Consider the following 66,625-nt stretch of genomic DNA (forward strand, 5'->3'; position numbering starts at 1 on the left):
CAGTGTTAACTGTGAAACGTGACTGCCAGTGGAACAGATTCTAACAGCCCTGAAGCCCTTGAATAGCGTGTGGCTCCCCTCCAAGGCCACCCTGGGAACTGCGTTTCACTGGGATGGTGTCTCAGAGATGAGGGGTTTCACCACTTGAGGGAAACTCAAGTTGATTCTGGAGAAGTGTTTACAAGAGGAAACAGCTCCAGGGCTCAGGGCACGGAGGCCCAACTCTGGGACACCAGGGCCTGGGAGGAGCTGTAGGACAGTGTGACCTCTACACCCTGGGGAGGGAGCTCTAGAAGCACAGTCCCTGTGCGCCCAGCAGGCAGTGCTCAGGACCTTAGAATCTTCAGGCCATGGCACCGGGGTCCTGCCGGGTCTCCCTGGACCATGCACGTGCATGATGGGAAGGGTGCTACTGCGGCCTAACCTTAATCTCAGGATGAGGGGTAGACCAGAGCAGGCAGGAGCCCGGCCAGGATGAGCTTGGACTTGGACCCCAGAGGCTGCAGAAGGGTGGGTAAGGTGACCCTGTGGGGAGGGTCTCAACGCTGCGTTCCTAAACCAGACCCTCCCTCCACTCACGCCTTAGCCTGGAAGAGCATCCCTCCAAGTCTGAAAAAAACGCATCAGTATCAGATTCCTACAATGTGGACCTTTCCTTCACAGTGTCGCTGTTCTCTCTTTGGTCCATGCTGTAAACTGGTAGTTATTTCTAAAGGCTTTACTAGACTCAGATGACATGCTTTTGGTGAGAATTCTTTAAAAAATGACAGGCAGCATGTTCTACTGCCCACGCGTTCGCTCACTCTGCAGACAACAAAACAGATCTTGCAGCATCTGATCTGGTCTTTATTGTGAGTTCACTGCATCTTATTCTCTCCCAAATCCTTAAGTGCACGAGGCTGGAAAACCCATTCCCCTCTGCCCGCACTTGCCTAATGTGTTTCCAGTCCTTTTAGCCCCAAGAGCTTTTAAGGTTTTAGACATTTCCCCTTTGGGGCCATCAGGGCCAGGTGCCCGGGGACATGGAGTGGAGCTCGCAGTCCTTCCTAATGGCCTCCCGTCAGGGTCTTCTTGGCCTGGAAGAGAAAGTACTTTGTCTGAATGGGTTGTTTTCAAGTTAGATGTGGCTCCAAAGAAAAGCACCACGCCAAACACCATTTTCTGGCAAATAATTTACAAAGAGCCTGGCCATGGATGTGCATTAGGGGGCTGGGCTGGTTAGGCATGGGGCTCCTGAGGCTGGTCTCTGCTCCAGCCTCCACAGGCCACAGAGCTCAACCTCCTCTGTAGCCTCAAAGCCACACCCACCTGTGCCAGGCAATGTGCAGGGCCACCAATAAGTCCTCTCTCTTCTAGAGGAAACTCTGAGGTCAGAGATGCTGAAACGCTTGCCCAGGGACGCCGCTGGAAGTGGCGCCTAGTGTCCTCTCTGCCTCCTCGTGCAGCCCCACGGAGCCTCAGGGTCCAGGCAGAATGGGCAAAAATGGGTTCACTGGTTTGTGTTCTTAAGTGAGAAACCCCCAGGTTCCCAGCCCTGAGCTTCCAGTGCCTGAGGCCTGCAGTTAGGTCACCCTCAGCAAAAAATGGCACAAGACGCAGCCACATGCTCCTGGGGGCAGGATGTGACAGAGACAAAGGAGCGTAAGGGAGCGTGAGGAATCGCAGGTGACCAGATACCTGTAATGGATGACTTCTGACTAACTGCAGGCAGTAGAGAAAAGCCTGGCATGGCCAGGAGTGTGTGATCTTTATCTCACACGTGAATCCTTCCAACCAGTGACCACAGAATGAAGGTCTGTCCACTCCTTGAGGGAGCACTCTAAGTAAAGCAAGGAAGCTGCCAAGAAACAGGAAACAAGTCCAAGGGACACATGCAGTTCTAATGAAGGGCACAGATTGAATCAGAGGTTGGTGACAATGGCTGAGGCTGCAAGTCCTGGCCACAGTGGTGGCAAGGAAGCTGCAAGGAATTCTCTGAGCCCTCCAGGAAATGAGGGGTAGCCATTCTGCAACATCAGGGAACTGCCTTGGATTCCCTGAATTCTGCTGAGCTGACCCAACTGCCCCTCTCAGGGCCAGTTCTCAAGATCAGCAGCTCTGCTGAACAGAGCTGACCACTGGCATCGTGGCCCACCCCAGACCCCCTGGGTCAGGGGCACCCAGGGCTGAGACACCTTGGACACCAGCTCAAAACCCTGTGTTTAAGTCTCATTATAGGCAGCCTCCGCCCCCTCCCCTTGAGTGTCTGGAACTCCCATCTAGTTCCCCAGAGAGCTCCTCCACCTCTATCAGGTGTGAGTGTCTTCAACCCTACTTCCTTATCATCTATGAAAAGGCATAAATAGGACACCATAATTCTTGTGCACAAAGCTTAGCTATTTTCACTGGCATAGCGTCTGATCAGATGAGGATCAGAAAATGTCACAGCTCAGAAATAGAAGGCACTTGCTACCGAATGGTTAGAGACAGAATTGAATCCAGAGCCAAGAGAAGGAACAGACTGTTGTCACCACAGCCAGCTTCTGCATCAGAGAACCAGCCAGCGCGGCTGGGTGGGGGACTTCTCCCCCTCTGTAACCTTGGACATGACAACAAATCTAAGATACATGCCCTGTTGTTTCTCTTTTCACCCTCTGTGGAATGGGGTAGTCGAGCAGCGGGAGTCGGTGGTGCCCGGTTGTAATTGACCACGCACAGCACACACGTGGGGTCCTAAACACCAGAGACAGCAGGCGCCGGGACGCCACCCCCACCCCCCAGCAACAGTCGCGCAAAAGGTTGCAAGCCCCTGGGGGATACACGATGAGGGTGGTGTTCCCCAACATGACGGACACAGGCACGCGAGCTCTGTGGCGACGGGGGTCGCGCCGGCTGATGGAGAGTGTGCCACGTCTGAAGCACTTGCTGGCGCCCAACACCGAACCCAGAAGGAAAGGAAGCCGGCGATGCCGCGCAGGCACGTGGATCTCCGCCCCCCAGGGTCCCTTCCCCGGGTGGGGCCGGCGCCCACCTACCGCGGCAGCGAAGCAGCTCCGTAAGGCCTCGAACTCCTGCGCGCAGAGATCCTTCCTCAAACGGCCGCCCGGGACCGTGGACGCCTGCACGCACCTGCCGTAGGCCGCGGCCTGGGGGCGGGACGGGGACGGGCGAGGGTCGCGGCGGCTCCCGCGCACGCCGGTCACCCGGTCAGACCCCGCCGCCGCCGCCGCTCCCCGGACACCACCACCCTGCCAGCCCACACCCCGCCCTGCGCGGCCCTTCCTGCCCCGCCTGACAGCTCCGCACCTCGGCCCCACAGGCCGCCAGGCGCTCGGGGAAGGCACGGAGGCGTCTTCGCACGCGACCCCACACCGCTCCGTTCCCGGACATGAGCAGCTCTTCCTGGCACCCGTGGGCGCCGCCATCTTAGGTCCGGCCTTTTCCGGCGCCCAACAGTTTGATAGGTCAGCTCTTCCACCCACAACCTTTCTTGCGCTTTGTCATTGGCCAGGCTTCAGCCCTCTCCTCCCCCTTTCCTCCGGAACCGCTCCTTGTCTCCCAGAGCCCTGCAACTGGCTCGCGGTCTTATCTGTCTTTGTCCTTGGACTTTGGATTGGCTCACTTGCAAATTGTTTCCTCTCAGGGACCGCCTCACGCGAGTGATTGGCCAGCGGCGTCAGACCCGCGCAGTGATTGGAGGGAGCCCTGGCCTGGCGGAAGCGGGGCGGGGCCGGAAGGTGACCGGCACCATGGCGGCCACGCCGCCGCTGCGGGACCGCTTGAGCTTCCTGCACCGGGTGAGTGCGGGCGGTCCCGGCCCCGCCGCGCGCCGCCTCCTGGCCTCGGCCCCTGCCCGAGCCGACCGCCTCACTGGCTCCGCTCGGCCCCTGCGGGGTTCCCGCGCTCCGGGCCTTCCGGCTGCTCCTGAGCTCGGCGTCCCCTCCGTCCTCCTCCGGCCTCTCCCATCTCTCCTCTCTCCTGTTTCCCCCCCCTTACGGCCCCTTCAACACCCCAGACCTCTCCTCCTTTCCCCTCCTATTTTTCGGGCCCTCCCAGGGCCGGGGGAACCTACAGCACGTACGCGGAGGGGGCAGGTCAGGCCACCCCTGTATCAGGTCCACTGGGGACAGTGAGACCCACTTGAACAAAATCCAAGTTGGAGAAGAGCTATGGGACCCAAATTTCTCTTTTCTTACCCTACTTAAAGTATCGATAGCTTTCAGAAAAAGAAACATAGTGACTCCGAGCTCTGTTCAAGATAAACACAATCAGACACTGGTTTGGGAAGTAGGAGAAAACCTTTTAGCTTAAGTGAAAAATTACAGGCAGTTTGGCAGTGTCCATGGGATACGACCGCTGTGCTGATAGCTGGTGGTTACAGAAGCTAGGATCCCATTGTCCCTCAGGGACTGGGGGACAGGCCCTGCCCTTCCTGGTGGTTACATTTTGAGGAGTGGCCTTCAGGTCCTTGAGAAAGACACTCCCGAGTTGCAGGAGGTCCATGTTCACAGTTGTAGGTCCGTTTTAGAAAATGCTCCTGAAATGAGCCTGAATCAGTCCAATGTTCAAGGTCAAGAAAGGGAGGTTGGGGTCTGTCACCAGGTAGAAGCCACAATGAACAGTAAATTCTCCCGGCACCTTGAGCTTCCTCAGGCAGACGTTGGGGGTGGGGGTGGGGGAATGCTGGGTTCACCCTCGCGCTGCTAGAAGCCCGGTCAGTTCTCTTTGAGCAGAGGTTTCGCTATGCGCCGAACATCCTGCTCTGCAGACCTTGTCAGCTCCCTTCTGGGTCTCAGTGGACAGGTAGCATAAGCAGTGTGTACACACAGCCTCATGCGACGTTCAGGCAAACCGTGTCTGTGGCCAGCACCTCACAGAGTGCACCTGAGGTCTTCTGTCTACAATGAGGCCTGTGCCCCGCAGATGCGCGATCATGTGGAATGGGTGTTTCTGGTTTTTATCCCTATAAACTATTGGTTTTTGTGCTGAGTCAGCTCTTAATGTAAATGCGTTTGTGCCAACAGATAACACGAGACTCACTACTAGGTCGGTTGTTCTTGTTTTGGGTTTCCGTGGGGTCCCTTTCTGGAAGTGGAGCTGTGGGTCAATCAGGCTGAATGGTTATGTCACTTTGCTGATTTGGGCTCTGTAAAAATGGAATCTTCCCAGTGCCCTGCGTGGGAAGGGGCTCACTCTGAGGGCTTTTTTTTTTTTTCAGGCCAGTCCATAGGTAGGTAGACTAAAGGGGTTTTTAGGTTGTGCAGCTGTAAGCATAGGAGCCTGGGAGCCATGCCACATCCTGACCCAGAGGGCCCGTCACCATGGAGACCACCACCCATTTTCTCTTCCCAGGCATATCATCCTGACTTCCAGAAGGGACCCTTTGGCCAGTGGGATCATAGCTGTCCCCTCTGGGTCCCCTCACCATGTGGCATGCCAACAGTGAGATGTGTGGAGACTGGTACCCCCAGGAGCCCCGAGAATGAGGGCTCCTGTGGCCCCTCTCAGGAGTGGGTGGCCCCTTTGGTGGCCGGGGGCCCCCTGTGTGCATGGCCACTCACTGTGGGAAGGGCTCTCATTCCCTTTCAGCTCCCGATTCTCCTAAAAGGGACGTCGGACGATGATGTCCCGTGTCCAGGCTACCTGTTTGAGGAGATCGCCAGTATCCTTCCTTGTGGACACATGGGGGCCCTGGAGCAGGTTTCCTGGGCTTCTCCTACCCTGAGGGGGCCGCGGCTCCTTTACCATAGTAGCCAGGTGTGAGTGGGCTCTGAAAGCCGCACTGCTGATGATATGAGGCTCAGGAGACCCTAGAAGCCTGGTGCTCCTGAAACCAGGGCCTGGGGTGGGTACCTGTGGGGGGGACACACTGAGAAGTCAGATGGCAGGAAGGCCCGGCTTCTTTCCCAGGCCAGCAGCCTCGTGCGGCCCAGGGTCAGCTCACCCCTTCCCTAACCGAGCGCCTCCCAGAGATCTCCCACGAGTCCCTGGGCAGCAGCCAGTGCCTCCTGGAGTACCTGCTGAACCGTCTGCACAGTGGCTCTGGCCGCGTGAAGCTCAAGGTGAGTCTGTGAGTGGCTCCGCAGACCCTTGCGGTGGTTAGGTCAGAGCCTGGTCCTGCCCCCGGTGGTGAGGCTGGAGAGGAGGGAGGCGCCGAGGGCACGGGTGGCTGTGTGGAGCGGGGTGCCCTTTGGGCCCGACTCTGCCCCATGTGCCTGCTCCCCCAGGTGCTGAAGATCTTGCTGCACCTGTGTGGCCACGGCTCCTCGTCCTTCCTGCTCATCCTTAAGCGCAACCCCACCTTCATCCAGGAAGCCGCAGGTACGGCGCCAGCACAGCCCAAGGGAGGAACAGGGAGGGGGGTGGCCAGGGCAGGTCTCGGCCAGATCCCTTACCCTGGGCCCCCGCCTCCCTGCCCCTTACCCGTGCTCCCCACTCTGTGCCCCGTCCACGCTGTCCTCTGCTGCCAGCACCTCCCTTCCCTCCCTACCGTGCAGGGCCGCCCCTCCTCCCGGCCAGGCCAGGCCAAGCCAGCTCAGCTGGGGGCTCTTCCAAGCCCTCCCTGTGCTTAGCTCGCTGCTCCTCCCCTGCGCTCACCACACTGTGCAGAATGACGTGTCTGTCTGTGAGCCCTGCTTGGCCTTTGCGGCCTGGACCTTTCCTGTCTGTCCCTGTGCCCCGCACACAGCAGGCACTTGGCAAGCATCTGCACTGCCGTCCCTGCCGCGGGCTCTCTCTTCTCCCCAGGGCTGCTCCTCGGGGCCCTAGTGGAAGGGCTGTGGGAGGACGGGACTGGTGAGGCCGTCGGGCGAGGCGGGGCTCTGGCCTGTCGTGATCCAGGCGACAGGTGGGTCTCAGGTGGAGCCCCGTCCCTCACCCGCCCCCAGGCCAGAGGTGTCTGTGTGCCTCTTGTCTCTTGTTAACAAGGACTTGTGGGGACGTGGCCTGAGGTACTCTCCTCGGGTGAGGCGAACTGAACAGGAAGGCCTTGGCCTTCAGGCAAGAATGCACCCCACCAAGCTGTCCTTGAGAGGGCAGTGCCACTGAGGGGACCAGGTCCTCTGGCCACCGCTTGCTTGTAGGAGACCCTCAGCAGTTAGAGAATGTGTCCCACCATCCAGGTGCTGGAACTCATCCCCTTCCGCACCCCAAATCCACTGTTCTCCCTTCGCTGCAGGCAGAGCTGAGGCCGGGCAGGGCTGGGCTGCCCGTGGGCCCTGGGCGGCCACGCCAGCGCCTTAGAGACAGGGAGCGGCCTTGGAGCGGGCACAGACTGTTATTCAGCAGATGCCCAGAGGTGTCCAGGGCGCTGGGGGTGCCCTCGTCTGCCACAGCCCAGCTCCCCAGAGCTTGTGCACTGAAGCAGCACGGCTGGTTCATTCCCACCAGCCAGCAGATCGGGATAGGCCCGTGCCACAGGGCAGCTCATGTCACCATGGCTGGTGCCGGCATCACCTCTATCCTGGTCTCCAAAGAGGGCAGATGAAGCAGAACAGGGACAGCAGACTGTGGTTTTCTTTTGGCACCAAGATCTCTCGAGCTCTGAGCACAGTCCCCAGAGGACGGGTGCCCAGATAGGCCTGCACGGGCTGTGAGAGGAGATGGCACTGGGGGCAGAAGGGGTATACAGAGAGGACGGCCCTACTTTGAGGGCCCGGCAGGGGTCCCCTGTGACTTGAGGCTTGGGCCCCACAGGGACGGCAGGGAGGCGCCCACCCTGGCTGGTTGCAGGGCCATGGTCTGCACACCTCAGGGCTGGCCTGCCAGGGTGGAGATGGCACCAAACTGGTGAAAAGGGAGATGTGTTTGGACAGAGGATGTGTTTCCTCTCAGCCTTGAAAGGATGAGGTGGAGCCAGGCTGCGGGCCGTGATAGGGTTGTCCTCCAGCGGAGTGCAAGGGCCCTGAGGCAGGGAGAGCCCGGGTGTGGATTGATGAGACTTAAGCTCATCTGATTAGCGACAACTGAAGCTTTATGAGCAAGAGACTTTTCAGGCCATGATAAGGAACTTGAGTTTTATCATCAAACCCCTGGAAGCTCTAAGGGTTTCACATTGGAAAAGAGTCTCCTCAGGTTGCCTCTGGGTGGAGAAGGGGTTGAGGGGAGGCAGTTAGGCCACTAGTGCAGGAGCTCAGGCGAAGGGTGGCAGTGGGGTCAGGGAGCGACGTGGCCCCTCATGTTCTGGAGGTTGAATTGCGGCCTCCCCGCTGGGTGTGCGGGCGAGGGGGAGCCGAGGGGCTGCGGCACAGCCAGCGCAGGCCTGGGGACGGCGGTGCATCTCTGCTTTAGGAAGCCCCCGGGGACTTGGGGCTGGGGGCTTTGTAGGGCGCTGGGCAGGGCCGAGGCTCACCGTCCACGCAGGGGGTGGGCTTTGAGACCGGGCCCCTCGGGGTGGTCAGCATCACCCAGCTCAGCTCTGCTCCCCTCGGCCTCTGTCCTGCAGTTTTCGCGGGACCCCCAGATCCTCTCCACGGGAACAGCTTGTACCAGAAGGTGCGGGCAGCCGCTCAGGTGAGCCCAGGACCCAGGTCTCTCTCTCTTCTCCCTGCCTGGCACCCTGGCTCCACTCCTGCTGTGGGACAGAGGCCCCTGTGGGTGGCCCTCAGAGGAGAAACGTGGGTGGGGGTGCAGAGCAGAGGGTCGGGCGGGAGGACAGCGGGCGTGTGGCAGTGCTCAGTGCCGTCTGCCTCTGTCTAGGATTTGGGGGCTGCCTTGTTCTCGGACGCCTTGTCACCTCCGCCTCCCTCCCAGCCTCCCAGGACCCTGCCTCCAGCAGGTATGCGAGTACGTCCAGCCCCGTCAGTGGGTTCCACTCTGGGCAGGCTCGAGGCCTCTCCTCCCCCAAGTATCCGCGGCTGAGGGTGGGGTCCCCACTGCTGCTGACATGGGCCTCCCCACAGGCATGGGCTCCCAGTCCAGGCCCCAGAGCGCCCTGCAGGGCTTCGGCTACAGCAAGGAACGGGGCTGCACAGGTGAGTGCCGCAGGGACGAGGGGCCGGCCGAGGGGCGAGGTGTAGGCCGGGCACATGCACCCCCCGCTGACTTCCCTCCCACCCCGGGGCTGCAGGGCAGGTGTAGCTGGCTCTGCTTAACTGACAGGTGAGAAGCCAGGCTGAGGGTCAGCCCTGTACTTGGGCCCCCAGCCCTGGCTCCTTCAAGGAGCCAAGGGCAGAGGGTGGTGTTCCCAGCGGTGACAGAGGTGACTTAGAGTAGGTGCAGTGCCAGCCCTGCTTGCTGGGAGAGCCTGAGGCCCCCAGCAGGGCCATGTGAGCCTCTCGTGGGCTCTGGGCCCTGTCAGGCTGCCGTACTGGCCATTCCGGTCATGGCTCCTAGTTCCTTGGCACCTCTGATTCCTACAGTGGGTCTGCCTCGGAGGCCCTGCCTGTTCTTAATTAGGGGGTGACCGCCAGATCACCCTCCATAGGGCATTCACGTGGGAGAGCCCCCTAGCACTGGACAGGAGTGCTCCTTAGGTGGCCACAGAGATTGTGGCTCCCAGGACAAGCACCTTAGGTGGCCCCTTGCTTTGAGGCGGGGGTCCAGGGGGCCCAAGGACACAGCTGTGCTGGAAGCTGGCTAATGTCCAGGCTCCACGGGGCCGGGATGCACTGAAGTGAATTCAGTGCAGAAGCTCCCGCAAGGCCCTGTCCCTCTCCGTGGCTGCAGCTTGCGTCCCAACCTCCCAAGTCCTGGGCGGGGAGCAACCGTGGGTACCTTATCCCGGGAGTACATGGAGGCAGGACTGAGGGGGGCTGTGCCGTCTCCCCACTCTCTCTGGCGCAGGCTCTGCAGGTGAAGCCTTCCTGTCCACCATCCAGAAGGCTGCAGAGGTGGTGGCCAGTGCCGTGCGCCCTGGGCCTCAGAGCCCCAGTACCCAGAGGCCCCTTCCACGGGATGACGCCTACCAGCCAGCCATGACGCCTTCAGCCAGCCTCAGCTCCCCCACCCCCGAGAACCCTCTCCCCACGGCCAGCCCAGGTGCCCGAGGTATCCAGTGAGACTCCTCCCTTGGAGGGGGTCTGGCTTCCCCCTCCCAAGGGCCCCGGACTTCCTGTCACCTTCTGGGGTCAGGCCAGAGCAGATGAGGGATGAGGAAGAAAGCAGCATGCCCATGGCGGGAGGGGGTATGAGCCCCACCCTGCCGGTCCCACGACACCTCTCTGAGCCAGCATGGCCGTGTGGGCCCTGCAGAATCAGCCGCCCACGCGACTCCGGGTCCCTGCGGCCTCTGTGGTGGCTGCGCAGAGACCAGCCCTGCCACGTCCCTACGCTGTCCGACGTCTCTGTCCATCTGCTCTGGGTGGGAGCTTGAGAGGTGGGGTCCACCCAGGGTCCCAGCTGCTCAGACACAGAAGCAGGACTTGAGCTGGGACGGGGGCCCAGCCCCAGTGCTCATGCGTTTACCTGGTGCGTTCGAGCAGCTAGCTGTGCAGCCTGTCAGGGCTCAGGGACCACAGGGAAGCCCTCTGCGGGGGCCAGGCTCCATGGCACGTGTGTTCTGGTGGTGCGTTGTGAGAAAGGAAGGAGGGACAGCTGTCTCTGCCCTCTGCCTCTCCCAGAAGCCGCTGGCACGTTTGCACAGCGCGAAGGAAGCGTGTCAGGACTCACTGGGATTTGAGAGCTGCTGAGCTGCGTGCTGCTCCCACGGCCCCAGGCCGGCTGCCCCGCACATCCTGCCTCCTGCCCGGCCTCTGGTGTCTGGCGTTGCTTCCTGCATTTTCTGGGCCAGGCATGTCCCGTGCGGGACCCCCCACCCTGGCCCTGAGTGAGGGTGTGTCCCATTCTGCCCCGCCTCCTCTCGCCTGGTGTTTCCTGGAGCTGGAGCCCAGGCGGCTGCCCTGCCCGCATCTCGGGGCCTAGCTCCCAGGCCCTTCCCTGGGAAGGTGGACGTGGGGCCAGTCTGAGGCCCCCTGGGGGTCTCGTCCTCAGTCACTGTTTGCTCCAGCAGCGAGACGCCAGCCGGGGCAGGCCGGAGGCGGCTGGGATGAGCTGGACAGCAGCCCCAGTTCTCAGGATTCTTCCCAGGAGAACGACGACCTGGGCAAGGCCTCAGACCTGGGTAGTCAGTCGAGCGGTGACAGCCCTTCAGGGGCCGGTCGGGCACCCAGCGACCTGGCAGAAAGGTGAGCCGGCACCGCAGGGCACCGCTCCCTGCCCTGCTTCAGGGTCCCACCCAGATCGGGGAGACGTGACCTGGAAGGGCCCCGCCCCTCCTGGCATGGGTGGAGCCCGCCCTCCGTCCTGACCCGCGTGCCCCTGACAGGGTCGAGGCTGTGACCCTGAGTGACTGCCAGCAGGAGCTGAGCCTGGTCCGGGCCGTGACGTGGGGGCCACATGCCTTCCTGAGCCGAGAGGAGGTCCAACACTTCGTCAAAGAGTGAGCCCCCCGCCCACTCCAGGCCCCCCCCCACCCCCCCCCGCCCCTTGCCTTGGCTCTGCACACCACACCCCCACCCCTGCCTTGCTCTGCTGCCCCAGCCCCATTGCCCGGTGCCCCCTTCATGCAGGTGCGGACTCCTCAACTGTGAGGCTGTGCTGGAGCTGCTCCTCCACCACTTGGGTGCGACCAGCGAGCGTGTGCAGATGGTGAGGAGGGCAGCGGGCGGCGGGGGGAGGGTCTGCCCTGGGGAGACAGGTGGTGGGGGTGGTGAGCACGGGATTCTGGTGGACCGCCCAGCCCTGCTGAGGGCTGAGAGGAGGGAGGGAGCCGGTCAGGCAGACCTCCCTGGGGGTGGACCCTGCTGACATCAAGCCCGGCCTGCAGAGAGCCCTGGGTGCCATCGCCTCCCTCGGGTGCACCGACCTGCTCTCCCAGGAGCGAGTCCTGCTTCTCGCCCGGCCTCGACTGCAGGAGCTCAGTGCGGGCAGTCCTGGACCTGTGACCAACAAGGCCACCAAGGTGGGCAGCCTCTGGAGTCCAGAGGAGCGGGTGCAGGACGCCTCGGCAGTCCCACACCGTCTCCCCACCCCCAACTGCCTTCCCTAGATGCCCCCTCCCGATCTTGCTGCTGAGACAGGTTGTGTCCTCAGAATAGCCGTTGGCGGCCTGGCCTCTTCCCATTCCTGGGACCCCCCCGCTCCCCCTGTTTTTGCCCAGCAGCTCTGCCCTTCAGGCGACTCCCTCTCCCTCATGGCCCGTCTCCCGTGGGAAGCCCTCTGCGACTGCTTGGATGGGTCTGTCTCTACTCTGCACTCTGTCACAGCTTGTGGGTCCAAGCTCTGCTCCTAGATCCCCAGCTCCAGGAGGGAGGAAATGGTTCTGTTCACCGGAGTCCTCTTCCCACTGATGCGTGTGGGGAGAACACCCAGCATCTTTGCTGGGGGCCCCTTGGCAGCAGCCAGGCCCCGGCACCTCTGCCCGCTGTTGGCATCCATCAGCTTCCGGTTTCCTCTGTGGTGGCTGAAAATTCAGAGCCTTAGTCTCCTGTCCCTAAACTGCCCTTCGTCAAAGCACCAGTGAACCTGCCACACACGAAGCACATCGTGGGCATGTCACGGTGGTGTCTTTAAAACCTGGGAAGGACCCAAGAGCCCAGCAGTTGGGAACGACCGAAGGGTTTAGACATGTCTGTTCCCTCTGCATGTGGGTCAGGTGCTCGTGTGGTACCTGACCAGGGGCGGGGACTCTCCTGCTCTGGTATGTCACATGGCAGCTTGATGCCGGGATAGCGTCCGTTTGTGTGACAGCGGGTGGGGAGCAGCGCTGCAGTTGGGGGGATGACAGGAGGACAGTTGTGAGCGGCCGGCAGCCCTGTCCCCTGCTCTGGGCAGTGGCATTGAGGAGGGACCTGGAAGAGCACAGGAACTCTCACTGATTCCTCTCTCCTTCCCTTGTTCAGATCCTGAGACACTTTGAAGCCTCCTGCCGACAGTGGCCGCCTGCCCGGCGGCCCCCGGCTGAGCCTGGCCCCACAGCCGCCTGTGTGGGCCCATCAGACCTGCTGACCGACGCCCTGCCTTTTGCCGGGAGCCAGGCCTTCCTGCAGCCTCTGAGTTCAGCTTTCTTTTCGCCCAAGGACACTGCTCCCCCATCGGGGCCGCAGCCCGGCCCTGTGCCCCCAACTTCCCTGGACGGCTGCCCCCTTCCAGCCCCCAGGGATGCCAGGGAGGCTGAGACCAGACTGGCAGGTTCCAGAGAGCAGGGGGCTGGATCTGAGCAGGGCCCATTCGGCACAGACACCGCAAAGCGAGGGCCAGAACTTGGGCCGGACCCCAGGGACAGCTGTGACTCCTTGTTTGCTGGCATGGTACTGGTGGCCTCTCCCCATCTGATGGGGGCTGGGACTGCTGCGGGGGAGCCCCTCCTGGCCCGCCAGGCTCCCTGGACATCGTCACAGAGGGTGGCAGCAAAGGAGCCTTCTGGCTCCGAGCCATCAGCTTTCGCATTCTTAAACTCCTGATCTTGTCCACCTGGGCCACATGCAGTGTCTCTGTGTCCCCCAGCCTGTGACTCCTCAGACCCTGTGACTTTGTGCTATCCCCATGTGCCCACAACCTCTGTGTCCCACCAAAGAGTGATTCCCCTCAGGTGTCTGCACTTGACCTCGCCCTCCCCTGGCGTCTCCTCTTCAGCCAGTGAGGCCTTGGGGCGGGCAGTCACCCAGCCAGGCAGGCTCAGCGTGGACGGCCCACCCAGCGATGAGAATGTCCGCCAGTAAAACCCAGGTGGTGTTTCAGAAGTCTGCGAACCAGCCAGAGCTAGGCCGGTGCTGCAGGAAGGGGTCGTCCTTGCCCATGGGGGCTGCCTTCCAAACTTGCCCCTGATGTGGGTTCCCTGTTTTTCTACTGAGGGGCAGGACCCCCCCCCACAGCCCACCCCGTGGGAGTGATAGCCGAGGAGCAGCCCCCTGAGCGGCCTGCAGGGAGGGCGGGATGGGCGCAGGTTGCTCGCTGAGACTGGAAGCTGGCAGGCCCTGGGCTGCTGGGTCTCCTGCCTCACAGCCATCTGGTCTGGCGGGATGAGCGCACCGTCCATTTTCCCATCTGCCAAATGGATTGGAAGGGAGGGCAGTGGGGCAGACGGCATGGCGTGGCCTGCCTGGAGGGCACAGGAGGGGAGGCCTGCTGACCGAGCTCAGAGCCCGGACACCCCTTGGAACTGTCCTGCATCCCCAGGGTCTTCACAGTTACAGAGAAGGGCGCCGGGGGAGACACAGAGGCCAATCTGCAGGCTGAGCCCAGGCCCGGCCGCCAGCCAAGCCGCTAACATTTTCTAACGTTTCCAGGCCAGGATCCTGAAAGAGGGGCCCCAGGGCCACCTCAGTCATCCCACCACCCCCTCAGCCCTGCTGTCTCCTTGGTCAGAAACTGGCCATTTGGACTTGGATTCGTATAGCAGCATGCAGGCAGGCACAGGGTCTTGCAAGCACTGACCTCGGGGTCCCCTGGGGAAACCCCTGCCCACCTTGCCCTCAGAAACAAGGATTTTGGGGTGGGTTTGGAACCACTGCTTGAGTCATACTCTGTGTTTGAGCTCAGCTCCCTCCCTCAGTGGGGGGTGGGGGTGGGGTCCTAAGGAGCTTCACACCTTGTCCATCAGGCTGGGGTCCTTTCCAGCACAGGTCCCTGTGTGACCCGGGCCCGTTGCCCTCTGCCGCAACCACTGCCTGCAGACAGCACAGCCACCTTGGAGCAAGGGCTGTGGTTCCTCTTGAAAGGACTGGGGAGGGCCCAGGGTCACATCTACATAAACACTGCTGTTCACACAAAGCTGCACCGTTTGCTTTTTTCTTTTATTTTCCATCTGTGTGTGTGTAAAGATGGCACTAAGGGGCACTGTCTGAAAGCAGGGACAGGTATCATTTCTTAAATGTTTAGGAGGACTCCCCAGTGGAACTATCTTGTCCTGTAATTTTCTTAATTGCAAGGTTTTCAGCTATGAAGTTCAATTTCTTAAGTAGACTTAGGACTATGGGTTATCTGTGTCTTCATAAGCGAGTTTCAGTAATTTGTGTCTCTTGAGGAATTGATCCGTTTCAAATATAGCTATAGAGTTTTTCTAGCCTACTTTCATCATTCTCTTAATTTCTATAGAGTTCCACCTTTCATTTTTTTTTAAACAAATTTATTTATTTATTTATTTATTTATTGGCTGTGTTGGGTCTTCGTTGCTGCACACGGGCTTTCTCTCGTTGCTGCGAGCTGGGGCTACTCTTCATTGTGGTGCATGGGCTCCTCACTGTAGTGGCTTCTCTTGTGGAGCACCGGTTCGAGGTGTGTGGGCTTCAATAGTTGCGCACACGGGCTCAATAGTTGCGGCACACGGGCTTAGTTCCTTTGTGGCATGTGGAATCTTCCCAGAGCAGGGCTTGAACCCGTGTGCCCTGCATTGGCGGGTGGATTCTTAACAACTGCACCACCTAGGAAGTCCCCACCTTTAATTTCTGATATTGATAATTTTACCCTTCTTTTTGGTTAGTCTGATTAGAAGTTTATTAATATTATTGGCCTTTTCAAATAATTAACTTGGTTTTATTCTTTCTACTGGTTTTACATTTTCTATTTCAATGATTTCTGCTCTTTATTTCATTCCTTTTGCTTTGGGTTTTATCCCCCAGTTTCTATGTATGTTTGTATGTATGTATGTTTGTATGTTTATGTTTGTATGTATGTTTGTATGTATGTATGTATTTGGCTGCATCGGCAGCACATGTGATCTTTCGTTGTGGCACATGGGCTCTTTGTTGCAGCATGTGGGCTTCTCTCTAGTTGTGGTGCTTGGGCTTCAGAGTGTGTGGGTTCAGTAGTTGTGTGCAGGCTAAGTTGCCCTGGGGCATGTGGGATCAAAGTTCCCTGACCAGGGATCAAACCAATGTCCCCTGCATTGGAAGGCAGATTCTTAACCACTGGACCCCCAGGGAAATCCCTTTTTCTTGTTTCTTAAAGGTGGAAGCTTAGATTATTGATTTGAGAGCTTTTCTAATACAGCATTTTTAATACTGTACATTTCTCTCTAGACACTGCTTTAGTTGCATCCCATGAATTTTGATACATTTTTATTTTTATTCAATTCAAAATATTTCCTAATTTCCTGTAAGACTTACTTTTGGTCTGATGGATTATTTTGAAATGTTTTTTGTTTGTTTTACTGCTTTAATTCTGATGTAAGAGAACATATTTTGTAAGACTGTCATTATATTATTAATTAAAGATTTCAAACTTTTGTTAAAGTTTGTCCAGTGGCGCAGAATATAGTCTATCTTGGTGAACGTACCATGTATGCTTGGTCTAGAGAACTACAGACCAATCTCCATCAACATAGATTTTTTAAAAAAATCCCCAACAAAATAGCAAAACAAATCCAGCAATATACAAAAAGTAATGCAATAAATGGAGTGTTTCCTGAGGATGGAAGGCTGGTTCAACATCTGAAAATCAATCAGCGCAATTCATATTAACACACTAAAGAAGAATGACATTATAATTTTAAAAGAAAAAGCAAGAGATAAAATTCAGTACTCATTCATAATTTTTTTAAAAACTCAGCAAACTAGAAATATAACAATTTCTTTCACCTGGTGAAGGGTATCTACAGAAATCCTACAGCTAACACCATACTTAATGGCAAAGGACTCAGTGTTCTTCCTCCAAGTTTGGGAACAAAGCCAGGATGTCCACAATCTCCACTTCTGTTTAGTATTGGCCTGGAAGCTCCAGCTACCTCAATAAACAACAACAATAACAATAACAAAAAGGCAAACACATTGGAAAGGAAATAAAACCATTGCTATTCACAGAGAGCATGATTGTCTATGTAGAAAGTCACACAGAATCTATAAGAAAATCCTAAGACTAATATGTGAGTTTAGCAAGAACACAGGCTACAAAGTATATCATGAACTGTATTTTCATATACTGTGATAAACAATTGGAAATTTACAATAAAAAACTATTATTTATAATAGCATCTGAAAAATGAATTAAGTATCTAAAAAATATATGTAGGATCTGTATGCTGAAAAATACAAAAGACTTATGAAAGAAATCAGTGAGGACCTACATAAATGGAGAGATATACCATGTTCATAGTTTGGAAAATTTTACTGTTAAGATGTTAATTCTCCCCAAATTGATCTGCAGATTTAACATAATCCCCATCAAACTCCCAGTTGGGTTTTTTTTTTTTAATGGAGACAAGCTAATCCTGAAAGCTTCAGCCAAAGTCAAAGCAATTAGAATAGTTAAGGTGATTTTGGGCTTCCCAGGTAACACAGTGATTAAGAATCCGCCTGCCAATGCAGGGGACACGGGTTCGATCCCTGCTCCAGGAAGATCTCACATGCCGCGGAGCAACTAAGCCTGTGCGCCACAACTACTGAGCCTGCACTCTAGCGCCCACGAGCCACAACTAACGAGCCCACGCTCTGCAACTACTGAAGCCCGTGTGCCTACAGCCCATGCTCCACAGCAAGAGAAGTCACCGCAATGAGAAGCCGGTGCACCACAATAATGAGTAGCCCCTGTTCTCTGCAACTACAGAAAGCCTGCGCACAGCAATGAAGACCCAACACAGCCAATAAATTAAAAAGTTAAAAAAAGAATAGCTAAGGTGATTTTGAAAAAGGAGAACACAGAGGGCTCATAGTACATGATTTGAAGACGTACTATCAAGCAGCACTAACCAACACAGTGTGGGATGGGTGAGAGTTCAGGCACAGATCAATGGACCGTACAGACAGTTCAGAAACAGACCCAAACAGAAATGGTCAATTGGTTTTCCACAGGTGTCAAGGTAATTCAATGGAGAAAGGATAGACTTTCAACAGATAGTATTGAAACAACTGGAAGAAAAGAATAAGCCTTGGCCCCATCTCATATCTTACACCAAATTTAAAGTGAGCCATAGACCTAAGTGTAAAACTTCCAGAAGAAAATCTAGCAGAAAATGTTCTGTCCTTGGATTAGGCAATGGCATCTATGAGATACAAAAAGCACAAACTGTAATAGAAAAAAAAGTGGGCATCATCAAAGTTGAAGAACTCCACTTTGAATGAAACAGTGAAGAGAACAAAAAGATAAGCCACAGACTGGAGAAGATGTCTGCAAGTCATAGCTCTCAGGAAGGACTCGTATCAAGAACATATAAGGAACACTCAAAACTCAACGACAAAACAAAACCCCCAGTTTACAAAGTGGGCAAAAGATTCATATACACTTCACCAAAGAAGGCATTTGAATACAGGGCAGAGAACCACATGAATAGATTCTCGACATCATTAGGGAAATGCCATTAAGGTCCCCTAGGATACCACTATACACCTATTAGTATTACTTAAAAATAATAATTAAAAAACCTAGTAATACCAAGTGTGAGGGCAACGGGGAGCAAAGGGAACTCACATACTACTGGTGAGAATGTAAAAAGATACACCTTCTTTGGAAAAGTTTAGCAGTTTTGCAGAAAGTTTAGCAGTTTCTACCATACAGTTCAGCAGTCTCCTCCTAAGTATTTATTTACCCAAGCAACATGAAAACTTATGTTCATATAAAAGAGTAAAAGTGAATGGTTACAGCAGTTCCACTCATAATTGCCCCAAACTGGAAACAACCGCTATGTCCTGGGGTTGCTGAGTAATAAAGTATGGTTCACCCATACAGTGGAATACTAGTCAGCAATGAAGAGGAACACGGATGCCTAAGTGGAGGAAGCCAGACCCCAAATGCTACACACTGTAGGACTGCATTTCTACGACACTCTGGAAAAGGCAGAACCATAGTGACAGAGAACAGGTTAGTGGTGGCTGGGGCAAGGGGTGGGGAGAGTTTGGCTACAACAGGCAGCCCCTGGTTTGGGGAGAGGAGAGAATGTTCTGTGCCATGTTTGTGGTGGTGGTAAAACAACTCTAGACGTTGTCAAACAGCAGCTGTACCCCCCCCAAGATGTGATTTTTATTGATATAAATTTAAAAATCTTTAAGTGAAGAAAGTATTGCATTTGTAAAAGTGGGGCAAAAATCATTAATGTCCTGTTGTTTTGAATGGAAAGATGACTTGGCGAGACCAGAAGCTTCGTGGAGGAGAGGGGGCTTTCTTGGTGAAGGGATCACAGATCGGTGGAATCTGGCCGAGCAGCGCGGAGCTGGGCGTGCTTGGTCCACTTGCGCTGGGAAGTGCCGGTCGTGGGACACGCGGGACACCAAGGAGGAGAGGCCCTGCCAGTGGGGCCTGTTGGGCATGGGTTACAATAGGAAACAACCCCCAGGCGCGGGGGTGGAGGTGGGGGAATTAAAACTTTGGAGAAGGAAGCAAAAAAGAAAAAAAAAAAAAAAAAAAGGCATTGTCAAGACAGAAAGGATGGAGACAAAAAGGGGCAACGCCACCGCGCGGTCTGGGGTGTGGGGTCGGTGTCAGGGCCGCCCGAGGAAGGGCCCCTTAATGACAACTTCGCGTTTCCCCCAGGGCGGGCCTCCCTGGGACTCAGTTCCGGACCCCAAAACGGAGCTTTCAGGGGGTAGCGGGACCCACGTGTCCAGACGGGTCTCAGCAAGGAGGAAGCCTGGGTGCTGCGTGAGAGCCCGGGGGAAGGCGTGGGAGCCCGGGGAACGGCTTGGGAGCCCGGGGGCGGCGTGGGAGCTCCGGGGACTGTGTAGGAGCCGCGCAGTTTGGCTGAGCTGCGGGGAAAGAGAAGCTCGCAGCCATCACTCCCACCCCGCAGTCCTCCCCGCGCCCCTCCCCTTTCTCCTCCTCCCCATCCCTCCCCAGAGGCTCCGCCCAGGACCCGCCCCCACTTCAGTCGAGACCCCGCCTCCCGCAGCCACGTCCAATCGGCAGCCCGCCTCCACCACAGGCCCCCCCTAGCTCTTTGCGGCTCCTCCCACGCCTGAACGTCCAGAAAGACAGCCGAACAGCCCAATGAGATCCCGGGAAGTCCGGAGAGGGCGGCCCGAGGGCCAATCCGAAAGCGGCACGGGCAGGAAAGGCGGGGCTCCGTGACGGACGCGGAGGAGGTGCCAGGCTGTTTGCTGGTTGCTAGCTGCCGCCGCTCGCCAGGCCGCCCGGCTGCTTCATTGTCACAGGGCCTCAGAGTCAGCGCCGGGGCAGGGGGCTCGAGGTCGCCCCGCGCACCCCTCGCCATTCGGTCCCGCAGGCCCGACCCGCGCAGGTGAGGGCATCCCTGTGCAGTGGGGTGGCCCCCGCAGGTGAAGGAGGGGTCCAGGGCCCGCGCAGATGGTGTGGCCCGCGCAGGTGAGGGGTTCTTGGTCCGCGCAGGGAGGGGCATCCCGGGCTGCGCAGGTGAGGTGGAACGTGCAGGTGAGTGGGGCCTCGTGCCTGTGAGGGCGCCCCCGCGCAGATGAGGTGGTCCTGGACCTGCCCAGATGCGGAGGCCAGCGCAGGTGAGGGGGTCCACGCAGATGACGCTTGGTGGGGAGGGACTTGTGCAGGTGAGAGCCCCTCGGCGCCCCTGCACAGGTGAGGAAGGGCTCATGCCCCAGGGCCGGTGAACTCCACCTGCCTTCCCAGGAGGATGGTGTGGAGTCCAGTTATCAGTCTGGTCTCACCACCTTGAGCCAAAGCCCAGGGAGATGGGGAGCTGCCCGGCAGGGGAGCTGCCTGGGGTCCTGGGACAGCCCATCCTGAGGGGTCCAGGCAGAGGCTCTGGACACCCACCTTCAGGTCCTGGGAGGGACACCTCTATATGCAAGGTGAGGTCTGGCCTGGAGGTTTCCATGGAGAGGCTGTGTTTGCCGTCCCAGAGCCCCGCACGCTCCTCACTCCTCGAGTGGGCCAGCCTGGGTCCAGCTGGGTGTGGCCGGTGCCACGAGGAGAGGAGGGTGTTAAATTTCACCCGTAGGACCAGAAACGAATAACCGGGGACACTGGGCTGGTGAGTGGCAGGGACAGCCTCTGCCCTCACTCTGCAGAGTAGGGGCCAGAGGCTCTGCTGTGGGTGTTGGGGCTGAAGGAGGCTGCAGCTCTGACCTTGGGTGACGATGGTGTGTGCCCGCTGGCCCACCAGACTCCTCGGTGACATGGAGGGCAGTGCTCATTCCTCTCTGGTCTCTCCTGGTGCCTGCTCATCCACTCCTGCTACCTGAGCACCTGCCACATGCCAGGTTCTGGGGCCGCATGGTCCCCACCCTCATGGATCTTACATTCTTACGAGGGTGTCAGGCAGTGCACAGACCAACCTGTGTAGGCAGGTGGCCAAGTGAAGAAAAGTGAAGTGGGATGAGGGAATGAAGAGTGACAGGGACAGGCAGCCCTCTCAGTGAAAGGGGGCCTCATGACATCCAAGGGAAGGGTCTCAAGCAGATCGAGGGGGAAAAAGGGAGGCAGTGAGGAGGTACCAGAGGTCAGGGTCAGGTCTGAGGGGCGTTAGGCGTGTGGACTTTATTCTCCCTGCCTGGGAGTCCTCAGAGGGTCTTCACTGGGGCACAGCCTGATCTGAGACCGGGGTTCAGAGAGATCAGCTGTGGCTGCCGTGCGGGGAGGGGCTGGGCCAGCCAAGCAGGGCCAGAGGAGGGTCTGCTGCGTTGTCCTGTTTGAGGAGATGGGGGCTCAGACAGGGGTGTTGTGGGAAGGGACTGATGGGTGGAGGGGGCACCGGCTGGGTTGCTAAGGGAGCAGTTAGCTGTGGAGGTGATGGGGAAATGTCAGGACGAGACCTAAATCTTTGGTCTGAGCCGGTTTCAGAAAATGCCTGCCGGGGAGGGGCAGCTGGAGGTGGCAGTTAGGAGTCTGTTTGGGTCTGAGGTGCCAGGTGCTCCTTGGCTAGCTAAGTCACGAGTTAGGGGGCGGGGGGGCAGGAGGTATGCCTGTGGGAACCGGCAGCCCATGGATGGTATTTGAAGCGAGGAGGCCAAAGGCGGTCCCCCAGGCTGGCGGGGAGAGGCCCAGGGCTGAGCGGTCAGAAGAGGAAGGGCCAGCAAGGGACACTGTGGAGGCGGCCACTCCGGGAGGGGGAAGGGGACCTGGTCGTGAGAGCAGATGCTGCATCCCAGGAGCTCATGGATATTCTGGGGGGTTCTGAGGAGATGGAGGGGGGTCTGTGGCCAGATCAGTTTTGGGGGCCCTAACAAATCCCCGTTGGAATATCCCATGTGGAGTGCTCCCCATGTGCTGGCCTCACAGCCGTCTAGTCGGAGCCTCTCAGTGAAAGGGGGGCCCCGTGACATCCCAGGGGAGGGTCTCGAGCATATCGGGGGGGGGGGAAGGGAGGCAGTGAGGCAGCCTCCCTCCTATAGTAGCCCAGGAGGCAGCACTCTTAAAGGCCCTTGTTGTAGATGAGGTACATGAGGCCCAGGTGGGCTCACACCTGCGACTGCGGCAGCCCCAGGCCACCCCCAGCAGCACCCCTTCAGGGAGGGTCGTCTTGACCCCAGGAGGCCCTCCTTCTGCCGTTCATGTTCAGGGACCCGCTCTGTCATGAGCTCCTGTTCTTAATGAGGAGAGGGCCACCCAGCCAGGAGGGTGGTGGGTGTGGCAGGCTTCCAGGGAGACGGGTGGCAGGCAGACTCAGGTGCCTTGGGCGGCCAGGCCTGAGGTGGTGTGTGCAGACCTGGTTTCTTGGAGGACACCTCCTCATATCCCTTCTTCCCTGCTCAGGGCCTGCTTTCCACCATGAAAGGCTCCAGGGCCCTCAGGGGTCCCTCCGGCCCCCCAGACGGCAGCCCAGAAGGCGTGGACCTGAGTCTGACAGGCCTCCCACCACCCATGTCCCGTCGCCCCAACAGTGCCTCTGCCACCAAGCCCATCGCCCGCTCCATCTCCGTGGTCACTGGCAGTGAGCCTAGGAGGAAGACGCTGGTGAGTGTTAGAGCCGGGTGTCAGGTCTGGGGGTGTCCAGGCCCCCACCCTCGGTGTGGCATCTGACTCCTGGGTAAGCGCCATACCTCAGCAGGCACCTTCACGTCCCTCATCCCGTCCATCCCTGGGGCCACCCCAGGGCACGAAGGACTCCGGCTTGTAGACCAGGGAGCTGACTCACTAAGAGGTCGAGGCTGGGGTCGGCTGGCCCCAGGCAGAGCCTAGGTCCTGGCAGCGCCAAGCCCTCCGTCCCTCCTGCTCCGTGAACATTTGGGTTTGTGTGATTCCTCTGTAAACGTGGTTGATGTGGGGGGAAGGAGGAGCTCCTGGTGGCCTTGCAGATGCTGTGCGGGGCAGGGCAGGCGGGCAGCAGGATGGCAGCGGGCAGCAGGATGGCAGCGGGAGCTGCAGGGTGAGAGCTGCAGTGGGGAGTGAGCGACCAGGCTCGTTGGTTAGAAGGTGATGAGGAGGATGGTCAGTCTTTGCTGCGGTGCCCGGGTGGGCCTCACGCACTTCCCCTCAGACCTTGTACCTGCCAGGAGTGAGGAGCTCCCACCTCATGTGAAAGGCTGAGGACCTGCCCCTGCTCAGCAGGGCAAACCCAGGGCCCCCGCGCTGCTCCCCCGCCCACCTGTCTCCTGCTCTCCCTGCTCACCTGTCTACGTGTGACCCAGGAGAGGCTCTCTGTAAATCTGTGTCCAAGCCTGGCCTGGCGCTGAGTGGACTGGTGAGGGTCTAAAACCTTGGCCACACGGTTGGTTGCTTCCCTCCTTTTGGCAGGAGGCCTCAGGGCCTGGGGGCTCCCGGGCCATCAACAACCTTCGCAGATCTAACAGTGCCACGCAGGTCAACCAGCCACAAGCCAACCAGGCGTGGCCTGGCTCCCTCAGGTAACCTCTGACCCCTAAGGGTACCTCCGGCCTGCTTTCTGCTGCTTCAGACAGCCCTTCTCCCAGCCTCACTGGTGTGAGTGCTGGCTGGACAGGGGGCCAGCCCTGGGCAGGGCAGGCAGGACCAGCCTTGGCCTGTTACTTCCTGTGCAGAGATGTGGACCGCAAGGCCACTGTCCCCCTGCCTGCTCCTCTCCCTTGTCCTTGCTGTGCTTTCCCTGTGGGTGTCTTGGTGGCCACAGGACAGGGTGTGAGTGGCTCTTCCAGGTGCAGTTGTCAGGTCTGGGCTGAGAAATGATCATTTATGCTGTGGGCTTGGGAGCAGGAGTCCCCACCGGTGACCTGGCCCCTCCTGTCCCCTCATAAGACAGCCCCTGCCGGGGTTCCTGGAGTCGGGCTCCCCAGGCCCAGTGACTGTCCTTGCTTGCTGTCCTCTCTGTGACACAGGCCGGCAGAGCCCCCGGACTTCCTGACGCTCTTTGAGGGCAGCCCCAGTGGGAGAAAGAGGCCGGCCAGTCTGAGTAAAGCGTCCAGTGAGAAGGGAGCCACGTGGAATGTCCTGGTGAGGCTGAGCTGAGCGGACAGGACGTCGGGCGGCTCGTGTCTGTTGGGAGTGACGCCTGGTTCTGGCTCTATTCTCGCTGCCCCTGCAGGACGGGCTGGCGGGAGGCGGGGGGCGTCAGTGTTAGTTAGCCAGCTTTGACCACCACGGTCAACATGAGGCGGAAGTAAAGAACACCCCAGCCCCTGGGCCACCCCACCGCTCCCCATGTGTGTGTGAGGCAGTGGGGGCAGGGCAGGGGCCCCACGTCAGTGGTGCGTGCTGCAGGGTCACGGGCTGTCATCTGTGTGCACCAACAGGACGACCAGCCCAGGGCCTTCACCTCACCGCCCGATGCCCAGAGTCCTGGGACCCTCGACGTGCCAGTGGGCCTGCGGAGGAGAGAGTGCACGGTGCCCCTGGCCCCCAACTTCACCGCCAACAACAGGTGCACCGCTCCAGGGCCACACGGCCCCACCCACCCGGAGCTCCTGGGGGTGGCCGCTTTGTCTCATTTGTGGCTGGACCAGGGTGCTTTGGAATGTTGCTGTGAGCAGGTTGCTGAAGCACCCCGGGCGCCAGGATCTCATTTATACCAAGGGGATAATGGTTGTGTTTGCCTCAAAGAGTCAGGAAGACTGAGGGATCCAAGGCCTGAACCTCACAGAGCAGAACCTGCTCAAGAAACATTGAGACGCTTTTGTTTTTCCCGGAGTTAAACATGATCTCTTATTTTCCTCCTTGGTTCGTAGTCTGTGTATGGTCACTTCTTCTCCCAGACTTGACAATGGAACCTTAGAACTCCCTTCCATACAGGCAGGCCAGTAGGTCTGCTGCTCATCCACCATCCTCTGGAGAAACCCCTCGGAACCCTGTCTTTTCCCACCCAGGTCTAAGCTGGCTGCCCTCTGCCACCGCCTCCCTCCTGGTGGGCCCTCTGTTTCCTCCATCTCTGGGGGAGCACATCCTCCCGTAGATTCCTCAGGAAGGATGTGTGAGAGGTAGAGTTTCTAAGACCACGTGTGCCTGAAAATGCCTTGACCCTCCCACTGACTGAGAGTTTGGCTGGCGCTGAGTTCTAGATTGGAAAGCTTTCCTGACATCTTGAAGCCATTGCTCAGTTTCCGTGGAGAGCTATTGAGAATCCACTGCTTTCCTGATTCCCAGTCCTTTCACGTGTCTGTTTTCCTCCCTCTAGAAGTAGTTTGAGTCATCTTTTCATTTCTTTGTTGCAGACACTCCCAGGGCCAGGCCTTTGACGTGGTCCTTTCATTCATCACACTGGGCCTTGGTGGCCGGTCTATGTGCACACTTGTGCCGTTCGGTTCTAGGAAATGTCCTCTTGTCATTTCTGTGACAGTTTTCTCCCCTTTCTTTCTCCCGTTCTTTCTGTGACTGCCATTGTTTGCATGTTGGGCCTCCTGGATTGATTCTACAAAGTTGGCATCTTCCCTTCTTTTCTTTCTCTTTACCTTTGGGATCTGCTTTCTGTTAGATCCACTTAACTGTGTCTTTCAACCCTTCGCTCACTTCTGTTCTCCTCCCATAGCTCCTCTTGTTCCTGAATGTCTCTCCATCCTTTTTGTTTTCTAATTAAAAATTTTTTTTTAATTTTTTTGGCTGTGTTGGATCATCATTGCTGCGCACAGGCTTTCTCTAGTTGCGGCGAGTGGGGGCTACTCATTGCAGTGCCTTCTCTTGTTGGGGAGCACGAGTTCTAGGTACATGGGCTTCAGTAGTTGTGGCTCACAGGCCCTAGAGTGCAGGCTTAGTAGTTGTGGTGCACAGGCTTAGTTGCTCCGTGGCATGTGGGATCTTCCCAGACCAGGGGTTGAATCTGTGTCCCCTGCATTGGCAGGTGGATTCTTAACCACTGTGCCACCAGGGAAGTCCTTCCTCTTTCGTAGCATCCTGTTCTTGTTTAGTCTCTCACGTCTTTGAGGATCCTACGCAGTGGCAGCTGGAGCTGCCTGTACAGGCTCACGAGACTGACTGTCCTCCTCTCCCCATCTCTGGTTCCAGGCTGTCTGAAATCAGCCATGGGGGGAATATTGCCATTGACATTGGCAGATGCTGCAGAGAAGAGCTTTCCCCCCTAGAGACCTGGCTGTTAAAGATTTATCAGTACAGCCTGACACTGGGTGTAGGCTTGTTGAAATGTCCTGTTCTCTGCTTGGCCTGATTTTCGTCATATTCTATTTGTCGACCTTTCACGTATGGGTCTTTCCCCAAATGTGTGGAATACTGGCTCTGTCAGAATTTAAGAGGGAGGCCCTAAAAGTTGCCTGGAGGCTTCACTTTGGGGTGATTGTGTGGGTACCAGGCTACTGTGCTAGGGGATCCCCACCTGTCTGCGTCTGGGACTTTTCTGTGGGGCTGCACAGTCTCTCCGGGGAGAGATCCTTCCATTCCTAGCCTGGGATTAGCTGGCGGGCTGCCAGGGCTGGCAGGAGAGGGATGGGGGTGTCCTGTTCCAGTGCACAGACTTTCACTTGGAGACCCAGCCTCTTGTCTTATGCAGGGGGAGGGGCAGGGCGGGACGGGCTTGGTCCCTGATGCTCAGGGTGAGGAAGAGGGTCCGGGTGTGGCTGCTTCGGGAGAGCCAGGTGCCCTTGCTTCCTGTACCTCCCTGGGTTTTGGGGGGCAGACCAGCCGCCTCCTGGCCCTTGAAGCACCCAGATTTCCCTTTGCTCATATTGCAAGTCAATCACCACTGGCCCTTCTGTTCCTCATCCTCCAGAACTTTGTGGACATCTCTTTGCCACTGTCTCATCTTCTCATCCTTGTGTGTTTGTACCATTATTTTATTTTATTTTATTTTTTTTTAGCTGTTTTGGGGCTTCGTTGCTGTGTGAGGGCATTTTCTCTAGTCGTGGGGAGCAGGGGCTGCTCTTCCTTGTGGTGCCGGCCTTCTCAATGTGGTGGCTTCTCTTGTTGCAGAACACGGGCTCTAGGGCGTCAACAGTTGCAGCATGTGGGCTCAGTAGTTGTGGCACGTGGGCCCTAGAGTGCATGGGCTTCAGTAGTTGTGGTGTGTGGTTTTCGTAGTTGTGGCACACAGGCTTTAGAGCGTAGGCTCAGTAGTTGTGGGCTTAGTTGATCTGTGGCATGTGGGATCTTCCCGGACCAGAGATTGAACCCGTGTCCCATGCGTTGGCAGGTGGATTCTTAACCACTCTGCCACCAGGGAAGTCCCTGTGCCATTTTCATTCCTTCCAGCGGGTTTGAGAGGGGCAGAGAGAGAACGCTGGGTATTCCATCCATCACGTGTAACTGGCAGGGAGAGGTCCTTTCTCCATTGACTGGTCTGTGACTGTTCCTGCCATCGCAGGCATGTCCAGTGTCAGAAGCCTTGGTTTTCACCCTCAAACCTCGGATTCTGCTCAGTGGAATGTCCTGGTGGAGCTTTCCTGGGTCTCCAGAAGGGCCCCACCTTTGGGCGCGGTGGCCGTGGAGGGGGCCTGGCAGGGATGCTGAGACAATGCCACAGTGAGCCCTGTCACCCACAGCGTGACTCGGGGGTCATTGCCAGAGCCTGACGCCCCCCTACCCACCCACCCGGTCTCTCCCGGCAGGAGCAACAAGGGTGCGGTGGGCAACTGCGTCACCACCATGGTGCACAACCACTACACCCCCTCCGAGAGGGCACCGCCCCCCAAGAGCTCCAACCACATGGCTCCCTCCCTCAAGTAAGGCGCTGCCTCCGGCCTTGCATGGCGCATGACCTGGGCTGCACAGGCAAGCTCGGGCTCCCTCTGGCCTGGGGTCCCACCGGGGAAGCTGCAGCCACCCCCCCGAGTCTCTAGTCCCTGGCTGAGACCACAGCCAAGGCGGGGTCTCAAACAGGGCTGAGCTGAGCTGAGCAGCCCCTAGTCCATCACCCCCACATCCACCACACGGTGTTCTCAGGTCAGGGATGGCCCACAGGTGTCTTGAGTCACAGTCGGCTCTGGGATCCTGTGACATTTGAGACCCTTTTACCATTTTAAGTGTAGCACGCATTAATCCTGGGTGCCACCAGACAGGCCCTGGCGTGGGGAGAGTAGGTGGCCCTGGGGATGACCAGCAAGCCAGAATGGGGGACAGGACCTCGCACGCTCCTGGTGTCCTGTGGGCGCCTCCTCCCCGGCCCGAGGCCCCAGGAGAAGGCTGAGGCAGCTCCCCGAGCCGCGGGCAGAGCTGTCCCAGCCGTGAACCTTTCTCTGCCCTCCTGGTCAGCAACATCATCAAGGCGGCCACGGACGAGGGTGAGGGCAGCAGCCTTGGGAAGACTCAGAAGAACGTGGCCCGCAGCAACCACGCGGTCCAGAACAACTCAGGGGGCGCCGCTGACCTGTTCAGACGGAAGGAGGTGACCGAGGAGGAGGCTGAGAGGTGACCAGGGCTGGGAGGGGGCCTGGGGTGCCAGGGAGAGAAATTTCCATTTAAGAATTGTTTTAAGATATGCAGGCTGAAAAAACCACACGTATTATCCTGTTTATACAAAACATCAAGAGAGGCAAATCTGTGGAATCAGAAAGCAGAGCAGTGGCTGCCTGGAGCCAGGCGAGTGCAGCAGGAGGTCTTTCAGAACCATTCTAAAACTGGACTGTGTCGGTGGTCATACAGCTCTCTAAGTTTACTAAAAATCATTGAATTGTATACTCAAAATGGGTGAATTTTATAAGTATGTAAACTATACCTCAGTAAAACTGTTAATGAAAAAAACATTGAGCAGAAAGAAGATATAAAACAGAAAACCTCAAAACAACTGATGGGGCTGCCCCTAGAATCTTGCTCCAGGGGCGCGTGGAGGGTGGCGTGGTGGGATCTGCTGCTGCGGCCCCAGGTCTGTGACTTCACGTCCAGTCGGGAACCACTTAGCGATCAGAGCCTCACCTGGCTGAGCCGTCAGCACTGCTGTCCCGATGGAGCTCGGGACCGGACCCTGGAAGTGGGCAAGCAGGACAAGCTGGGTGAGGGCCAGGTGTCCCTACTGGGCCGCCCCCTGCGTGCATGTCCCACAGCCGGTGACCTGTCACATCCCGGATGGTCCATTAGCACCTTTGCCGAGTGAATTGGCAAGGGATCCCGAGAGCCAAGGTGAAGGCTTTGGGTGTAACCTGCTTTACTGAGTATACTTTATTTACCACAAGACACTCCCCTTTAGAGCACAGGTCTGTGAGACGCGTGTGCAGACAGAACGATGTCCCCGCACCGGGATCCCCTCGCACGCTTCTCACCCAGCCCCTCCCGGCCGAGACCCTGGCCACGCCAGCCTGTCCCCTGGCGCTTGCCATCCCTAGCAGGCCCTGACCGGAGCCCTGGCCTGTGGCCTCCCGTGCCCAGCCTGCCTCGTCTCTGGTTTGTTGCTGTTCGCCAGTGAGTAGTGTTTCTATCAGGAGCACACAGTGCTTTCTGTTTCTAGCAATTGTGAATAGTCTGTGCAGGTGAGTGTTTCCATTTCCCTGGGGAACACTGGCACCTGAAGAGGGGCCATGTACACAGCCACTGGCTTCTCTGCCTGCCGGGCCTTCTGGAAACCCGGGGAGGGAGTGACTCAGCCACCTCTGTCCTGAGCCCCTCTCTGCGGCAGGTTTATCCACCAGGTGAACCAGGCCGCTGTCACCATCCAGCGCTGGTACCGACACCAGGTGCAGCAGCGCCAAGCCAGAGCCGCCCGCTTGGAGCACCTGCTGGCATCCAAGCGAGAGGTAGAGTGGGTGTGTGAGCCACACCCCAAGGCGCGGGCAAGAATCCCAGGGGTCTGGCCATATACGGCAGGGTTTTTGGGACCACTGAGGTTGAACCTAGAATTGCCCCATGGATCCACCCCATCTGGGGGCCCAGCTTCCTCCCTCCCAAGTCACTTGGTTGGCAGGGTCTAGGTGCCAGGTCACCTCTGCTGAAAGGTGGGGTGGGTTTCTGGCTGGGATGCAAAGACGTCTCCCACCTGCAGGAGCTGCTGGCCACATGGGAGAGGGGGGCTTGTCCTCTGTGGGGCAGAGAAATGGCAGGATGAGGCAACCCCACCTTCCCAAACCCACTGCGGCTTGGTGTCTGCAGGGGCAGCGGCAGCGGCTGGGCGAGGGGACCCTCCTGGACCAGCACCAACAGAGGGAGGCGGCCAGGAGGAAGGCCCGGGAGGAGAAGGCGCGCCAGGCCCGGAGGGCAGCCATCCAGGTGAGGGGTGACCTGGGTCACGTTGGCAGCCTGGTGCTAAGGCAGGACCCCTGTGTGCCAAGAGCATCACTGTGCTCCTGGGGGCCTCGCCTCCCCCTTCCCCAAGCCCCTGGGTGTGGGGCCTTGGGCAGCGTGGCTCGGGGAGGATGAGGGGCCGCCCTCTTCCTTGGGCGAGGCTGCTCACAGGTGCTCCCCACGGCAGGAGCTGCAGCAGAAGCGAGCCCAGAAGTCAGGCAACACTGACCTTGGGCTGCTGAAGGGGACAGGGCAGACAGGGAAGCCCCAGCCCACCCAGGAGCCGGCCCCGAGGCCAGGGAGTGCCGCCCAGCAGACCTGCAAGGCCAACAACACTGGTGAGCGGGGCTGAGAGCCCGGAGGCTGCCGCGCCACCGGCGCACCTCCAGCTCTGTGTGCAGACACCCTCGGTATGGGGACCCCCAGGCGCAGCCATCCCTGAAGGCAGATGCCCCCACCCCCAGACCTCCCCATCTCCCTCCCTCAGGGAGACCCGAGGCTGAGAAGGAGGTGTGGGCTCTGCCAACATCCCGTCTCTTTGTGCCACTGCCCCCTTGGCAGCTTCCACCCCTGGAGGAGGGGAATTGCTCTCAGACACCAAGCCCTGCTCCTCTGCTCCCACCCCAGGTACTCTGGAGCTGGACACAGGGTCCCCACAGAGCAGCTGCACCAGCTCCCCGACCTCTCACCCTAGAAGGTCAGGGCTCTGCAGTATGCCTGCCGCTCCACGAGGTCCACTGTGGCACGTGCTGGCCCAGGCCTGCCTTCCCCGTGTCTGGCCTCTTCCTCAGGGCTTCTCCCTCGCTGCTGCCCCAGGCGGCCGACGCTGTGTTCTGTTGCGCAGGGACTGGCTTCCGCACCGCAGGCCCGGAAGACCCCTGTCAGCCTGCCCCCGACGTGTCCCCAGAGCCCTGGCAGCTTCTAGAGGCCAAGCCTCAGGTCTCGGCACAGCCCTTCCTGCCCTCCCTGCCCAGCTTCGGCTCTAGGGTGCGTCTCTGCTGGGGTGGCTTGTGTCTCCCCTTTCCCTGTGCCTCCCCAGCTGTGGGGTCACTCACACCAGGAAAGGCCACCCAGGGTGGATACTGTCACTCCAGCAGATGGCTGGGGTCTCAGTGGTTGCGCTGGAAGCCTGCTGGGTTTTCATGGATGCTGGGGTGGGGCCTGCGCGGGCCCAGAGGAGAGAGCTGGAAGCTCAGAGATTAGGCGTTGGCCAAGGCCTCCAGCCTGAGGGGCGAGGAGGCCGGGCCTGGACCCATCCCACCAGGCCGCCCTTTGTGTTTCCCTGGAGGTGGGTCGGGGGGCAAGGCCAGTTCACACGGCTGGGAGGGCAGGTGCCCATGTGGAGGAAGCTGAGCCCGGGCCTCACCTGCACTGTTCTCTGGTGGTCTCCACCTCTAAAGGCCCATCTGCTGCAGGATGCCAGCTCCCAGGACGTGGCTGGTGAGGGCCTGGAGGCCGTGGGCCCTGCTGGGAACAGTGCCAAGTCCAGGGCGACCCTGGACGAGCTGATGGACACACTGAAGCTGCTGGAGCAAGAGCCCGAGCCGCTGCCTCGCCCCCGGGCCTACCACAAGGACAAATACGCTTGGACCGACGAGGTGACTGTGGGCCCTGGCACTGTCCACTTGGGCCACAGGGGCACCTAGGGGGCCAGGGAAGCCCACCGGGCTCCTCTCTGCTCTAGTCAGGACCCTAATGAGGGCTAGATGGGACCTTGTTGAACCCCCCAGTCATCCCAGGGGTCACTAAAGTTTAGGATCATCAGAATAACCCAGACGTGGAGCTGGGGTGGGCAGCACTTCTCTGCCAGTGGTGCTCCCAGGCGATGCCCTGCCGGGGTCTGGGCAGCCTGAGAGGCCCTCCCTGCAGACCAGGCCCTCCCCTGCCCTGTGGTGGGGGGGCCCCGAGCAGCTCCTAGAAGGCTGGCCCAGGTCCTTGGCGGCTCCGATCGCCCCTGATGCTGGACCCCTCCCCCACAGGGGGACGATGCCAGCTCCCTGACAGCTGACAACCTGGAGAAACTTGGGAAGCTGAGTGCGGCCACCGGCCCCACCGAGGACGGAACCCTTCTTTCGGAGGCCAAGCTACAGAGTATCATGAGCTTTCTAGACGAGATGGAGAAGTCCGGGCAAAGCCAGCTGGCCTCAGCCCCCCAGGTATGGAGGGGTCTCCAGGGAGGGACGGCAGGTCATCCCCAGGTGACCAGGGCCTGCCTGACACAGCCGTGTCCCCAGGGGCCCATGCCGGAGGAGGGGCTGGGGCGCCTGGAGCCTGCGTCTGAGGTCCACACGTCGGTGATGCGGCTGCAGCTGGAGGTAGAGGAGAAGAAACAGGCGATGGTGCTGCTGCAGAGGGCGCTGGTAACGTCACACCAGCACTGCCTCTGTCCCCGGGTCCCTAGCTGGCACAAGCCCCCGGCCTGCCCCCTGAGGGCCTCACCTCCGTCTCTTCTCCCGCACCTTCCACAGGCGCAGCAGCGCGACCTCACCATCCGGCGGGTCAAGGAGACAGAGAAGGAGCTGGGCCGGCAGTTGCGGCAGCAGAAAGAACACTACGAGGCCACCATACAGCGGCACCTGTCCTTCATCGACCAGGTGGCACCGCCCGGAAGGCGGGGCGCAAGGGCAGGGCTGTCAGGACCTCAGCAGTCAGGCAGGAGAACAGGACCGGGTTCTAGACCCCTCAGGCCTCATGGAGACTTCTGGACCCACAGGCCTCCCCTGTGGGCCTCCTTCTCCCTCTGTGGAAACAGGCAGCATGTTCCTCTGTGGGGACCAGGGCTGGTCCAACGCACACCAGCCCCACTGGGCGCGGCTCCCCACCCCCAGAGATGCTCCCCATAGCCATAACACGCCCCCCACCGTGGCCATGCTCCCCGGCCCAGCATGGTGGGCAGGCAGCAGAAGCAGGTGGGCAGAGCACATGCAGGGTGGGGTCCGACCATGTGGGGTCACTCACAGGACCGATTGGTCTCCTGGGGCCCAGTGGGAGGTGTCCAGCAGGACATACCGTGAACTTTTCTGTGTGTTCTGGACTGTCCGTGTCCTGGGGAGGCCACTCCTGGTCTGCTGAGGCTGGTGGGGCAGCCAGAGCTCCCTTGACAGGGTGGTGGAAGCTTCAAGCCCACCCTGTGCTCAGCCAAGCCCCCATCGGGTCCTTTTCTGAGGAAAACTCTGGTGTTGGGTCTGTGAAGAGAGGAAGGAGTCCAGAGGAACCGAGAGGCCTCCAGTGACCATTAGCGACCCTCTACTTGGCGGTCATAGTTGTCTGCAAATCGGGGCTCTGCCTGGAGCCCTCAGTGAGGCTTCCTGGGGCTTCACAGAGTCCCTTTGGCAGGCGATGGGCAGGCCCTTCTCCACAAGCCGGGTGACAGGGTCGACAGAATGAGCCCCATTCCAGGAAGCTCCTGATGTGGCCACAGTGGGGGGCTTATAGCCAAGGCACCATCCCTACCTGAGCGCCACTGACACCAGCCAGGTCCAGGGGGTCTTGAGGGCCAGGGGCAGCTGCAGCCCCTTGTCCATATGTGTGTACCCTCGCAGGCCCAGGGTCCCCCACAGACCCAGGAGGGGAAGAAGGGGTTCAGGATTTGGTACGCTGGCCTCCCAGGTGAGGGGAGGTGGGGTCTCTTGGTGTCACGGGGCAGCAGCCTTACCTCCGCCCCTGGTTGCAGCTGATCGAAGACAAAAAGGCTCTGGGTGAGAAGTGTGAGGTCTTGGTGGCTGAGCTAAAGCAGGGGGACCAGAGGCGCAAGGACAGGGAGGCTGAGATGCAGGAGCAGCACCAGCTGGTGAGCCCCTCTTCCTCCCACCGCCTGGCCCCAGGCCTGGTTGTGCCCGTGGGCCCTGTGGGAGGGACCCCAGTGTAGGCTGCCCCTGGAGCCTCATTCCTTGGCCTCCGAGCCGCTTTCTGCAAGCCCAGCAGGTGGCAGGCCCCAGGGTGGGGCCAAGGGACTTATGTGACCCCTCCCATGTCACAGATGAGGAGGCGGGGTTCAGAGAAGGTGACTGAGGCCCTGCCACAGCTCTGGTCCCTGGGCAGAGGGACCCCACTTACTCTTACGGGCTTTCATCAGACAACGACTGCAGCCCCCGGTGCTTCCTGCTTTGCCCGCGGTCACTGTTGAAAGGCCGCCTCCTGAAACCAAGGGGATGGCCGGGAATGGCTGTCATTTTCACTTTCCCGCTTCCTACAGTTCTTCTGGTGACTCCTGTTTCCTTGCTGATAGGAGATTAAGAAACTCAAAGAACTCATGAGCGCCACTGAAAAAGTCCGCAGGGAGAAGTGGATCAATGAGAAAACGCGGAAGATCAAGGAGATCACGGTCAAAGGTGGGGGCCGCCGTGCCCAGAGCTGCCACTCAGGCAGGGGCAATCGTGGGGGTCTCGAGTGAGAACAGTAGTTCCAAGTGCATGTGTGGTGGAGAGGCTTCCTGGGAAGCAGAGACGCAGGGATGCGGTCCAGCTGGCTCGAGGCCGGGAGGAGCCAGGGAGGCTGACGGCACATGAGCTTGGCTGCAGGCAAGCATCCAGACATAGGGCCCAGTCCAGGTGGGGGGCCTCGCCTTCCCTTGGCTGGGCTCCCCTTGCTGGGTCTCCTGTCTCCTGCAGCTTCCAGGGGAGCGAGCCAGGTGGGGGCTGGGGCTGGGGGCTGTCTGCCAGCAGCACAGTCGCTCCTCCCCCACTTAGAGAGCCCTCTGAGGGCTGACGTGGCAGCCCCAGCTGTGCCCACCCATACCTGGTCCTCCTGCCCCAGGACACCCTCCTCTCCAGTGACCCCCTTCTCCAGGAGGAGACCCCACAGGCCAGAGCACCGGTGGGGGGTGGGGGGGCCTCCGTGCTGTGGGCAGGGAGGGGTGCCGTGGGCACTGGTGGACTCAGCTGTGCTTTGGGCTGGAGCCCCTTGGGGGGTCCCCTGGCTGGACTGCAGCCCTGGTGTCATGATGGGTGGAGATCAGGGGTTCCCCCCAGTACAGGGGAGTGAGGGGCAGGGCCCCTGAAGTGGTGGATAAGGGTCCCTGCAGCACGGTCTGCCTCCACCCTGCAGGCCTGGAGCCTGAGATCCAGAAGCTGATCGCCAGGCACAAGCAGGAGGTGAAGAAGCTCAAGAGCCTGCACGCGGCGGAGCTGCTGCAGGCGGACGAGCGGGCGGCCCAGCGCTACGGGCGCCAAGCGGAGGAGCTCCGGGAGCATCTGGAGCGGGAGAAGGAGGCGCTGGGCCGGCAGGAGTGGGAGCGCGCCCAGCAGCGGTGAGGGTCCCAGCCCTGGCGGGCCTCCCCGTGGACATGGAGGGTGGCGGCGAGGCTTGGGGTGTGTGCGGACCCCCAGAGTGAACAGCACCTCCTCCCCAGTGGCCTTCCTCAGCAGCCAGAGAAAAGGGGGTGGGGAGCAGGGCACGGGGGCTGCAGCTGGACCAGACAGTTCAGTTCTGAGGGATGCGCCCGGGTGACGGCTGGGATGGACAGGGCGGGGCCTCCAGCACCCCGGCCACCCCCACCCGCAGCGGGTCCTGTGTCTGCAGCTTCGAGCAGCACCTGGAGCAGGAGCAGCGGGCCCTGCAGCAGCAGCGGCGGCGGCTCTACAATGAAGTGGCCGAGGAGAAGGAGAGGCTGGGCCAGCAGGCCGCCAGGTACTACCAGGAGGGGCCCCGCCCTGCCCCGCCCTGCCCCGCCCCACCCAGCCCAGCCTTACAGAACTGGCCTCTGTTCACCTGTAGACAGCGGGCGGAGCTGGATGAGCTGAGGCAGCAGCTGGAGGAGAGCAGCTCGGCGGGGGGCCGGGCCCTGAGGGCTGAGTTTGAGAAGGGGAGAGAGGAACAGGAACGCAGGCACCAGGTCAGCCCTGCCCAGCCCCGCCTAGCCCCGCCCAGCCCAGGCCCCGCCCTATCCCGCCCAGGCCCCGCCCTGCCCCTCCGGGCCAGCCCAGCAGCAAAGCACCCATCACAGGCGGAGGGGGGCCCCCTACCAGGATGGCAGCTGCTTGGAGTGCTATGCGGAGCCTGGCTTCACGCGACGGGGCTCCCCAGCCAGCTCACCCCAGACCCTCAGCTTGACTGCCGCCTCGTCCGGGCCCTTGCACACACTGCCCTGGGTGGAGAGCAGCCAGCGGGGGCTGCTCTCACACCATCGCCTGCCCCCAGATGGAACTGAAGGCCCTGAAGGACCAGCTGGAGGTGGAGAGACAGATGTGGGAGGCCAACTCTGCCAAGAAGGAGGTGGGAGGCGGGTGAGGCCGGGGCAGTGGGTGGGGGCTTCCTTCCCTCTCTCCTCTCCTGCCCAGCACCCCAGGCTTCACAGTCGGCCTGTTGGCTCCACCTCTGTGGGCTCCCCTTGGGCACTGTGGGTTCTGGCTGCCAGGGGTTGGTATGATTCTGACCGTAACTGAGTGAGCTTCCAGGAGGGCTTGGGAGAGACCAGGGGGCTGGAGCGGACCCCACTTGATGGAGGCAGACATTCCTCACCCTCCCCTCGACCAGGTAGCTGCTCTCAAAGTTGACAGGCGGCCCACAGCCAGTGTAAGGGGCCCATGCGAGAGCAGGCCTCTCCTTGTCCTCTCATGCCTTCTGCTAGGTGGGCTGTGCCACCAGGCTCTCCTGTCCTGGAAGGAGGCTGTGGTGGAGAGACACTGGGGCCACACGAGGCATCAGCCGGGGGACGAAGCCTGAGCAGTGACCCAACAGCCACACTATCCACCGCCCACAGCCATGCACAGCGGGGTCCGCGTATCTGTGGGACACGTTCCCAGAGTCAAAGGGTGTGGCGTGTTAAACTTTATGGAAGTTTTCAGGTTGCCTTCCAAGAGGCTGCCCCATTGCCGCTCCCCCCATGTGGAGGCGCCCAGCCCTGCCCTCGGCAACCAGATGAGGTCCCTTCCTTTACCAGGGTCAGTGTGGCAGCAGCTGCGGTCTCTGTGGTCTTAGTCCTGGGTCTCTGAGTGGGGAGGAGCAACAGGCTGTGCTGATGGCTCCCCCTCAAGCCCCTGCTGTGTCCCACGCTGGGTCCTGAGGACAGGACGCGGGCCTCACCCCCAAGGACAGGTGGGGCCTGGGGCAGGGCGAGGCCCCTCCTTCCCTGCCATCGGGGCATCCCTGGAGCCCACATGGCCACCCCAGTCTGGTCCTCGGCAGCCCTCGGCCTCCTCCACCAGGCTCAGCTGGCCCGACAAGCCCCCTGTGCCTCTCCTGCAGGAAGCGTGGCTGCTGAACCGGGAACGGGAGTTGAAGGAAGAGATCCGGAGGGGCCGGGACAAGGAGATCGAGCTGGTCATCCACCGGCTGGAGGCCGACATGACGCTGGCCAGGGAGGAGAGCGAGCGGGCCGTCGAGAGCCGGTGCGGCCCCGAGAACCCTGGAGCGAGGCCCGGAGACTGGCTGTGGGGCTGCCCCTAACCCTGCTCCTCTCACTGCCAGGGTCAAGCGCCTCCGGGATAAGTACGAGGCGGAGCTCTCCGAGCTGGAACAGTCGGAGCGGAAGCTCCAGGAACGGTGTGCAGAGCTGAAGGGGCGCCTTGGAGAGGCCGAGGGGGAGAACGTGCATCTGCAGGGCCTGGTGCGGCAGAAGGAGAAGGAGCTGGTGGACGTGAAGGCGGTGAGTGGGCAGGACGGGCAGCCTGCCCCCAGCCCACCACCCCACCTTCGCCATCTGCTCATACTCGCCGTCCACCCTCCCAGGTAAACGAGCAGCTGGCTGGCGAGCGCAGCAGCCTGGCCCAGGTCCTTCGCCAGGAGTTTGCTGAGCAGCTGGCGGCGTCTGAGGAGGAGAACCGGCAGGTCAGGGCCGAGCTGGCCGAGCTGCGGGCCCGCCAGCGCCTGGAGCTGGAGCAGCTCACGCGGGAGAAGCAGGCGGAGCTGGAGGAGGTTCACGGGAGGTGGGCTGCAAGGTTGATTGGGGTCCTGGGGAGCACAGGGCCAGGGGAGGCAGGCAGGACCCTGCGGCCCCAGAGAGGACACTGGGCCGAGGAAGGCGAGCGGGCTGCTTCCTGCTGATGCAGAGCTGGGCCCCATCGGCCGTGGCTGCTGTGTTTGAGGCTCCGTTGTCCTCTGTGTGGTGCTTGGCCCCAGGGCCTGGGAGGAAGCCCAGCCAACCCAAGCCAGGTCAGGTGTCCTATGTGTGGATATCCATAGTGGAGCTCCCTGGCCCTTAGTCCCCTGGGCCTGGGTGGAGTGGGTGCTGTGTAAAAAGGATGGACACCACACTAGCCACCCTCCCCACACCCCGCCACCAGGGATCCCTTAGTCCTTCCCCACTGCCTGCCCGCCCTCCAGCGGTGCTCTGCAAGGTAGGCATGTGGTGGGGGCTTCTCGTCCTCCTCTTCGCAGGCAGCCCTTCCCAAGGGGCGTGGATTCACATAGGGTCTGCCGTGGGGTCACAGATCCTGTCATTGGCTCCTCCAGGCGGCCCAGTGCCCGCGGTCAGTAAGGCTGGGACAAGGTGGCCAGGAGCAGCCCCTCCTGCTCTTCGAGGGGGTGAAGGCTCCCCAGCAGACACCCTGCTGCACTCAGAGCTGCAGGCCGGCCTGGGGGTCTGGCAGGGGCGCCGCACAGGAGCCCACCGTGTGCTCCCCCGCAGGGTGAAGATGGCCCTGGCAAAGAAGGAAGAGGCCGTGAGCAGCCTCCGGAAGCAGCACGAGGTGGGTCCCCGCGGCCAGCCTGCCTTGGTGGGGTGGGGGTGGCTTGGGCCTGACCAGGATGGACGGCCTGTTGCAGGCCGCGATGAAGCGGGCCGACCACCTGGAGGAGCTGCTGGAGCAGCGCGGGCGGCCGTTCCCGAGTGCCAAGTGACCGCGACGGCAGCAGGCTAAGGGCACCTGGTGGGAGGTGCTCTGGCCGCCCCTCGGGTGGAGCCCCGAGGCTGCATCGTAACAGTAAAGAGGCGTCTTTTAATACTCTGTGTGACACTGACTTGTCTCTCCTGGGCTGGGGCCTGGGGTGGCGGGGGTGGGGCTGCTCAGGGCCAGGTGTGAGGTGCCCTGACCTAGCTTTGCTCTTGGCCCACCCCTCCATGTTCCCTTCCTGGCCCTGTGGTTCCCCAGCTCATTCCCCAGTCCCTGAGCAGAGAGAATGGCCTTCTGTTCCAGCTGGGGCCTGGACGAGCCCCATGACACTCATGCCCCCTTCACCCCGGGGAAAGGAGCGCTGAGCCTCCTCCCTACCCCTGCACAGGCTGCTGTGTGTCCCCTCTGTGGCTAGAGAACCGGCCAGCCTCCCTGAGGCCCTCTCCTTCCTTCTCCCACTCAGGACACCGCCCTGGAGGTGTGACAGCCTAGAACCTTCAAGAAATGGGCACTGCGTATGCAGATATATAATGGATAGGCAAAATGCACAATGCCGCCGTAAAGAAATTACTTTTACAGGCACGTGGCAAACTGTAGTTACTGAATATTTAAATACAAGAGATAGAAACTGATGGAGTCTTGACTTTGTGAACCATTATACAGTCTTTAAAAATAAAAGTCAGAGGATTAAGTTCTACAGGAAAGAAAAAATTACAGTGATAATTTCATAATAAATAGATAAAAAAAAAAAAAAAAAGAAAGAAATGGGCACTGGACAGGCCCTGCCTGCCAGGAGGGTGGAGGCCCATCCTCGATGGTCCAGGCAGGGGAGCAAATGGGATCCTCCTCTGGGGACTCGCCTCCCCAGCCCTTCTGCCAGATGCTCCATCGCTGCTGCTGCCCTGGCCAAGGATGCTGGGAGCAGGCCGCTGGGGAGAGCCGGTGCGGGCCAGGATGGCCCTCCTACTGGCCCAGGCACCACCCTACTTGTGGGATTGCGCAGGGCTGGCCCCAGTGGAGGTGGAGTCCCTCCTGCGCCCATGAAAGGCCCCGGGGCTTGGGCTCTTGCTGGCGTGAGTCCTGGCAGTGGTCACTCTCAGTCTCAACCTCCACGGGGCCACGAGGGCAGAGGCGGACTCCCTCTGGGCAGCTCATGGGAGCCCTGACCTGTGGGCCCTCCCAGCACCTCTTTCCCCGGCCTGGGGGTGTTGGGGCCTCAGTTTCCTCATTTGCACAGAAAGCTGCTTCCTTTCTTCGTACCAGAGCTGATGGCTTGCAGGACCTCTATCTCAGGCCAGAGCCGGGTGTCGCAGTGAGATGAGCGGGGCCCCCTGGGCCTGACCCCTCCTGGGTAGAGTGCCTGGCCGGGTCCCTGGGCAGAGCGCATGTGTGCTGTCCATGTCCCCTCCCTTGTGGGGCCATCTCATTGCCATGAGGTGACTGAGCAGAGAGTAAGCCTTGCGGCCCCTCCAGTTCCCACTGGGGCTCCCAGTCCTGGGGCTTGAGGTGAGGAGGGGGTTTGCTTAGTCATCCATAGTGCTCCTGGCCCCCGCCTGCTTCTCCTCAGGACAGCTTTGCCCCTGGAGTCCCTCTCAGCTCCCCACCCGCTTCAGCCAGCCGGCCACCTCTGCCTGCTGTTCTAAGAGCCAGGCTGGCCATTTAAGGCATTCCTTCCAAGCCCCAGAAAAGAGGTGGGGAGGGGCTGGGCCACAGGGGCAAGGACTTGGAGTGGGCTCTGCTAGGGGAGGGGCAGTGGGTCGCCAGCTCAGCAGACTGGAGGCTTCAGATGCTGGGCCTGCCCGATCCTCCCTGAGCTGCTACAGAAGAAGAGGGAGCTGGCTGCTCGATCGTCTCCAGGAGGGGGGCTCCGGGGGCAGGGCAGGGACCAAATGGGAGAGAAGCAGCCTGTTCTGGCATGCCTTTAGATGCTCTGATCCACCCCCAAAATGTAGTTTTATCTGAAGCTGTCGTTGGGAGTTGCTAGGAGGAGATGACTGTAGATTACTAAATTACATATTTTTGTAAGGTTTTCAGCAGATGGGAAGACAGATACTTGGGGTGACTTTCAGAGAGAGATGGCGGGGCAGGGGGATGGCTTTCTTGACAACCAGCAAAGCAGAGAAATGGATGGTGGTGACGTTCCAATCAGGGAGATGGTGCCTGACTCCCTAGCGCATGATTTATAGCTTTCCAGTCATCTGTTCATTTGTTTGTTCATCCACCCACCCACCCATCCATCCATCCATCCACCCACTCACCCATCCATCCATCCATCCATTCATGTGTTCACAAGGACAGGTTGGGTGCCTTTCTGTACCAGTCTCTGCATCCCTTACACTCCTTCACCTCTGCTATTATCTGAGCTCTTCACCTTAATTTTACTCAAGTTTTTGTTGTTACAGAAATAATTTGCTCCTGACATTAACTGGTTTGGGGCTTTGTCTCGTCCTGGGTCTCTGTCCTGCCCATGACTTGCCCATGACCTGCCCATCTCACATGTCCCAGCTGGTGAAAATGTGTCCCTGAGAGGCTACAATGCTGGGGGTGGGGTGGGAGGCCTGCCTGGCTGGACTCTTCCACCTGCACAGGTGTGCCCCAAAGAAGGGGGACTGAGATGCCATTCCTGTTTCCTGGGCTAGGGATAGTGGGCCAGGTGGCACCATACCCTGGTGGGGGGAGCATCTGTTAGGCCCCAGCCTCCCAAGAAAGGTCTCCTCAGCCTTCTAGCTCCTCTGGTTAATTCATTGTGCTGTTTAAAAAGTCTTATATATCCTTAATGGTTTCTTTCCTACTCACTTTATCAGTTCCCAAGAGAGGAATGCTAAAATCTCCAACTGTGATTTGCATCGTCTCTTTTTCAATTTAGTTAGCCCATTTTTGCTTTATGCATTCTGAGGCTATGTTAGTAGGTGCATACAAATTTAGAGCTGTGTGTCTTCCTGGTGAGTTGACCCTTTTATCTTTACAAACTGTCCCTCTTTGCCTAGCAATGCTTCTTGCCTTAGGGTGTCCTCCATCTGATCGTAGCAGCCACACCAGCTTTCTCTACCAGCCACAGGCAATATGCAGACGAATGGGCACTGGTCAGGTGTGGTCTGCATTGAGCTGAATTTGGAACCCAGTCTAGAGGGATTACTTTTGCTCTGGTGGCAGTTAGGACAGGCACTGAGCTGGCTGAGGCTGGGCTCCAGTCTCCGTGAGGACTGGCCTGGGGCTCCTGTCCTCACTCCTCACTCCTAGCCCCATAGGTACTGAACACCCCGGAGATTTCTGGATGCCCTCCTCAGCCACTCAGCCCCTCTGCCACTGTTAACCAGTTGCAGACCCTGGCAGGGACCCTATGCCAACGTCAGGCTCGCTTCCTGAGTTTTCCTTTCTGGGATCTCAGAACTCATGTCCTTGGTACTTTGCTTGCTCATAATAATAGACAACAAATAAGCAAGTGGTGTGGTATATTAGGGGATGGGAGTGCTATGGAGAGAATAGACCAAGGAGAATGCGGAATGCTGGGCAAGGTAGAATGGAATGTGAAGCAGAAGGTAAGGATTGACCTCTTTGGGAGGTAACATTTGAGGAAAACACAGAAGGAGATGAGGGAGTTAGTCACACAGACGTGTATCTAGGGAAGAACATAGCAGGCCCAGGAACAGCCATGCAAAGGCCTTGGGGCAGGATAGTTCCTGGCTGAGGAGCAGTGGAAAAGCCAGTGTGGCTGCAATGGGAGTGGGAGGGTCTGAGGTCAGGGAGCATGTGGGCATGCCAAGGACTTGATTTGACTCTGCATGAGGGGGGAGCCTCAGGAAAGTTCTGAGTGAAGCAACGGGTCTGACTTGTATTTTAAAAGGACCTCTCTGATTGCTATGTTGGGAGCCCACTGTTGGAGGGTAGAGGCAGGGAGGCCAGTTTGGGGGCCAAGGTGATCATCCAGGCAAGAGCTGGTGGTGGCCCGGGTTGTGGGGGAGTGGGGTTCTGGATGCACTTTGAAGGCAGAGCTAGTGGGATTATCTTGCAGGTGGGTGTGAAAGGGAGAGGAGCTGAGGATGTGTGAGCTTGGCTCACGGGCAGCTGCTTCTGCAATAGCCCGGCATGGGGGCTCCTGAGAGTGGTGCCTTCAGCCTGGGGTGATCCAGCCACCTTTGACCCCTCTCTCCTAGAGGGTCTGGAGTCCCACGGCAGCTGGAGAAGGGAACCCATCACACCCAAGTGGACGCAGGGGGCTGGGATGGGGGCCTAGTACTCTCCCAAACACCAGTCCCTAGGATGGAGCGGAGAGCACATCCACACCCTCCGTGCGGTGACCACAGGGCTCCCGGCCTGAGCAGCTGAGGGATGATGCAGCTCTAACAGATGGGAAGACCGAGGGCGGGGCAGCAGGAGGAGGACGGGGGCTTATCCTTGAGCATGTTAAGTTTGAGATGCCTCCATCACATGACATGGGGCGTCAGGTAGCCAGAATGGGCACAGGAGTCTGGAGTACAGGAGAGAGGTGCTTAAACCACAAGATGGAACCCCAACAGGTGGGCAACTGTGGGCGGAGCAGAGGCTGGGGTGGGCCCGGTGGGGGGACTCCTACAGGAGGAAGAGCTTGGGGAGAAGGGGAGGGGCCTAGAAAAGGGGGAGGGGGCCTCAGAGAGAGGAGGAGGTGAGGAGATGTTGGTCAAAATCTGAGCCCTGGACGTGTCCAGCCCGGAGGGCAGGGTGCAGGGCTGTTGCCAGGACCCGCCCCCCACACAGAGGCACCCTGGGGCTGAAGCTGTCCCCGCGCTGTGGACTCCAGGTGGCCTCGGACCCAGCCTGGTGAGCGGCCTGCGCAGAGCCCAGTGGAGGCTGGAGCTGGGGGTGTGCGGTGTGGTCGGGGCCCAGAGAGCACTCCGCTGGGAGGCAGATCCGGGAGGGTCCAGGGCTGGAGGGGAGACCACTCTGCAAAGGTGCCCCCAGTGAGGTGGGAACAAGGAGGGGCAGAGGTTGGATGCACCCACCAGCTGGCCTCGTGCTTTTCCTCCTGCACCCCCCCACCGCCCTGCCCCCCACCCATCACCCGGAGACCCACGACCCTGCCCCCACCCCAGGTGACGCTGCACACGCCGACGAACACGTGGGCTGCGGTTCATTTCATGCTGTTTTTCTTCCATTTTCCTGGCCCAAGCTGCATCCACCCCCATGGCCTTCTCCGTGGGGCGCTTGTGAATCCCATGGTGCCCTTTGGGAGATGCTTGGCTGGCTAGGGCTGGGCATGTGCTACTTCTTTGGAATTTTCTCCTTTTTGATCAATTCAGAAAATTCTAGAGCAGGAGACAGATTTCTAGAAAATAACCTCTTGGCTTATACCCCCAAGCCCTGCAGGCCCAGCCTGAAGCCTCCTTTATGACGGAGGACCTCACGGTCCAGGGGGGCCCTGCATCCTGACCTCCTGAGTCCTGGGTGGGGAGCAGGAAGGACCAGAACTTGGCTGCTCGAGTGCCCCACACCGTTGTCGTGTGCCCTGTGCCTGGCCCTCTTGGTGGTGGTGAGCTCACCCACCCTGGGTCTTACAATGAACCCTCAGCGGTTCCCCTCAGAGCCTCTGAGCAGGTGCTCTGATGATCATCCCGCCTTCAAGTAGGGAAACAGGCACAGAGAGGCTGGCAGGTGCGTCCTAAATGGACCTCTTGGCCCAGCTGCCCCTCTTTTAAGCCTTGTGACCACCCCACATGTCAAGGTTTGCTGGTATTTGCGGGCAGAAAGTAGAGGCCTGGAGGGCGAGGACAGGCCCCCATTCTGTCTGGGGCTCCGTGCCTGTGCTCGCTTGTTCCCAGGGCCGTCCTCTAGGCTTGGGCTCAGCCTTGGGTGAGCAGCAGGATGATGCAGACTCCAGGGCAGCCACGGGGAGCCTCAGGGAAGGCTCGGCAGCCCCACCAGTGCCTTTCCTCCTGGGCAACCCCCTCCCACCTGCTTAACTCACACCTCCCTCCCCATCTCGGAAACCCCCATCTAATCTGCCCCCTAGACATTCCCCAAAGCTGACGTGGGCCACTTCTCTGCTCGGAAACCTGTAGCAGTTCCCCTGGGCCCGGTGAAATTACCAAGGCCACTCAGCATCCCCTAGACTCAGCTTCCCCACCTGTGGATTGGGGATGGTGGTGACCACCACACGTGGCTGTGAGCTTCGAGGGAGGGGGTCCACTCCGGGCAGTGGGGAACCTGGTCCGCCCTGCGTGGAGACAGGCTCTGCACACGGAGCGAAGTGCCTAAGTGCAAGTGCCCGGGGAGTGGGGCAGGAAGGTCCTGAGAGGTATCCCTGCCTCTCTCGTCTCTGCTGCCCCGCCTTCGAAGTCAATCCTCCTGTTCTCGTCCATGTCAGCTGCATGGATCATGGCCTCAGCTTCCTCGTCCGTCAGTGGGGCAGTCGGCCCACTGCTGGGGATGGTGGACAGGATGTACCTAGGGCCAAGGGTGGACTTGGGTCAGAGCTGAGGGGGCATCTGGCCGGTGCTAATGGTTTACAAGTTTCTTGCTCCCCACTTTACAGAGGAGGAAACTGAGGCCCAGCTGGAGAGGGGTCTCTGGGCCTGGGCCCACTGCTGTGGCCCTGGACCCTGTTTCCATCCTGGCCCCATCTCCCATAAGGCCTGCTGGAGCCCAGTGAGGGTACCAGGTCTTCTGGGGGTAGGCATGGTAGCTATAGGCTGGGGAGGGGGCCCAGGGCTCGGGACCCCCCTGGCCCTGGCCGCTGGCTGTTACTTGATCTCATTCCACTCTATGAAGCCATTCTTGTCCTTGTCGAGGGTCTGGAAGGCCTTGTGGATGACACTCTCTAGCTGCCCTGAGGCCTGGAACTTCTTCATGTACTCGAAGAACTTGATGTAGTCGAAGGAGCCTGGGGACAACCTGGCGTGTCACCAGAGCCACCCTGCTCAGGGCCAGGTTGCCCTGGCCAGCAGGATTTGGGCCCAGAGGGGGACTCCTGCCCTGGGGTGGGGGCTGCTGGGTCCTGTGCGCTCCCCCAGCCTGGGGGCTCCTGCATCCACAGTGGGGTGGGCCCGGGATGGGCGGGGGTGGGCTGTGCCATGGTGTCTCATGTCGGTGGGCAGCAGGTCTATGTCCTTGTCTGACAGGGATGTGCCCATGCCCGAGGCCATCTTTTTTTTTTTTTTTAATTTTTAATTTTATTGGCTGCGTTGGGTCTTCGTTGCTGCACACAGGCTTTCTCTAGTTGCTGAGAGCGGGGGCTACTCTTCATTGTCGTGTGCAGGTTCCTCATTGTAGTGGCTTCTCTTGTTGTGGAGCACGGGCCCTAGGCGCATGGGCTTCGATAGTTGCGGCACATGGGCTCAGTAGTTGTGGCTCACAGGCTCTAGAGCACAGGCTCAATAGTTGTGGCGCATGGGCTTAGTTGCTCTGCAGCATGTGGAATCTTCCCAGGGCAGGGCTCGAACCCGTGTCCCCTGCATTGGCAGGCGGATTCTTTACCACTGCACCACCTAGGAAGTCCCCAAGGCCATCTTTAACTGGGAGGAGAAGTCCTCGTCCATCCTGGCCCTGCAGGGGACAGGGAGCCGGCTTGGCAAGTGTGCTGAGCAGGAGAGGGCGCTCTGCCTGGACCCTGCCTGGTGCCAGCTCCTGGCCCTAGAGTGGGGACCCCAGGCACCCAGACCAGGCAGGCCCCCGGCTGTCCAGCACCCTGGGGCCCCGGCCTTTGAGAGGCCTCTGTGCCCAGGCCCCGAGGAAGATGCGTCTGAGCCCTGCCTCTTGGTAGCTGGCCACTTTGAGGTGTTGTCCACTTCACAGAAGAAGAGACCGGAGCTCTGAGACGATAAGTGATGCGCACGAGATCCTTCACTCTGCTCGGGAGTGGTGGAAGTGGCGCTGACTCCTCAACGCTGCTGGGTCACGTCCTCTGTGCTTCCAGGCTCGCCTCAAAGCCACCCCCTCTGGGAAGGCTTCCTGGTTACCTGAGGCACCACCTCCTCCTGCAGGGACTCAGGGCCCAAGCCCTTGGTCTCTCTCTCCCAGACCCCAGATCAGTGGGCCTTGGTCATCCTGGCTGGACACTAATCACCAGCTGGGAGGCATGCTGCATGCAGGCCGGTCTCGAGCTGGGCCTGGACTGAGCAAGGCCCAGACCCGCTCCAACAGGATGGCCCCGCCCCCTTCCCAGGCGCTCAGGAGGGCAGCCCGCTGTGCATCTGCCCTGAGGAGGCGCCCACGGCACGGTCCCCACTTCCTGGAGAGTCAGGCAGGAGCCACTGAGGCAGGCCGGGATTCCAGCCAGACAGGTGGGGTCTGGGCACAGGGACCAGGCTGTCCTGTGCCCCCACAGCCGCACCTTGTGACCCGCGGAGCTCTCGGGTTGCTGTCCCCAGGGCGGGTTGGGTTCTGGGGCTCGTGGCAGAGCAGCTATTTCAGAGGCTAGGCCCTCTCCGAAGTTCACGGGGTGGTGGAGCCTTCTGGAACCTGCTCCTGCCGCCAGGAGAGGCAGCTCAGTGACCTGCGTCTGGGCAGTGGCTGGAGGAGTCTCCTTTCTCCCAGTAGAGACGCCACAGGTCAAAGGTTGCAACTCAAGCTGCAGTGGGGGGCAGGGAGGGCTGGATCCGGCTCAGGGCTGCGTCCCACTTTCTGACCCTGGGCGTGTCCCCCAGCTGCTCTGGGCCTCAGGCTCCTCATCTAGGAAATGGAGACCCCTGCCCACCCTGCCCCGCCCCTTTGCAGGGTCATGCAGGAGCCAGGAGGGAAGGAGATGGTGGGGAAACGGTGTTGGACCCTGTGGTGGGCCTGGAGCTGGGTCTTCCATGTGTTACCCATAATGGCCAGTTTCTGCAGCCAGTCCAGGAGCTGGGGTGGGGGTGGCCAGCTGGGACCAAGGGCAGGCCCGGGTCTCGGAGGCCCGCAGGACACACCCCACCACCCTGCATCCTGAGCTGAGACTGTGATTCCCCTCTCTACCCTGGAATCTTGGGGTCCATTCTGGAGGAAAGGGGTGCTCTGCCTGCCACTTGGGGCCCTGCCCGGGGCCAGTGTCACACCCTTTATGGAGGAGGGACAGAGCCAAATTCCACCAGGTCTGGCCAAGCCTAGGGTTGACATCCTGACTGCAGAGTGCTGTGGGCGCCCTGGGCTGGGCTGTTTACCACCCCCTCCTACCCCATGGCTCTCCGGGGCATCCCCGCACCCCCCCCCCCCATGATGGCAGGGGAGCCTGGGTCAGAGCTGGAGACAGTGGGGGAGGCAGGGCCTTAGGGCAGCGCCTGGTGTATTTATAGTGCCTGACCCAGGGCCTGGGATGGAGTCTCTCTGGGCACGCCTCGTCAGGGCGGGAAGCGGGGAGGGCGCGGGGGAGGGGGCCGCAAGGCACCGTATGGAACTGGCTCTGCAGCCGCCTGCCCAGCCTCCCGGGGTGCTCCCAGGGCCTGGAAGGGCCCTGCCCTCTTCGTCCTTCCCCTTGAAAAGGTCTTCCTCCCTCTCCTCCCGCCTCACTGTCCTCCACAGCCAAAGCTGGTCATAGCTGTAAGGCCTGGCTAAGCCCCGCTCCAGCCCAGACTCCCACATACCCCCGTATGGCTGCATCCTGTACGCTCCTTCTAAGGCTGGAAGGGCCCTCCCCTGACCCCAGACCACTCTGGACCACCACCCAGGGGGCCTTCCTGGGGGCTGTGGTCTGCATCTAGCCCCTGTGAGTGAATCACCAGATTCAGATGCTGAGCGAGAAAAAGGCTACGTGGGCTGGAGGGAGGTGGGAAGGGGTGATGGAGGCAGTGGGGCCCCACGGCGACGGGTCTGGGCACGTGGGCCCAGAGCGGGCTCAGCGTGCCTGCCAGAATTGGTGGGCCTGCAGCCTCTGCTCTGCCAGGCCCTTCCCTCACTCAGCACCCAGAGCCCTGAGGTCAGTGAGGCGTCTCAGCCTCCCCCTGCTGCTCCCAGCTCACAGCCCCTCTCTCAGAGGCCCCCGCAGGCACATGCGTGCCCACGTGCCCACCCCTGCAGACCCAGCTGCCTCAGGGCTGCCCCTCTCCTTCCTCCTCCTTTTCTGCCTCCCCAGACCTCCCTGGGGTCCCCCCAGCACCCAAGGCCTCCCCTTGTCCTGTGGAAGATGAGGCCCCGAGCTCCCACCATGCAGCTTGGGCAGCTTTGGCCTGGCCGGGTGCCCACGCCACCCTTCCCCGGGCAGGGCTCACCTTTGCCCGGCTTCCTTGGAGGACTCCGGAGAGGCGAGTCAGGCCGAGGTGCTGAGAGGCTGCAGGGGCTCCAGCTTTTATACCTGCAGCCGCTCGACCTGTTTACAGCTTGGGGCTGCAGCTGTTCCTCTGCCCCTCCCGGGCACTCCAGCCTGTACTGGCTGCCCCCAGGGGCTTGCTGGCACTTGGCGCACCTACAACGGGCTAGGCAGACTGACCATCCGCAGGGATCGGCCTCCCCGAGCCCAGGGTGGGGGTGGCGAGAGTGACGACATGGGTGAGTGAGTGGACTTTCTATCTGTCAGGACAGGGGCCGCCCTGCAGCTGGCCTTGCAGGGGTGAGAGGGGGTGGCCGTCCAGGATATGGCCCAGGGGGTACAGGCTGGCCAGCGTGTCCGAGGTGACAGCAGAGGACTGGACAATTGGGCCTCCTCTGATGAGAAGTCAGGCTGGGCAGCTGTCCTTTGTCCCTGGGTCCCTGTGGGGGGCTGGAGAGCCAGGCCAGGGCTGGCGAGGTGAGGGGAGGAGAGGGAGGTCTCTGTCAGGCAGGATGGCTCCTGCAGGCACAGGGAGCAGGGCCATGTGACCCCAGGAGGGGCTGGCCTCTCTCCCTGGGTAGGGCCCTCATAGGGCAGTCACCCGGGTGAGGATGGAGGACCAGAGAGGGGCACATCGTGAAGAGCCCCTCCTGGCCGTAGCCTGCCTGGAGGGGAACGGCTCACTGTCCATTCACTTTCTCGGCCTCAGTATTTCACAGAGTGGTGCCCCTTACGGTGCAGACGTCTGTGCAGCCTCTTTCCAACCCTCCATCACCAGCTGGCCTCTGCGGGGGTTTCTGCCCCCATCGTTTTACATGGCTCTCCGATAGCTCTTTGATCTGCTTTCTCTGCACAAAAGTTTATCGTGTGTTGCCAGACTCGGCTATGAAGTGAGACAGCTCTGTGCTAGGCCAGCAAGCTGAGAACGTTCTAGTAAGTTCCTTGACTGACTACCTGCTGCTGGACCTGGAACAGGTCCCAGTGCTTTCCTTCCTCCCTTCCTTCCTTGCCACGCCATACGGTGTGTGGAATCTTAGTTCCCTGACCAGGGATTGAAGCTGCGCCTCCTGCAGTGGGAGCACAGGGTCTTAACCACTGGACTGCCAGGGAAGTCCCAGGTCCCAGTGCTTTTGTCATCAGAGACGCCATGGGAAACCAGAGTAGGAGGACCAGGACAAATGATGGAAGTTTCCACGGTCCTGTCTCATTCTTCTCCAAAAGGGTTACCCCAAAGCTCTTCAGCCGAGGCTGGGTGCCCTGTGCCCTGGCACACCCACACCTACACTGCGATCTGGTCCCCAAAAGGCAGCACGGACATCGCTCGATATGCCTGTCCATAAGGAGGAATGTATTCACGTGAAAGGAATGAGGTGCTGACACACTACAACACGGTTGAGACCTGATAGCCCTGTGCTGAGTGAAAAAAGCCAGTCATGAAAGGCCACATAGTCTGTGATGCCATTTGTATAAAATGTCCAGAAGAGGCAAGTCTGTAGAGACAGAAAGCAGATTGGTGGTTGCTGGCGGTGGGGGGGTGGGGGCTGGGGGAACAGGGAATTACTGTTTAACAGGTATGGGGTTAATTTTGAAGTCATGGAAATGTTCTGGAATTGGGTAGAGGTGGTGAGTTCACTGAACGCCACGGAATTGTTCCCATTAGAATGGTTTATCTTATGTTATCTGAGCACCCCCTCCACCAGCATCTTCTGGAAGGTCCCGTCTGTGCCCACCCCTGCCCAGGCCAGGAGACGAGGGGTAGGGAGCGGGTGGGTGGGCTCCTGGACCAGCACCTGCCCGGAGCTGACAGCCAGTCCCCGGGGCAGCCCCTCCCATTTCATTTCTGTCCAGAGTCAGGCCGCCCCTCCTCTTCTGAAGCCCTGGCCCCTGCTTACCGGCCCCACTCTGGGCTGAGCTGGCCTGGAGGGGCCGTGGGGACCCGTTCACAGCTCTGGGGACACCGTTGTCCCCCGTGCCCAGGCACGACAGGCACTGCCCCCTTGGGAGGCTCTGGTCATTCGGGGCCTCTTGGGGCTGGCACTGACTCCCCCACCGCCGGCCTGCCTGGAACAACTTCGCTGGAGGGGGGCTGGCCTGCTCTCGGCCCCTCCTGCTGCAGCCTGGAAACCCCTGTGGAGACACACAGCTCGGCCCTGCCCCGTGACGTGAGTACTAGACACGTAAGAGGAATTAGCTCTTTCCCAGGGAGCCGCTTTTATATGAGGACAAAGCTCTTTCAAGCCGCAGCCTCTCAGAGCACTGTGTCTTCGCCTGGCTGGCTTGGAACACTAGGCAGCATCTTCCCCTTCCTGGGGAGGCCGGGGACCCTTGGCAGCCACACCTGCCTCCCGAGGCCTCTTTGGCAAATGCTGGCACCCCTCTAACCCCATTTTGCAGAGCACAGCTGCGGTGGGCGGGCTTGTGGGGGAGAGGTTCGCCTGAGGTTGGCGCCTATCTCCGGGCACGTTCGGGTGGGGGACAGCCTTCCCCTTGGCAGCAGCACCCCTCCGTGCACACAGAACTGGGGGGTGGGGAAATGTGATTACAACACTCCCAGGCGGGGGCCACATCCCTGTGCAGCAGGAAGGGTGGACTGGGGGAGCCCACAGTGGGGGTGAGGTCCTGGCAGGCAGGGGTGTCCCTGCACTTTGGTGCCCAGTATGTGGGTTTGTGGGCTGAATCTGGGGCGGCCTTTCATGCAGAAATGCTGATGCGGGTTATTATTATGGGAAGGACTCAAGCAGGAGGTGCTGGCCATCCCCACCGCCTTGCCCCTGTGCCCTTTGCCACAAAAGATATGTCCATGTCCTAATCCCAGTACCTCGAATGGGAACTTGTTTGGAAATAGGGTCTTTGTCGATGTGACCCGTACGACGAGGTCACACTGGATTAGGATGGGCCATAATCCAGGGACTGGTTTCTTATAAGAAGAGAGACATAGAGAAGGGGGAAAGGCCGTGTGGCAACGGAGGGACAGAGGCAGAGGTTGCAATGATGTGGCCACGGGCTAAGGAACACCTGGGGCCACCGGGAGCGGGAAGAGGCACGAAGCGTCCTCTCCTAGACCTTTGGAGAGAGCCTGGCCCTGCTGACACCTCAGTTTTAGACTTCCGGCCTCCAGACTAGGAGACCATCCATTTCTGTTGTTGGAAGCCCCCAGTTTGTGGTCATTTGTTATGGCCGCCCTGGCAGCCCCTTCTAATTGGGGACCCTCTAATTGCCCCCTGCTTCTGGCCCTCTCTCCCACCACTGTCCACCCCCACCCCCGGCCCACTCCCCATTCTGACCCCCTCCCAAAGCCCCAGCTGAGAGGACTCAGGTAGGATGCAGGCCTAGGGCCTGGAGGTTCCTCAGGGACACAGAGGCAGCTGGATCCTACAGGCTGGCCGGATGCCCACTGGGACTGTGGATTCAAGGGGCGCCAGGCTGACAGGTGAGCTGTCCTGAGCGTCCCTGTCCTCAGGCTCCAGATGGCTCAGCACTCTTTCTACTCCTGCCTTGATTCAAAATTGTGGTATGTTGTTCATCATGGTTTTTTTCATTAATTTTGATCCTTTAAGATCTTGCATTAAAACATTAGTTACCTCGATGACCAAGTTTGGTTTGGACAGCTTTGAGATATAATTCACATGCTGTGAAGTTGACCATGTTAGCGTGTACATGTCAGTGTTTTTAAGTATATTCACAGGGTTGTGCAACCATCACCTTTATAAAATTCCAGAACATTTTATCACCCCCAAAAGAGGCCCTGTACCCCCATTTTCCCCTTCTCTGGACCTCTGACAACCACCAATCTACTTTCTGTCTCCGTGGATTTGAATAGGTCTTTCCTGTAAGTGGAATCCTACGGTATTTGACCTTCCGCTTTTTTCACCAGGCATTGTCCCAGGTGCGCCCCCGCTGTCGCGCGTCAGCGCTTCGTTGCTTTTTACGGATCGTAACATTCCCCTGCATGGACCCACCACATTTTGTGTATCCACTCGTCTGTTGATGGATGGCATTACTGAGTTTTTGGTGCCCCGCGGTGTCTCCCTCACCTCACCCGAGCCCTGGTCCAGCGCCCACGCTGCTCCTGACATGGGAGGCCTCTCTCCTCTGTCCCAGGGCCTCAGGCCCCCTTGGAAATCCTCTACGTCCAAACCCCAGGGGAGTCAGCTCCTTCTAAGGAAGGTGCCCTCCCCCTGCTACCACCAGCTTGTCCTTGATCCCATATTGTCTTCTCTGAGGCTCCTGCCCAAGGCCTCAGTCTCCACGGGCCCGTGGCGCTTTCGTGTCCGTGGAAGAGCAGCAGAGATGCGGCATCCTCACCAGCCCGGCCTTTGAGGGTGGAGGCTCGCCTGGGGCAGTGGTCACTTGGCGTGGGGCACCCCAGCCCCTACCACTGTCAGGCCTGGCCCCTGCCCGGGCTCTGGGGCATCTTGCCTCCCCCCAGGTTGAGGGGGCACATCTTCAGGGATCTCCTGCCATTCTGGGATTGGCAGAAGCCAGTCCTGTGGGAGTCCTGGGGCAGGCTGGCCACTGGTCACCCTAGACTGGCAGGTCTAGCCCTACGAGCCCTCACCCCTGCCCCCAGCACTGGACAAGCCAGGCTCAGTGTGGGAGCTTTGCCCTGGGGCTCGGGTTTCTACCTGCTCTGTCTTTTCTCAGAGGGGTGTGTGTGAATGTGTGTGTTGGGGACCTGGGAGAGCCCCAAGCACCAAGCCTCTCCGCTCTGCCCTTCCTAGGGCCCAGCACTCTCTTCTGTCTGTCAGGCCTTGTCGTGCCAACTGAGGGTTGGGCTCACGGCTGGCCTGGAGGTCTTGGACTCAGGGGACCCTAGAAGCACAGCAGTTGTCCCAACCCCAGGAAGCGTGCAGACAAGCCCTCCCCCCTAAACTCCAGTGCCAGCCTTCCTGTCCCCATCCCACCCCCTGTGGCCTACGAGTGCTGGTGGTCAGCCACACATGGGAATCTCTGGCTGGAGGAACAGATTAATGGTGGGGGGACTCGGGGCACCTCTAGTTCAACAGTCACCATGCCAGGGGAGCAGCGGGACTCCTGGTTCCAGTGAATCTCAGAGGACCCCAGTGCACGGGGGGAGGTGTCACTCGGGTCAAATGGAGTGACAGTGCTGGACCTGCAGCCTTGGGTGGACTTCTGCCCTACCTGGACCCTGGAGGACATCTGCAACCTTAACGCCCCCAAGATCTGGCCTTCTGTGTGCCAGTGTGTTCCCAGGTCAACCCATCACAGAGGTCTTCACAGAAGGTCTTCTGACCCTGGTCACTAGGGCTGGCCATGGTGGTGCACAGAGTCTGGACAGGGACAACTTAGGGCCACTAGTCATTTTCCTGCTTGTCCCCAGGGAGTCCCCTGGCTGCGTTGAGGTCCAGGTGTCTGGGGCACCTTCCTGGTGGGCAGAGGCAGGGCCCTTGGTATGGGGGTGGGCAGTGTTGGGCTTTCCTCCTAGGTGGGGAGGGGAGACCCCCACTGTGGATCCAGCGGCCTGACACTGTGCACTCCTGGATCACAGCCCCCGGGGCCCCTGGGATCCGAGCCCCTCCCACAGGCCAGGCCCTCCACTGGCCACTCCCCCTGTGGCTCCTTCCTCCTTAACAGGGCCTGTGGGGCAAAGCTGCTTAGGGTAGTGGCCACACCATCAGGGCCAGTAAGAAGGTTCTGGATCCCCCATGTTCCTTCACAGGCCTGAAGTGGTTGGGGCTGCCCACAGCAGAGGACCCCAAAGGTCTGAGAGGAAAGGAGGCCCCTTCCTTTGCCCATGGGGGAACTGTCTACACAACAGGCTCCCTTGGTTAAGAAGGATGTGTCCTGGCATCCTCTCCAGAGGGCCGGCCCTCACCATCCTTTCTCTGTCCCTGCCCACCCCTGTGCCATCGATCCTTGCTTTTCCCAAAGCCTTTCAGGCCCCTCCTTCTGCCCCCACGACTTCTTGTTCTCCAGCTGGGTCAGCCAAGCGGCTTTGCTCTTCTGGCCAGAGGATGAATGGATGGATGCAGAGCGAGTGACCCAAGTTACATAAAACTCAAATCCGGCTGCACAGGAACTCTGTCTCCGCTCCCAGCGGGTAGGGAGGGGCCGGTCCCCAGTCCCCTGCGCGCTCAGCCCGCCTGCCCTTCTGCAATCGCCGCATCCGTGCAAGATGGCGCGGCAGGGCGCGCGGCCGGCGGGGAGGGGACGGTCCCTCGGTGCCCGGCGCCGCCGCGCCCGCCCTAAACGCCCGGCGCTGTTCCCTCCCGGGCGGGGGCGGCCGCTCCTTCTCCACGGTTGTCGCAGCGTGGCACAGGCGCGGGCGGTTTGTGCAAAAATAGCCCCCCCACCCCGCCCGCGCGGGCGCCGCCCAGAGGGCGCGGGGCCGGACCAGAGCTGCCTCCGAAATCGGCGTGTGCAGACAGCGTGCCGGGCCCCGACCCCCGCGTGCCGGGGCCCGCGCCTCCCGGCCACCCCGCGCGCGCTTTCGTATTGCTCCTGCGTGCCACCGTGCCCACCTCCGCGCGCGCCGCCGTGCCCCCGCCTTCGCGCTCCTCCCCCCCCCACGCCTCTCTGCCCACCCCCGGGTCTCCAGGTGCCCCCTCCCCGAGTCTCCGTCCCGCCCCCCCTCCCCGGGCACCTTTCGCCTCCGAGCACCCCTCCCCCAACTTCCGTGCTCCCCAGCTTTCGGGTCTCCCATCCTGCGTCTCTGAGCCCCCACCCGCGCGTCAGTATCCCCCTCCCCGCGTCTCCGTGCACCTTCCGCCTCCCAGCGCCCCCCCAGTCTCCGTGCCCCCCATCCCCCGCGCCACCCCCGCGTCTCCGGATCGCCCACCCTGCGTCTCTGTGTCCCCCCGTGCCTTCGTGACCCCCACATCTCCATGCGCCCCCAGCCTTCTGATCCCCCCTCCGCGCGTCTCCGTGCGCCCCCGGCCGGGTAGGGAGCCCCCCCACCCCCCGCGCGCGCGCTCCCGCCGGTGTTTTCGGACTGCACCAGCCCGGGAGCCCCGCGGCGCCGCGGCCGGCCGGGGGAGGCGCCTCGTCTGTCGCCGCCGCCCGCACCCGCACCCGCACCCGCACCCCGCCGGCCCAGCGGCTGCGGCTGTGGGCGCTGGGCGGGCGCGGCGGCCAAAGCGCGCTCGCACCTGCGGCGGCCGCTCGGGTGATGGCGAGGCGCGGACCGCGGGCGTCCTGAGCGCAGCGCCCGCCGGGGGATGCCAAGCCGCACTGCTGGCCCTGGCCATGTCGTCGTCCTTCTTCAACCCCAGCTTCGCCTTCAGCTCGCACTTCGACCCCGGTGAGTCCCCTGGCCGCGCCCCTTGCCAGCCCTCTGCCCGCTGCGACTGACCCTAACCTGCCCGACTGCGGACATGATGCTTCCTGAGCCGCCGGTTTCCTATTTTGCATGAAAATTAACCCTTTCCCCACTCTGAGCCGAGCCTCGGAAGGAACGGCTCTCCCGCAGGAGCCCCTGGAGGCCTGGAGGTGGGCAGGCCTTGGGGCTGGCACCTGCAAGGCCGAGGCCTCCAGTATTGGGGGTGGGCAGTGGGGACACTGCGCCTGTCTCTGTGGAAGCTTCTGTCTCAGGTAACTGGGGCAGGAGGGACCATGTTGGCCCCAGGTGTCCAGGGGAGGAGGTGGCCAGGACTAAGGGCCCCAGGGAGGTGTGGGAGTGTTGCCTCCCCAGGCCCAGGCGACCATGGCTCCTTGCCGGTCCCCGGTCTTAGTGTGAGAGGCTCCTCCCCAGGTTGCGAGCCGGTTCTGGAAAGCCCTGCATGGCCATCCAGCCGCCTGCATGGGGAGGTGGGAGCAGTGGTCAACCCACAGGACAGAGCCCACTGAACAGAGGCTCAGAAGAGATGGGCCTCAGTGGATGCCCAGGCCCTCTGGACAGAGGGAGAGGCCAAGGTGGCGCTAGCAAGCTGGCTGCAGGGGAGGTGGGGCCAGGCCTCTTATCCCGCCAGGCTGGTGGCCCTGGCAGCCTGTTTACCCATGGCTGCCTGCCCTCCTGGCAGCAGTGGGCAGCTGGGGTGGGCAGAGGGGCTGGGGCAGCTGGAGGCCAGCATCTATCACCAGGAGGTGGTAGGCTTTGTTTCCTCTGCTTTCACTGCCCCCCCACCCCCCCCACCTCCTTGGCTCGAGGGGGAGATAAACCCCTGCCCTGGAGCCATGGCCCAAGGGCCCAGAGTCCCACCCACATGTCACTGGGGCTCTGGCACAGGCTAATCCAGCCAAAACAAAGCCGGGTGAGCACGTGACGGGCTCTCCTGGGTCTCCCTCCCTGGAGTAGGGCCCAGTTCGTGCAGTGATGCACAGGGTCCCCTGGGTACGGCCCCATCTGAAGGCATTTGCTCTTGGGGGAGGGGAGCTGACAGCAGGTTTCTCTGCTGGGCTTAGGGTGTGGGTGTCCCTGGCTCAGAAATGGCTTCCCAAGGCGACTCCCAGAGCTTGGAGCACGTGGAGTCACCCGTGGGTGGCCCAGAATCTGGCAGCAACAGCCCTGACTGGGCTCTGAGGGCAGGGGTTGGAGGTGGGGGTGGAGGTGGCCGTGCCAAGCAGTCCCAGGCCCAGACAACCTTTCGAGACAGGTGTCCAGGTGGCTCTGGGCTGGTGCTCCAGGCGGCATGGCTGCTGGGGAGTGAGGGTCCAGCCTTGGAACCGCTGACAGGGTGGGGGTGGGGGTGTCAGGACTAACCCAGGGATGGGGGATGCCCTCCCCCATGCCCTGCCTCTTGCACTCTTTGTGGGGTCCAGACGTGCCCTCTGTGGGTTCAGTACCCCCACACACACCCCTGAGTGTATCCCAGCACGAGACCCTTCCCCCATCTTAAAGAAACAACTGAGCTTGGCTTCTCTTGCAAGTATTGGTGTAAACAGCTGTGATCAGTGTAATTATAATGTGTCAGTTTAAGGACTTATGGGGGGAAAAGTTGTCAGGAGGTGAAAGGAGGTCTCCTCTCTGCAGGTGGAGTGAAGGGGAGAGCTGTGCCCCAGTGTGGGAGGGGCCACCCTGGATGGTGGAGATGGGCTGCTGGCATGCTGGCCCCCACGTGGGCACTGGGGAGGAGGAGAGGTGGGGTCCTCTGCCCTCTTGCTAAATGCGCAGCATTCAGAGCCCAGCTCCCACCCACTGGAGTCTCCCTGCCCACCCTTGCCTTCCAGAATCTCAGTTTTCTCATTTGTAAAATGGGATAGCGGCGCCTACCCCAAGCTCAGTTTAGGGGTTAAGCGCCTGGTGAAAACTTGACCCTCAATGAACACAGACTGCTCTTTTGGAGGGGGGTGGTGTATGGAGACAAGGCCACAATGGTATGTGGTTTTCCTTTGTCCCTAAAGTGGGGAGAGATGGTTAATTTTGAGGTTGGCTCCTGTCTAAGGGGGGACCCTGCCTGGGTCCACCACACTCAGAGGACAGGGGACAGTCGTGTTCGTGGCTGTCTCGGAGTTTGTTTCTGTGGTGACTCAACACTCAGGGGTGGACGGAGGGGCCCGGCCCGGGCAGAGGGTCCTCACAATGTCACCAGGCCAGGTCTGCTGCCTTCTGCCAGCTCTGTGTCCATCATGGAATCTGTGGGAGTTCTCCGTAGAGGTGGTGACAGTGGTGGCAGTTATGTAGAGAGGGAAGGGGGCTGAGTTTGAGGCCCAGGCTGTAGGCACATGCTTGAGTGCAGCCTGGGGGTTGGGGGACCTCATTTAAACTCAGCTCCTGCCTGGTCACCATCACCTGTCAGGTATGGGCAGGGCAGGCCGCTAGAGGGGGCCAGGCTTGAGCATGTGCTCCTGGGGCAACGGGCCAGCGCAGGCGGGCATCTGGGAGGGCTGCCTCCCCTGGGGCCCAGCTCTTCCCCAGGGTGTGGGTGACCCTGGGGGATTTCTGGGCAGTCACAGCTCTGTGACCTCAGCACTGTGTGGGTTTGGGCCAGTCATTGAACCTCTCTGAAACTCAGCGCTACATAGTGAAACCTCACTCTGGGGAGACCAGGTAGGTGGGGTATGGAAGCCAAGAACTGAGGGGGTGGTGGGTGTGCCACGGAGGAGTCAGGAACACCTGGGCCCGGCTGTTGAGGAGGAAGGTGTGGCCTTGAGGGGTCAGGGGGTTGTCGAGGGGTCGGAGGTTGCCTCTCCCACTGGAGTGCTCTGAGGCAGGGGGCTGCCCTTGTTTCCTGCGCCCTACAGCCTTGGGCAGACCGGGTGCAGCCCAGGCCCTCAGCAGGTGCCTGGCAGGTGCAGACCTCCGTCAGAGCTCTGCATTCCTGAGCCCGGGCACTTGGAACTGTCTGGGGACCCTGTGAGGCAGGTAGTGGGCCAACCCCTCCCTGACCCCGTGGCCCTCTCTGTGCCTCTGTTTCTTAATCTGGAGGTGGGCATCGCTGTGGTGCCCACCCCTGAGGGTCTGCAGGCAGTGCCACTCAAGGCTGACCCCGGGGCAGGGGTCACTGTGGACCATTTGGCAGGACCTGGAGTTTGGGGAAGCTCCTGGAAGACAAGGCAGCCCCCAGCCTCTTGGTCACGTCCTGCTACCTGCCCACGTCCTCGCCCTGGGCCTGGCCCCATCGGGAGCGGGTTCACCAGCGTTAACATGTGCGCAGCACCGGCTCAGGGCTGGGCACGCCCAGGTCTTAGGGTGAAGGTGTCACTGGGGCACAGGGCACAGGGAGGGCATTCTGGCTGGGCGTGGTCTGACCTGCATGGGGACAGGTGCACTGAGGGACTGGAGGGCTGAGAGACCCCCCCAGGAATGGTCTTTTGCAGCTTGGGGTCCCTCTCCCTGGCTGATGGATACGGGCTGGCCGTGGTTCTTGAGGTTGGTGGCCTCCTGCTTGCTGCCTGCTGCCCGTGGGGCCTGGCTGAAGGCAGGTGCTGCCCGGTACACTCCCCATCCCCTGCCAACTGCCACCAAGCCCTCCTCCCCCCTCTGCCACCAGGCCCTCCCCAGACGGACTCAGGCTGGAGGGGAGGGGCATTAAGAGCTGGCCCTTTGACCAGTGTCACCTCCCTCCCTGTGCCTGAGAAAGGCTGGTCCCAGAGTGGAAGCTGCAGCTGTTGGGCTGTGTCTGAGGGGCGTGGGCAGCTCAGGGCAGGAGGGAGGTCACAGTCCCCCGTGCTGGGCAATTTCTTCGCATCCTGGCACATTCTCTAGGAAGCCAGGCTATGCCCTTCTCTCAAAGGGGCTGTTTCTCCCCAACATGCCCCTGTGTAGTTTTACATGCACAGGTGCCCGGGCTCATACACGCACTCACACACATGGATACACACAAATGTGCACATGCTCACAGATGCCTTCACCTGTGTGTAAATGATGCACACACAGCCTGAGCTGAGCCGTGGGTCTGTGGTCTCTTGGGGGTGTGGGGTGGTCAAGGTCATGGCTGAGGGGAGCCAGATCCCCTGGCTCAGCCTTGGCCATCAGCCTCACTCCTGCTCTCATTTCAGTTGATGGGCTGAGTCACTGGGTCCCGGTGGCCTGAGGCTTGGGGAGCCTGGAGCCGTCCCTCCTGGTGGCTGGCCCTGAAGGACTGCCCCGCTGTCACCTGGCCACCTTTTCCTGAGGGTGGGCTGCACCTCGGCCCCTCCACCTGCTGTCACTGCTCTTGAGCATGTCTGCCCATTCTCTGTCCTCCCCGTGCCCCACCTTCCCCAGGCCAAGGGCTCCTGGGTGGAATAGCGTTCCCCCAAATTCATGCCCACCTGAGCCTCAGGATGGAAGCTTGTTTGTAAATAGGGCATTTGGAGCTGTAATAAGTTAAAATGAAGCCATCCTGGATCAGGGTGGCCTAAACCATGGCTAGGGCCCTTATAAGAGAGCGGGGGGAGATTCGGGAGAGAGGAGGGTGTCCCTTGCCACGTGACAACAGAGGCAAAGCTGGGCTATTGCAGCCACGAGCCAGGAAAGGCCTGGGGCTTCCAGAAGCTGAGAGAGGCAGGAAGGGTCGTGTCCTGGAACCTCTGGAGGGAGTGTGGCCCTCACGTAGGACGTCCAGCCTCTAGAACACCAGACACTCCGTGTGCGTTAAGGCCCCAGTGTGTGGCACGTGGTGACAGCAGCCCCAGGACACTCCCGCAGAGCGGCTCTGAGCCCCACGGGGCCTCGTCTGGGGCCGGGCCTGCCTCGCCTTCATGCCAGCTTCCATCTCCTCTGTGTAAACTGGGGCAGCCCTACCCACCTGGACGTGTCATTGGAGGAAAGCAAGGTAACACGTGTGCTGGCGCCTCGGAACACGCGAGTTCACTGAGCCGCAGTGATGGGAGGGCAGCCGCTGCCCCGGCCACTGCGCCCTCGTCCGGGCGCCTCGGGGCCTCGCTCTCCGGCCTCTGGCTGCCTCTCGCAGAGGAACCAACACCAGCAGGACAGGCGGCCCGTGGCCTCCCCGCCCCCAGCAGAGGAAGCCGGCAGAGGAAATGAGGGCAGCGGACGCCGGGCCGGAGCCAGCGCCCAGGCAGCCTGTCTGGCCTGTCGCAGCAGGCAGTGTCCACACCGGGTCCCTGCCTTCCTCCGCCAGGGTCGGGCTGGGGGGCAGGGGCCGGGGTGCCCCGGGGTCAGGGAAGGTCGGCTAAGGGCGACTCTGGAGTCAAGACCAGCAGTCGGAGCCACGCGGGAGCGGCCACCCAGAGCTGAGTATGTGGGGTATCTGGGAGGACGTGGGCTTTCCCACTGCCAGCCCTGGGGCCGGGGGCGAGCAGATGGGGGCTTGTACTCGCGAGGCCCCTAGTCCCTGCTCTGGTTCTGCCAGAGGAAGTGCAGGACAGGAACAGGCAGGGCCAGGGCAGTGGGCGATTCTGGGCAGCCTGGGGGTCACTTGTCACAGGGTGTGTGAGGTGAGGCAGCAGGATGCTGGCCGGCATCTGGAAGCTGGGGCGGGTCCCAGGTCACCTCTTATGGTGGGATATGGCCGGACCTGGCCTTGCTCAGTCCTGGTGCGGGTGTGCTGGTGCCTTCTCGTCCGGCCGAGGGAGGGCTGGGCACATGGCATCAGGCAGCCCTGACCAGCTGGCCTTGGGTGGCCAGGGACACAGCCTGCCCGTTCATGCGAGCCGGGTCAGGGGCAGGGGAGCTTGAGTCCAGACCCAGGCTCTGCTGAGGCCGGCATGGGAGATGGGTAGCGGGACGGTGCTGAGGATGCTGTCCAGCATCGTGGGGGGTCTTTGTAGGGATGGGAGGAGTCCTGGGGAGGGTCCCGCAGGGCTCACGCTCTGCTCCTGCTGTCTTAAAATAAGGATTTTGCACTGGGCCCCACAGACTCTGCAGCTGGTCCTACTTGGGGCCGCCTGTCCAGCCTTAGGGCCCAGCTGGGAGGGCACCGGGCAAGCAGTCACTTGTAGAGGGGTGTGTGGCGGCTGTGTAATGCGCGGGTTCCCACCTGCGTGGAGCCTCCTGTAGTCCCGGGTAGGTGGTTCGCCGCTGCTTGGTGTGAGGCAGACCCGGGTGTCCTGGCACCCCCCTGGGAAGCAGGAATCCCACTTTGTGGGGGTGCTGCCCACACAGGATGCTCATGGGAACATGTCTGGCTGGTCCTGCTCGGCCTCACGCCTGAGGTTGCTCCTTGTTGACAGCGAAATGGCGGGCTCTCGGCCCAGCCGTCGATGGACACAGCCTTCTGCCCAGCTACAGGCATCCTAATGCCGTCTCTCCCTCTCTTTCCAGTAGCTTTATTGAGGTATGATTCACATACCGTATGATTCATCCATTTCAAGTGTGCCTCAGTGCTTTTTTACTGTATATGCAGAAGCGCACAGCATCAATTTCACAACATTTTTGTCCCCCTCGTGAAAGCCCCACACCCACTGGCAGACCCCCATCTGCTTCCTGTCTCTGGAGGTCACCTGTCTGGACATTTCCTACCTACAGGCGTGCAGCTCAGGGTCGTCTGTCTCTCTCCACGTGCCATCCGTTTTCTATTGTGGGAACGCGGGCAGTGGGCCTGGGTCTAGGGGCAGCTTTCGTGGACGCTGAGGGCTTGGCCATCCCACACAGGCCCCCGCCCAGCGCTCGGCACTGCGGCCCTGTTCTTTTAGCTGCTCCTGGAGCACTGCAGGGCAGCCTGACTTGCCTTTCCCGCTGCCTGGTGCCTTTCTGGGGGCTTGTTGGCCATTTGGAGTCATCTTCTGGGATTCCCCGTGTGAGCCAGGCCTGCCCTGCTGTGGGTGGTATTTATGTGTTCTGGAACTGGGCCCCTGGTCAGAGGTGTGTGTTGAGGCGGGCGTTTTCACATCCTAGCCGTCTCGCTGGGCTGGGGCCGAGTGGCTGCAGAGCGTGCAGGCAGCGCTGGGGCGAGTCTTTCCCGGCCGCGTGCTCAGTGGCGTCAGGTGCGTGGCGTGAGGCTGGGCGTGCTGGGAGAATTTGCACCCCGGGAGCCCGCAAAGGCTCCACGTCACGAACCGCCTCCGTCTCTTTTTTCCCAGAGAGCCGGTGGTTAGGCAAACCAGGGGTGTAGGCCCGCTGGTTAATCCCAGGAAGCCGCCTGGAATCCTTGTGGCATGAGGCAGGCCTCCCCAAGAGGCAGCTTCTGGCCCCTGGAGATGAGTGACCCAGAGGGATAGTCATGCTTCCTCGTGGGGGCACTCAGCCCTAGAAGGAGCCCTTGGGTGGGGCCTGCTCAGGAGGGCGGCGCCAGGGCTTACGCAGTCCTGCCCACGGCTGAGGCTGCACCTGACCTGAGCCCTGCGCCTGCTGCCCTGCTTCCCCAGCCCGCCTCATCCCTGCTCTCTGCCCCCAGTGGGGTCCAGGCAGAAACTTGGAGGCCAAGATGGCAGGAAGTTCTGGGCCTGGGCTGCCCTCCCGTGCCTTAGCAGCTGGTGCTGGAGTGGGAGCCAGTGTATCGGATTCTGCTTTATTTTTCCTTCTTGTGACGGGCGGCCTGGCAAGTCCTGTCTGAAACTGACGGTGGATGCAGTGTGCTCCTGTGACGCTTCCTGGGTCTAGCCGTGCACCTGTAGGTTTCCTCCTGGGCAGGTCTGAGCCTGGCCGCCTTCGACCTGTGCCCAGCTGTTCCCCCGATGCTCCCCCAGCCATGCTTGTGAGAGGGACTCATTAATCCAGCTCAGGCCCCTCGGGGTGACCCCGTGCTCAGCAGGTGTCAGGGCAGGGTCCCCAGGTGAACAGGATGGGCAGGTCCCCTCTTCCCGAGGGATGCCCTCAGTCCCCTGCAGGGAGTGGGGGCCAAGGGATGTGCAAGCCATGGAGGGACTGGTGGATGGTGGCTTTGGGCCAAGTGGGAGGCAGTTTGTGCAGGGGAGACAGTGTGGATGGGAGCGGCCCCGGGAAGAGAGAGACGGGGACTGTGGTGCCCGTGTTCCCCTGTTCTCACTCAGAGCCCCGCCTCCAGCCACCCCTGCTGGTGTCCCTTGGGCTGCTCGGTCATCAGGGATTGGGGGGCCAGGGCCAAGGACATCCTGGGTGCCCACCCTGCCCAAGGACTAGCCTTGGGGATAGGTCCTGGGGCTCCTTGGAAAGGGTCAAGGGGCCTCTGTTGGTGGTGACCAGGCCGGCCTTGTCACACGCCAGCAGAAGGGATGTCACTTATTGGTGCTGAGCTTGTTGCCCTTCTGTTTCTGCTCTGCCTGGCGACTGTGTTTACGTCTAGCGCTGGTCCTGGCACGAGGGGCACCGGGCTGGAGGTCCACCCCCCAAACTGCCAGCACGTGCTTCTGGAAGCATGTGTGAGAACACGTCTCCTGGTGTGAGAGGTGCGCGTGGGTGGGTGTGGTGAGTGTGGTTGCTGGGAGCACGTGAATGTGGGCCTGTGTGCAGGGGTATCGGGGCTGGTGAGGACAGTAGCACGGACGGGGGAGTGTGTGGGTGGGCATGGGCGAGCACACTTCTGAATGTGTGAGTGCACGTGCGTGAGGACACGGGGACCTGTATGTGAATGTGTTCCCTTCCCGGTTCTCCGGGGGGGGCCCAGGCCCCCGGCTCAGCCCTGCCCCTGGCGGTGAGAGCCCTCGGGCTCCCCTCTTAGGCTGTGGGTGACGGTGTGGTTCCTGACCCCACGGACAGCAGGAGGGGGGCTGACACCAGCCGTGCTGACGGCCCAGCCACCCGCCAAGGGTCTGTGGTCTGGGGTCAGGGAGAGAACCGTCCGGTGTAGGCGGCTGCTGTGACCCATGCGTCCGTGGAGGCCTCGGGGGTGGTGCCTCCCAGCTGCTTGTTCGAGTGCCCGTGGACTTTGCCGGGTCTGGGTCCGTCACTTCAGGTTGACACTTAAGCTGGCAGAACAGCTACAGCCACTCAGCTGCTGGACACCCGAGCTTCCCTTCCCCCGGGGGAGGCAGGGCCCTCCAGCTTCCAGCCCTCGCTTCAGTCCTGGGGTGCGAGACCGTCTCCGTACATTAGGACATCCAGACGGGGGGGTGAAAAATTTGGGGGGGTTCTGGGGTGGGGGCAGTGGGGCACAGCCTCCTCACCCAGAGGCCCCTCGGGCCCCCTCACCTACTGGGGGTGGGGCCTGGGCAGCTGCGGGGGTGGGGTGACCGCACCTCTGCTCAGAGCCGCATTCTCAGGTGGGGAGGGTGAGTCTGGGGCGGGGGGTCAGCTGGGACGGGGGGCCATCAGCGACTGCCCCCATGCAGGGCCAGCTCTTGGGGTGAGGGCATCCTGCAGATGCGGCCGTCATCCTGGGAGGCCCACGGGGAGGCGGGAGTGCTGGCGCCCAGGTGACAGGTGTGTCTCAACAGTCAGGGCTCTGATTTCAGTCGCCAGCGACCTTTCGTTTCTCCATCTGACCTCAGAGATTTGCGGGAGGAGTGAGGACACAGGTGAGCTGAGCCTGGGTCCTGCCTGGGAGGCACCACACAAGTGCAGTGACCTGCTTCCCTTCCTCCGCCAGGCAGTGGGCCGCCACGTCCCCGCTTGAAGATTCTGTTTCTCTTGGGAGGAACTTCCACATCTGGGCCCTTGGGCAAACCTTTGCCAAGAAACTCTGCCCCACGGGTCCCCCGGTGCTTGGTCTGCCTTCTGGATGGCTTGTGGGGGTATGGACGCCCCCGTACTGCTTGCCTCCCATCCTGGGAAGCCCCAGAGTCTTGCTATTTGCCTCAGCTGGGGGCTGGGAGGTGGGGGTACCGGGGACAGGTGACGGGTCCCTGGCGGCCTGGGCACGCAGAGCTCCGCCCCTCACGCTGTCTGCTCGCGTCAGCCTCATGACTCAGAGATGCCCGCCTGGGTTGCACAGCTCCTTTCTGCACAAGATCCTGTTTGCATCACTGCGCGGGCTTGGGGGCAGGAGCGCTGGTGCCCGGATGTCCTCAGATGCCCTGCCGGAGCCCCGCCCCAGGCCCGCTGGTGACCCCGAATGTGAGCCCCCATTGGCTGCACCTGCACCGGGCAGGGTGGCTGGGGCACTGGAAATACCGGGGTGCATGGCTGTCTTGC

At 60.6% G+C, this 66,625-nt stretch overlaps 4 protein-coding genes across 23 annotated transcripts; 2 read left to right on the plus strand and 2 right to left on the minus strand.

Annotated features, from left to right (window-relative positions):
• Window positions 1–776: 776 nt before the first annotated feature.
• NDUFAF8 (NADH:ubiquinone oxidoreductase complex assembly factor 8) lies at window positions 777–3,424 on the minus strand. The gene is made up of 3 exons (XM_057713896.1): window positions 3,286–3,424; window positions 3,015–3,125; window positions 777–1,076 (listed from the first exon to the last, which is right to left on the minus strand). The coding sequence occupies exons 1-3, from the start codon at window positions 3,367–3,369 to the stop codon at window positions 1,047–1,049; spliced, it is 225 nt and encodes a 74-aa protein (XP_057569879.1). The 5' UTR covers window positions 3,370–3,424; the 3' UTR covers window positions 777–1,046.
• A 271-nt stretch (window positions 3,425–3,695) lies between these two features.
• On the plus strand, window positions 3,696–13,954 carry TEPSIN (TEPSIN adaptor related protein complex 4 accessory protein). 5 transcript variants are annotated; one of them, XM_057716740.1, is made up of 13 exons: window positions 3,696–3,776; window positions 5,569–5,641; window positions 5,950–6,041; window positions 6,207–6,300; window positions 8,423–8,490; window positions 8,677–8,755; window positions 8,880–8,951; window positions 9,763–9,966; window positions 10,925–11,102; window positions 11,243–11,356; window positions 11,487–11,565; window positions 11,744–11,878; window positions 12,819–13,954. In XM_057716740.1, exons 1-13 carry the CDS (start codon window positions 3,729–3,731, stop codon window positions 13,377–13,379), a joined length of 1,797 nt encoding a protein of 598 aa, XP_057572723.1. In that variant the 5' UTR covers window positions 3,696–3,728; the 3' UTR covers window positions 13,380–13,954. The 5 variants fall into 5 exon arrangements, with proteins under 5 accessions (XP_057572723.1, XP_057572724.1, XP_057572725.1 ...); XM_057716741.1 differs by having other exon boundaries at window positions 10,928–11,102; XM_057716742.1 differs by lacking the exon at window positions 11,744–11,878.
• A 5,992-nt stretch (window positions 13,955–19,946) lies between these two features.
• CEP131 (centrosomal protein 131) lies at window positions 19,947–39,207 on the plus strand. 16 transcript variants are annotated; one of them, XM_057716722.1, is made up of 26 exons: window positions 19,947–20,080; window positions 22,525–22,725; window positions 23,506–23,615; window positions 24,063–24,177; window positions 24,477–24,604; window positions 27,732–27,845; window positions 28,375–28,530; window positions 29,732–29,858; window positions 30,202–30,318; window positions 30,521–30,671; window positions 31,178–31,320; window positions 31,734–31,931; window positions 32,313–32,693; window positions 32,802–32,927; window positions 34,007–34,123; window positions 34,562–34,664; window positions 35,380–35,581; window positions 35,836–35,961; window positions 36,049–36,166; window positions 36,472–36,546; window positions 37,119–37,214; window positions 37,519–37,661; window positions 37,741–37,918; window positions 38,002–38,198; window positions 38,900–38,960; window positions 39,037–39,207. In XM_057716722.1, the coding sequence occupies exons 2-26, from the start codon at window positions 22,540–22,542 to the stop codon at window positions 39,109–39,111; spliced, it is 3,543 nt and encodes a 1,180-aa protein (XP_057572705.1). In that variant the 5' UTR covers window positions 19,947–20,080; window positions 22,525–22,539; the 3' UTR covers window positions 39,112–39,207. The 16 variants fall into 16 exon arrangements, with proteins under 16 accessions (XP_057572705.1, XP_057572708.1, XP_057572703.1 ...); XM_057716725.1 differs by having other exon boundaries at window positions 38,002–38,100; XM_057716720.1 differs by having other exon boundaries at window positions 32,313–32,489; window positions 32,568–32,693; window positions 38,900–39,207.
• A 5,135-nt stretch (window positions 39,208–44,342) lies between these two features.
• On the minus strand, window positions 44,343–50,611 carry PVALEF (parvalbumin like EF-hand containing). Its single transcript, XM_057713863.1, is given in 9 exon segments — window positions 44,343–44,386; window positions 45,409–45,524; window positions 45,825–45,960; window positions 46,150–46,222; window positions 46,583–46,743; window positions 46,746–46,863; window positions 47,410–47,543; window positions 49,256–49,449; window positions 50,577–50,611. Coding segments are annotated over 9 exon segments (1,011 nt in total).
• Window positions 50,612–66,625: the final 16,014 nt, after the last annotated feature.

Source organism: Hippopotamus amphibius, chromosome 17, assembly GCF_030028045.1.
Source record: "Hippopotamus amphibius kiboko isolate mHipAmp2 chromosome 17, mHipAmp2.hap2, whole genome shotgun sequence".
Classification (NCBI taxonomy): domain Eukaryota; kingdom Metazoa; phylum Chordata; class Mammalia; order Artiodactyla; family Hippopotamidae; genus Hippopotamus; species Hippopotamus amphibius.

Coding starts and splice junctions, on each gene's coding strand:
- NDUFAF8 (XM_057713896.1), bottom strand. CDS start 3,369: ATGTCCGGGAACGGAGCGGTGTGGGGTCGCGTGCGAAGACGCCTCCGT. Junction 3,126..3,285: donor TGGCGGCCTGTGGGGCCGAG/GTGCGGAGCTGT, acceptor TCCCGCCCCCAG/GCCGCGGCCTACGGCAGGTG. Junction 1,077..3,014: donor GGAGCTGCTTCGCTGCCGCG/GTAGGTGGGCGC, acceptor TTTCTCTTCCAG/GCCAAGAAGACCCTGACGGG.
- TEPSIN (XM_057716740.1), top strand. CDS start 3,729: ATGGCGGCCACGCCGCCGCTGCGGGACCGCTTGAGCTTCCTGCACCGG. Junction 9,967..10,924: donor GGCCAGCCCAGGTGCCCGAG/GTATCCAGTGAG, acceptor TGTTTGCTCCAG/CAGCGAGACGCCAGCCGGGG. Junction 11,103..11,242: donor CCCAGCGACCTGGCAGAAAG/GTGAGCCGGCAC, acceptor TGCCCCTGACAG/GGTCGAGGCTGTGACCCTGA.
- CEP131 (XM_057716716.1), top strand. CDS start 22,540: ATGAAAGGCTCCAGGGCCCTCAGGGGTCCCTCCGGCCCCCCAGACGGC. Junction 24,178..24,476: donor GAGCCACGTGGAATGTCCTG/GTGAGGCTGAGC, acceptor GTGCACCAACAG/GACGACCAGCCCAGGGCCTT. Junction 38,199..38,899: donor CTGGAGGAGGTTCACGGGAG/GTGGGCTGCAAG, acceptor GCTCCCCCGCAG/GGTGAAGATGGCCCTGGCAA.